This window comes from Phytophthora cinnamomi, assembly GCF_018691715.1.
Source record: "Phytophthora cinnamomi strain GKB4 chromosome Unknown Contig0, whole genome shotgun sequence".
Taxonomy (NCBI): Eukaryota; Oomycota; class Peronosporomycetes; order Peronosporales; family Peronosporaceae; genus Phytophthora; species Phytophthora cinnamomi.
The window spans coordinates 3,750,669-3,822,757 of record NW_027150933.1 but is presented as its reverse complement, the minus strand read 5'-3'; the positions used below and the strand labels follow the sequence as shown (position 1 = coordinate 3,822,757).

Here is a 72,089-nt window from a genome sequence, read left to right as displayed (position 1 = left end):
CGCCGATCTCATGCTCCAGCGACGCAGGGACTGGGCGGTCGCTATCGATGAAATGAGCGTAGTCTACAGCGTGTTGTAACCGAAATGTAGACGTGATGCCGGTGGTAGGATTGACCCAGGTGCGAAGCTCAGAGCCGTGGGGTTGCTGGTTCCGAGGCAGGATCCCGTTTAGGATGTCACCTATGTTTCTGGATCTAGCAAATCCATTGTTGCCTATATACGGTCAAACACAGTGTTGTTGAAGTCTCGTAGAGCCATTCGCGTTATGTCGCTTGTTTTCAAAGTGGAGGATAACAGTAGGAGATAGGTGCCAGGGGCAATACTGTCGCGTCGAGGCGCCGCAAGGCTGTCGGCATTATCACCATGACGCACGGTAACAGACTTCCAATGGTAGGTCTCCACTTGCCCATACACAAACGTGCCGCGCACTACTCCACAAACTGCCTTTTGCAGCAACTGCCCCGTAGCAGGCGTAGCGTCTTGTTCGGTCACGGAGCGAGCTCGGGCGGCTGACAAGATAACGAGACCTTGCGTCGTCGTATCGTGGCGATCTTGAATGACTGCGTGGTCGGCACTTGTTTGGATTACACGAACGTAGACATGACGATCGGGTCGCCAAGCGGACGACTGCAGAAAGTCCTCCGGTCGTGCGAGGATTAGTGATGGAGGGGTTCGCATGTTGCTACGTCTCCCGGTCGAGGCTGGCATCTTCGATCTGTGTGCGACCGGAAGCAAATCTGGGAATGACTCGTACGACAAATGCGCCTGCTCGTGAAAGATCCTGTGGCTCACGTGCCTCGACCATTCACAGAAGCCACCAAGCAAGATTTTCACAATGGTCGTGTCCTTCGCGCGTCAGCAAAACAAGGCTCGGCTCCGCCACAGCACCACTTTGACAGCGCAAATATATCCACTTTGCAAAACGATGTTTCGCCGGTCAAAGTCATATCCGCCTGCAGTCATCTCCACCACGACCTTCCTTGAGCAATCCGAAGATACCGTACTCAGTGTGAGGCTAGCTCGTAGAATTCTGCATCCAACAGAAGTTGAAGAGTATCTTAGAGGTTTCCGCCCGATGCTCGATTTTGCTAGCAAAAGTATTATTTCCTTTGCAAAATGGTTCCACACAGGAGCGAACGGAACGACCGACATCAAGATGAAGACCTTCGGCACGAACGAGGTCAGCCTTATGAACGAATGCACGCAGACGCATCCATTGTCGAAGGAGTTTACTCTTGTGGCAACACGGCGTACATCGATACAGAGTATTTTGCAGGTCTCCACCGGCATCGATCTTGTACAACGGTTTGCTTTCAGCTTCAAAGATCTGCCCGATTGGCGAGCCGAGGTCGATCTGATCAAATCGTTTCCAGTTAATCCCATGCAACTAGGTCTCGATGAACTCGCAGCCGCCAATGCTTTACTAGTGAACGTCCCACTCGGGTCTATGGATCCAACTGCTTATGACTTTGTTCGTGCAATGTCGACGAGCAACAAGCCTGTATCCGTTTCCAACCTCGCATCCATAACCGACATTTCAGGAGGTTCTGTAAAAAGCGTAGACCTAGCGTATCAAGAAGCGTTATTTACGCTTGCCAAAGACATTTTTCGAGATGAAAATATGGCAGAGCGGTTCCGTCAGCGATCTGGGTTCAAGCGTCTTGGTGCCAATGCTGTGGAACTCAGTCGTTCCATCTACTTCACGAAAGTACTGCCGATCATCTACACCTTCTACGTAACGGACAAAATTGATGGAGTACGTGCAATGCTCATCATTGATGGAACATATCGTCGAAGTGGACATGCACGCATTTTTCGTGGTAAACGAGTGTATGCAGTCGTCTACGATTGAGATGGATCACACGGTGCTTGACGCGGAAATTGTAACCATCAGCGGTAAGTACTTCTTCTACTGCTTTGATGTGATTGTAATTTCATCCGAACAAATGTCTCATCTTCCAATCAAGCAACGATTAGCTCGCTTTAACGCTTTCTCTACCAGAGATTTCTTATGGGTCTCCTTGGACCTATGGCTTCAGCAAATCAATGGAACGCACAGGAGAAATACCGACCAATCAAAAGCACAAATCGTTACACGTGGCGACGCTGGTTTACTTCACGGTACTTCCAATCAAAAGTTTGAGAAGTCGAGCAACATGCGGTCGTACCCTGGTCACTGTCGCTACTGCAGCAATGCTCCACGGAAGTAGGAGCCGTTTGGGGTGGGCATCACGGCGAGCACACTGAGGATGCTGACCTCCGAGCGATGGCGTCGGAGCCCGCGCGCTCTCGACGTCTCGACGCAACGTCTTTGCGTTATAGCATTAGCTCAAGTATGCGTGCTTAGCCGAGCACCCCATGTAGCAGTTTCCACTCTACATCCACCAACCGCTCGCACTCCTGCATGTGCAGTCGCGTGTATTATTCACATTAGTTTGCTATGCCTCTAGCAGTGTAAGCTCATCTAGTTTGGTTACGATTCTGTAGCGTTGCCTGATTTGTGAATTTAAATGTTAGCTCCTTGTATACATTCGAACCTACTCCGCACCATAATCTCGGCCGCATTCATACAAAACTTCCTTGATTTCTGTTAAGGGCAAGACATCTATTGCAATCTCTAGACCTAACTACTCGTCAAACTTCAGTGTCGACACCTCAGCTTGCCCACTGTCACGCAACTTTAGTTCGTCCAGCCTCTGAGCGTCGTTCGGTAGGTTGCGCTGAGGAATAGCGAACAGAGAGCAATTTTTTGTCGTTGTGCAAACGCTCGGCGTTTTCTCCTAACTAACGTTGTACGTGCCATTTTCGTTCGCAAGCCGTTGTCATAGGTGTACCCTGTTCAGCCCCTTAGTGCTATTTGCATCGGTGCAGCCGGGGGAGGGCCGCCAGCCTGAGTTTCCTCGTAATCATTGGTTGAGCGTGGGTGGGCCTCTTCCAGGCCAAGATCCGTGTCGGTCTCCCAGTTTCAGGTGTCGTAGTCGGTTACATTGAACCGTGCTTCTAAGTCCTTTTGTCCACGAAGGGGAGGAGGGGCTGCTAGCGAGACGAGAAAACAACTATGATAGGTCACACGAACTGTTTGTGACTCCTTCAGTAATGCATTTTACAGCTACAGTTCTTTGGTGGATACATTGCCCCAAAATCCAGCAACTCACAGCACTACTTTCCTATCCAATTCTCCACAGACGACAACTCGTTCGACAACGTATGGGCTCCCACGACCGATGAAGACCGTAAGGCAGCAGCCGGGCAGGACTCGTTAGATGGACTTGTTGGTGAATTTGTTTTTGTAAGTGAGGACGATGTACCGCTCGAGAAGCCGCGACTTGTGTGGTTGCGTTTGGATCGTGCTGCAGATGTTGCGAAAGGGGAATATTACGGTAATTCATTGCGAATTGCTGAACTGATTTGGCACAGTGTGCAGTATCCACTTACTCTATAGATGCTGCGCGATACCAAGGGCGTTGGGTATTTTGCCGATGCTGATACCAGCTGGTATAAAGCACAGCGCGCATTCAACTCATTTGAGAAGACGGCTTTACTGGAGAAGTATCTTCGCCCTCCATCGTTTGGTGAGGGACGGTTGCTCGATCTATATTGTGGTAAGGGGCAAGATATCGCTCGTGCGATTGAAATCGGGTTTGGCGAGGTTATCGCTGTGGGCAAGGATAAAGACGCTTTGTGTGAATTACTAGAGCGAAAGCATAAACTGCGGTTTCGCAACAAGGATGCTTCAGGCAGTGTGAAGCTGCATCGTGTAGATTTCGAGGATCCTTCTGCAGATACAATTGCCGCACTCAAGTCGCTTAAACCGGTCAGCGTGGATGTTGCTTTGTGTTCATTTGCGATTCACTACATCTGTCACTCGGCAGCACCAGGCAAGTCTGACTCACTCGTGGAATTGGCCAAACTCACCGCATACTACCTGAAACCTAGTGCCAAACGGCTAATTACCGCGTTTGTGGGGGAGACAGTTTTTAAGCTGCTGAAAGATCGACCAGAGTGGGTCCTCATGGAGGATGAACGAGTAAACTACGCTGTCAAGCGCAAGTTCACATCAGATTCGCTGGTTCAGAAAGACCAGAAGATTGTTGTGTTACTTCCGTTTAGTGGGGGAAATTTCTACTCGGAGTATCTGGTGAATTATAACTATCTTCAGCAGATATTTGAGAGATATGGGTTTTCCTTGGTTCACACTGAAGGATTTGGTTCCATGCTTGACTCGTTCAAACATGACAACAAGGACATGTTTAATAGAATGTCTGCTGCAGACAAAGAGTACGTGACGCTCTACGGCTACATGGTGTTTCAGCACGACGTCAACGAATGGCACTAAAAATATCCACTTTGTTTTTTACTAAATATATTTTTTCGAATGAAATCACAACCTGAGCGAGATGTTTACACTTGTCTGCGCACGATGGGTAACTACACTCTTCATCAGATCACTCAGGCGTTAGCACATTCCAACGAAGGCTAAAGGGTGTTTCCAGAGCAGACCGGCCACTCAATCGTGATGCTCGCCCGATGTAAGCTGGGCAACGTAAGATTACGAGAAGCAACAGTGCTCAGATGTAGTATGAGCTGGTCGTGTTGCTGCTTCATCCAATGCGTGCGAAGCACTAGGTGGAATGCTAGATAGCAATAAATCGATTTTTTAAGCCTCCACTACAGAGTCGTTATGGAGGAGGGTAGGGGTCTTGAGTATCTTCGGCCACTTCGGATTCTCGTCGGTCATCTTTCGTTTGCGCCTCATGAATTATGAATGTGGAAATAAGAAGGAGTTCTTCCAACGACCACAAAAATCGATCCGTACAAACACTTTTCCTATCAATGTTCGTACATGTACATTATATACGCCCAAGCGCACCAAATCTCATCCATTCAGCTATCGTTAATCAGGAAGTGAATATATGTATGCCAAGCCACTATTGGATACATTGTTGAAGTTCAACGTCAGCGCATCTTCCATTATTCTATAAACATATTTTGTCCAATCACAATAAACTTTTGGATTCACTGTGAGTCTCTGTCATTCTCGTTCTTTCCAAGTGAGACGCAGAGCTCCATCATGCCCAACGCCTCAGACGTCGCTGCGACCAATAATAGAGCCAACCAGCTCAACCCCAACAACTCCGCGTACTATGACAGCCGCGGAAGCTCGGACAGCTCAACCAAAGCGGCGATTGACAATCGCTTGTTCAACTCAATATTCACCACTTTGACTGCGGTCGACCAAAATCTGGCCGAGTAGATGATCTTGGTCACCCACCGATCACCGCGTCCAGCCCAAAACACTTCATGCTGGGGATTGGACTGCTCGTAGTCGATGCGAATAATCGTACTCTGCCCTGGTCGCAAATAAAGACTCTGCTTTGGCCTCACAGGCAGATCCAAGCCCAGACGGGTGCGGTCAGGTCCACCATACATCAAATCGTTTTCTCATCCGGAAGCTGAACTAAACGTTCTCGTATCGAAAGTCGCACTCCAGCGCTGAGCATGACGTTCATACTAAGCAATACATCCACTCCTTCACCAATATTCGCAACCCAGAGCCTGAAAACGTAGACCACTCTTGGACCAAGCGTGATCTTGACCTCGGCATGTGCTGATATTTATGTCGGAACACCTCCCAGTCCTGAAACCTTCATCTTCTTGTGCGTCTGTAGCTTGAGCTTCAACTTACGCGCAAAGTCAAAACTCAGCAAACTAATAGACGCGCCAGAGTCCAGGAGGATCTTGGTCCGACAGTCATTCACATCATCATGCACTACGGCAACCTCATGCGCTTCATCTGGTTCGTGATCTTCCCACCATCCATAACGCTCGCCTGGGCGTAGTCGAAACTCCACCCGGGAGTCCGCGCCCGAGGTATCCTGCTGTAAATTGTCTGAATGCACAGGGTTTGAGCGCAAGTTGGTTGAACCATGGGATGAATCTTGAAACACATTCATGCGTTGTTGGTTATCTTGGTCTCTTCTTCTTCTTCTCAGCTCTGGGCCGATGTACACTAAGGCACATGCCTCTGGGGTCTTCTTCAGATCGACGTGTTCTGGAACCCCTTCCAGCGGGCTTAGTAGTTTAACGACTTTTCCCCAGAGTCACCTTCACCAGTTTGGACGGCGCCGAGGGTCTGGTCGTTGAGTGCACCTTGGCGCGTGAGCTTCTTCATAGCTTCAAACGCTCTCCAATCTTCACACGAAATTCCACGATGAAACTGGCTATAACTTTGGACACGGACTCGTCCGACAACCTTCAGTCGGATGTCCTTGCTGATGGCATCGATCGCAGATCAGATCCGCCCAGCAATTGTCCTTCGAGTGTCCAAATTTCCCGCAATTCTCGCTTGTCCTCTGCCATGGCGCGTTACCTGAACGCGGTGACATGGGCCTTGATCTCAGGTCCGGGTCTGGACGCTAGTCAACGTTTTGGGTTGGAGGACGCCATCCGTCACCTTCCAGAACGCGGTAGACTTCCTTGGTAACGTCTTCAGTCTTGAACATAGGTTGCTGTTCTGCACGCGGAGCCTAGGACGAACGATTCTCGCGTCCCTGGGCCAGCGCAACCTGAGCAGCGGGGGTCACTGGTCTTCCTTCATCCCCTAGTTCTTCAAACCGGACATGTCGTTCAGACTCCAAGTCTGAATCGGGCTCCGAGTCCTGGACGAAAAACGCGCGGCCAGATCTGCGAGGCTTGAAGCAGCCATGAGGGTCATTGTCAGCGCGGAAGTCGAGGCTCCTCGGAGGAGGCGTGTCGTAACCTTCTTCGCGCCAAATATCATCGTGTCGCCTGAGTGCATGCTCAACTTCGCTGATGCTCTTGAACTTCTGGCCTTGCAGTGCGGTCTTCAGCTGAGTATCCTTCAGCTTCTTGATGAAGCGACGAAGGTGTCGCTCGCGATGCTTGGACGATTTCTGGAACTCAATCCTGGCCTTGACTGCGGCTGCATTCAACCTGTAGAAGAACTTCCGCGGAGTCTCGCTCGAGCGCACCTTCATTGTGTAGTAGCGCTCAGCGTAGGATCCAGTCGTCCGGCAATACATGACCTTGAACCGGCGCGACTGCTTCTTCCAGTTGTGGCGAACAGATTTCGGGAGCTGGGCGTACCAGTCTCGCAGCGAGGAAGACATGCGTTCACGTAGCTGGCGGATCATCAGTCTGTCCGGCCAGGAACCTCGAGCAGCCATGTCGATAAACCTTTCCCACCAGCCAACTCGGTCCGCCACAGACGCGTCTTCGTTTAACTTCTCGACCGTATTGTAGTTAATATACGGTCGATACGTCCACACTGTCGTGCCTTCCTTGGTCGTCGTCGAGGTTGTCAGGTTCAGGTCGAAGTCATCGCTTGAGTCGCTGCTGAAGCCACTTGAGCTCGAGTCGCCGTCGCAGGAGTCCGAGGAGCTTGAGTCAGAGCCGTCGGGGTCAGATGATGGAGGGTCTGCGCCGTCCTTTTTCCCTTTACGAGAAGAGGATTTTCTGGGCACAGATGTTTTAGCCGCACCTTTCTTGGCAGCGAGTCCAAAACTCGATCCGCAGCCGGGGGCTCATCCACATCGGCGCCTCCGTCAGATCCCTCCGTAGCCCAGTCGCCTGAGCCTACTCCGGGACGCGTTCAGCGTTGGACTCCGAACGCAAGGCTTCTCCACCGGCGACCTCGGTCGACGCTTGGTCGTCTTGAGCAGCAGGTTCAGTCGACTTGGCCTTCGCTTCGACCGCCTTCGCATCCCGCTCTGCCTTCCGCCTTGCACGCGCTTCCCGGTTGATAACATCCAGGTCCTTGTGTTCCGCGGCCGGCAGTCCTTGCGCGCGGCGCGACTGACGCGTCGCCTCACCACGACCTCCGTCACCGCGCCCTCCTTCCTTCTTGCTTCGTCCACCCGCCATAGAAATCGGCAAGTAGTTAACGAAGCCCAACTAATCGATTCCTACAAATATAAAAACAACTCGGTAAAATCCGAGGACCCCAAATCCGGGCACGCGCACCAACTGTGGCGAGGCCGGTGAAACCTGAATCGTCCAGGTGTACGGAGGCCAGCCCGGAGAAGTGGGTAAATGCACTTCTCGGGAAGGTAAACCCTTGAACGCAGCCCCTTAAGCCTTAAACACAGGTTACTGGGGACCGCGGGTGAGGGTGGCGTGTCACCTTGTGTGTTCCCTGTCGGTGTCGTTTATCTTCGGGGAGCCTGGATAGGTGACCGGGTGCGTTGTTCGATGGTTTGGAGCCCTTGACCAGTCAGGCGTAACGTTCACTGCTATCCAAATGGTCGAGAGGTCGAAGGTGTGCAGGAACCAGATTTGCTACCAAAACTTAGATCCCCAGAATATACACCCTTCCAGATAACCAATACAAATACAGAGTTATACACAAACAAATAGCCGCCACTTATTTTTAACCCCTCGGGCGGTGGGTCGTAAACCAGTCAACTATCAACGTTCAAGGCACTGGTCAGCCTGGAACGCTCCTTCCTTCACGCGCACCACTCTTCGAAGAGAGATATACACAAACCAAATACAATCGCTCCTTGTACGCAGTCGATCAACTATTCCCGGGGATGACTGCTAACTAACCACCCGAGATAACCTTGTGAACATGAAATGGGTAGCCACTCTTACCCACACGCAGTGGGCCCAACTGGGATATTGAATATGCGGATCTCTTCAGCGCCGGAGCACCTGATCCCCACGTAATTGGACTTGAGTATATGGGGAGCTCCGCGCTGACCTTGTCCTTGGTGATCAGCGGACCCGATTCCTGCCTGGCGCTTGCTTCTACTTGCGCAGTAGGGGTAAAACGAACTCTCTGTTTATTATGTGCTAGACTATCGCTAGGGGTATGTAAAGGTATCCTTCTTTGGTGTTCTGTTATGTTACATCGTCGTGCGTCTGGCGAAAAGCTTGATTTGGTTATACTTGGGGTAGCTTGTGTTGACTTGAATATACCAGCCGTTTTTGCCTTGACTTGATTATACCCGTCTTGGCTTGATTATACTGTCCAGCGGTTGACGTCGACACTTCCGGGCTGGATCTTGCACATCTTCAAGGTACGTATCTTTGTCCGTGACTGGCTTCTCGGGGACTTCGTACACAACTGCGGGCAAGGTTCCACGAGTCCGCGCATACTTGATACTGAGCTTCATAGTCAGTCGTCCTTCAACGCAAGTCTATCCGAGATCTGCGTTCAGGGATAACCTGCACTCAGGGACTTTGCCTTGCCTGAGGCTCTGCGGTCAAAGGTAGGACGAGTCCACTCTGTAGCGTGACGCTTGTCTGGGCTTGCCCCGGGTGGCCAGCGGTCTGGGCACTGTGCACTTGTCTTCACGGGAATCTCTGGGCTCCGGGTGCACGAAATCTGTGAGCTTTTAAAGCCTAGGTGAGGCAAGACACCATACATGCTACATTCGTGCAGGTGTTTTCGACGTTCCTCTTTGTGGCAACCCACTTCAGGGCGGGGGCGGCTTGGACGGAGATCCATACTCAGGGTTTCTCGTCTCAACGCGGTCTTCCAAGCATAAAGGGCCCATCCTAGCTTTCTTCGCACTTCGTTCCGCGGAACACAATCGAATTCCGGCTCAGAGGTTGTCGCACGGTACACAGCCGGGTCCGGGGACAATCCCAGCCACCAGAATGGCGGATTTAGCCACGTCACCGACCGGGTCAGTAAGCAATTGGTGGCATTCAGGAAAAATCATTTTCAGCCTCGTGTTAATAGGACCTTAGGAATAGTGGAGGCGTCCTTTCAGGGCGCCGAAAAAACTTAAGAACAAACAGAGAAGAATTTGCTAGGCCCACAACACGTGCACACTTTCCGGTAAGTCCCTGCATGGGGTCGGATTATGCCTGCCGTCGGTACCCGAGAGGCATAGCTTGCAGGGTACTCGACTGGAGTGTCAAGAGATTAGGTCGGCCCGGGATTGGGCGTTGGGTGCTCGCCAAGTGCGAAGGAAAAGTCTCGCTAACTCAGCGAGCCGGTACGCCAGACAGCCCGGGTGCCGTTACTCTTCAAATCGGGTTGCTTCTGCCCCGGCGGCCTGTAAAAACGCTCACGCGCCAACGTCCATCCTTTGGTGGAGGGCACGTGAGTTTGTGAGCGGAGTCCGCTACCTCGTCGGATCTCCGAAGGAGTGGACCTTGGTTGGCAGGTGTCGGCGAGAGGCGAGACACCCGCTGTCCCGGTTGGGCCGAGCCGCGAGGGGACAGCCCCTGCGCAGGCCAACAATCGCCGACCTAACTCGGCGATTGTTGTGGTTTGTGCTGGAGATCCACATCTGACGGTATTTGTGTGTTCTGCAACACCACACAATTATTCTTCAGGAGATCCGACAGCGGCCGTGCCAGACCGGGTGGAGAACCACCTCCATGGCCGTCGGGCTTGCCTCGGCACGGCTATGGACGAATATGTCGTCAAAGTACGTCTGGGCGAACGCACACAAAGGTCGGAACAGTTGTGTGACCCAGCGATTGAACGTCGCTGGGGCATTTGGGAGTCCCTGTGGCATTACCAGCCATTCCCAGAGCATACCGCTTGACGTTCTCACAGCCGTGAGCGGAATGTCGCTCTCACGCATCGGGATCTGGTAGTACCCATCCACTAGATCCAATGCACTGTACAATGTGCACCCGGCCATGTTGTTGAGCAACACGTCCTTCCGCGGGATCGGTGTCTGCGCTGGCACCGTCGCACTGTTCAGCTCGTTATAAGCATGAACCAGACGCCACTTTCCGTTCGGTTTACGAACACAGAAGGTGGGCGTCGAGTTCGGAGACTTCGACTCCCGCACCATACCTGTCATCGCCTTGGCGGCAAAGAAGTTATCAATGACTTCGCATTGCTCCCGGGGAAGAGGCCATTGCCTCGTGACACAGTACTTTGTGCCCGGCACGAGGTCAATCTCGTGTCCGATTGATTCCCATGTCTGGTGGGAGTTGGGACGGAGGGTCCTTCGACACTACGTCCTCAAACTCCTTCACTAAGGGATACACCGGATCCCGTGGGTTCTTGATAATCTCAGAGCCCATGCGCGACACGCGCTGTCTTTGGAACTTCTCCAGGACGTCCTTGTCCATGACAGAGGAGGAGTTTAACTCCACTAACGTTGGCTCCGGCCTTAGGAGGACCAACTCTGAGATCTCCCCGGCTTCAACTCTGCCAAGAAGTCCTCCATTGCGAGCTCTTCGAGGTTCAGTAACTCTGCAACCTCGGGCAGGGCTGTAAGCTGAACGGCACCTGCCTTGACCTGGCAACCGGTCACGCCGTCGGAGATGTGATAGCATTCTTCGGCGGCTGGAGCCCAGACGGATGGCTCCAACTCGTTGGTGACGGACGTCGCCGAACGGGCGACTAGGCCCGGCTTTCGACGTGACACTCTGGTGTCTACGTCTGGTGGTGCCGACTTGACGACACCACGGATCGTCTTGATCTCGTGCGGAACTACGTTACCCCCCCCTTGTCCTCTGGCGGAACTATGTTACCCGTCTTGACGTGTGGAACAATGTTACCCACCCCGCCGTGTGGAGCTTGGTTACCCACACCAAGAGCTCTCTCAGCGACTCCCACATCATTTAGGGTCTGAGTGACCTCGTGTGGAACTATGTTACCCACACAGGAAGCACATCAAGTGTCTTCCTCATCCGTTATGGTCTGTGCGACCTCGTGTGGAACTACGTTACCCACACAGGAAGCGCCTGTGGTGGCTTCTTCATCCGTTAAGGCCTGCGTGACCGGACGTGGAACTAAGTTACCCACGCCAGTGCCGACGGCGCCTTCTCTTGCAGCACTTGTTGCCCGCGGAACTATGTTACCCGCATGTGGACATAAGTTACCCACATGGTAGGTGCCGTCTGGCACCCACACACCCGAAATCTGGTCGGCCCGGTCACCTTCGGAGTCGCCGTCAGTCTCGACGACCCCAATGCACATCCTGGCGACCCTCACGGGCGCCCCAGCTTCTGCCAGAGGTGGGAACATGACTCACCAAAGCTCTGTCAGCAGGCGGGGGACGGCTTGCTCTCGCCAATCGATCCAAGGCCCGTGATTCTCTAACCACGGCATGCCAAGGATCAAGTCGTACTTGTCCATATCTAGGACCAAGAACGGCTCCTTGCTATCAAAGTCTTCGAACTTGACAGCCTGGTCGAGGTGGACCCGAGGTACTTCTAGCACCGTACCGTCGGCTAGCCTTACGGAGTCAAGCCCGTTGCCTTTGCTGCCACGTAGAGCATCGGCATACCTGTCGCGGTTGCGCGCGACTGTCTGGCGGCGCGCAAAATTCTTTGACGCCCCAGAATCAACCAATATTCTCAAGGGATGATCGTATCCCGGTACACTCGCGTGTACCACGAGCAGCCCACTGCTGCCCTTCTCCGCTTCGAGAATGCATAGACTCTCAGGGGCTAAGGCCCCATGGTGCGCGCCACCCGCACGCCCCTCATGAAGACTTAGGAACTCCCAAGTAGGGCGCCCCGCCCCTACTGGTGTCCTGCTTTCCCCTGGTCCCTGGGTCGCGGCTTCTGCCAGCGACCCTTAGACCCAAAGGGCTTCGAAGAGTAACTCTTCTTTTGTCCTCCCGCAGGACAGGCACGTTTCATGTGCCCTAGCTTGCCACAGCCGAATCAGCGAATGTCGTGCTGCTCAGCCATTCCCAAATCCATGGGAACTGGCCCGTTGGAGGTTCCATTGCCGGAACCACCATTCGGCGCACTACCCGGTACAGGGTTGCTTTGCCATACCGTGACAGGGGTACGAGCCTATTTGTGGCTATACTCCTCCTGAAGGTCGATCTGTATCGCCTCTTCCATAGTGCTTGCTTGCACCCGGAACAGCTGCGTGCGGGCTGAGCCAACACGCAGACCGTCCATGAACACGGTCACCTTGATGTGTTCGGGCAGGGGCGTTCCCGCCAGCGAGGCTGTGAGTACTCTCATTTCCTGTATGTACTCGTGCAGCTCGCGCCTTCCTTGTTTGCAGGCGAGGAAGCGAGCGCTGGCGATACTCATAGTTCGCCGGAAGGAACGTGGTCCGCAGCTGCTCACAGGGCTGGGACCATGATGCAAAGCATCCCGGCGTTGTCGTTTCGCGCGTATACGCCCAACTCTTAGCGCGACCACTAAGGTTGGACAGCGCAAAAGCGACACGGATTCGCTCGTCCGAGCCAAGAGCCGCGTCCATCGCGAGCTCGACCTCTCAGACCCAGAAGTCGAAGTTCTCACCCTCTTCCCTTCAAAGGGGTGAACGTTCAGCCTCAACGGCTTCGGTTGCACCGGCTTCGGCGCAGCTGCGGGAGCTTGCAGCCCCTGAACATGGGCGATAAGCCCTAGCACGTAGGTGTCGAACGCGCTGATGCACGCGACTTGCTCGGCCGGCGTCGCTGCCGCTAAGCTACGCAGAGCATCTATTCCAAAGATGCCTGCCATCTTCCGAACTTACTCGAACTGCGAGTCGTTGAAGTGAGGAAACTCACCTCTATCCATCTTGGCTCACTCGTTTAGACCACAAAGGATTCAGGTAGTCCAATCTACCGGCGTAGGTGTAGGATTGACTACGAGTGCTACCAAGTGTGACGGGGCCACACAAGGACCTTGCACAGAGGAAGTGTGCTAACGAGAGTATACTGTGGTGTAGGGGACACCAGATTATGTGGAGCACTCGAAGTCAATGCGGAACAAGGTACCAAGACGGCCAGGAAAGCGACACCGATGGTACTACTCGGCTGGATGGGTACATTGTGCCAGTCCGCCGTGCTTGCAGGCTTCGCGGGCCCACTGCGGCCGACTGACGAGGAATCAAGAGCACTGGAGACCAAGGACGGGTGGCGCCACGCAAGGGGAAGACGCACGTATGGCGGGCCTAGTGCGGAGAGCGCTAGGAGACGCCCGGCCGAGTACAAGGCAGTTTCTAGGCCCTGAGCCCGGCTAAACAGAGCCGCCGGCCGCCCAGACGACGCAGAGCACGGCCAGAAGCCGCACAAGAGGACCAAGCGTGAGCCCGTCGAGCCCAGCAGCACTCAGACGAGTCGGCGATACCTCCCCGTCGAGCTCGCCTGGTTATCCGGACAAGTTATCCGGCTCCGCCAACTTCGAGGCGTTGTATCGAGGGTGAACGGTCGGCCGAGATCCGAAACCACTCTATTTCACTTGATATTTGTACGAGACCTTACGAATAGTGGAGGCACCCTTTCAGGGCGCCGAAAAAAACTTAAGAACAAACAGAGAAGAATTTGCTAGGCCCACAACACGTGCACACTTTCCGGTAAGTCTCTGCATGGGGTCGGATTATGCCTGCCGTCGGTACCCGAGAGGCATAGCTTGCAGGGTACTCGACTGGAGTGTCAAGAGATTAGGTCGGCCCGGGATTGGGCGTTGGGTGCTCGCCAAGTGCGAAGGAAAAGTCTCGCTAACTCAGCGAGCCGGTACGCCGGACAGCCCGGGTGCCGTTACTCTTCAAATCGGGTTGCTTCTGCCCCGGCGGCCTGTAAAAACGCTCACGCGCCAACGTCCATCCTTTGGTGGAGGGCACGTGAGTTTGTGAGCGGAGTCCGCTACCTCGTCGGATCTCCGAAGGAGTGGACCTTGGTTGGCAGGTGTCGGCGAGAGGCGAGACACCCGCTGTCCCGGTTGGGCCGAGCCGCGAGGGGACAGCCCCTGCGCAGGCCAACAATCGCCGACCTAACTCGGCGATTGTTGTGGTTTGTGCTGGAGATCCACATCTGACGGTATTTGTGTGTTCTGCAACACCACAACTGATGCCGCGATCCGGGAGCAGGGGTGTGCTTGTGTTTCGTAGGTACCAGATAACCAAGGTTTGAGAAGAGCAAGAAGAGTGAAGATGGTCCAGGGAATTGTAACGCCGAGGCTGGTGACGGTCAGAGCTAACGTGGCGGAGCTAACCAACTCGACGGACTCGACGGCGGCGGTGATTAGGGACGCGACGGCGGAAGTGACGCGCTCCGTCTCGTTCGACGATGAGGAGGCCCGAGACCATGGAAGTGATGCTGAGGATGAGTTGGAGATGAAGGCCGAGTATGACGCGGTGAAGCCGACGGCGGAACTTCTCGACGAAGTCGAGGAGTTGTCGCTACAAGTTGGGCACATGGGAAACCCGCGCCAGTTCACCGAAACTTAACCGCCGAGCTCGGCGATGATGCGGACGATGATGGTGATGACGTTCCTCCAGGGGGCCGTCCGCCCCTAATACCGCGAGCGACGAAGAATGCGGATACGCCGAGTACGAGCAAGGTTTTGGCTCGACTCGGCGAAGCAATGAAGACGCAGAGTGATTGGATGGTGATGTTTGGGACGGTGGCGATGGCCCAAGCGAAATGGCCTGTGCTGGGGCCGGAGATGGCCCAGCCACTGAACAGCACCGACGTCAACCAGTTGGCGGAGGACGCCATGCTGCTTCTGAAGGCGATGGGGGATCGGTGCACGAGCCGACCCATCAGCTTGATGCTGGACGGATGGACCCCAACGCGAGCCTCGCTGGAGTTGATGAGGTGGAAACGGCGCCTAAGATGGGCGTTCGGGATCTAACATCCGGCGGGACCTCGGCAATCGATCGCAAAACGAACCGCCGAGTCCCAGCAACCCGGCGAAGACCCCAGCAGGATTCCGTTGCCGAAGACACCGGAGACGAAGAAAGGTCGGCGTGAGGTGTTCTGGGCGACGGAATGGACCCCGTACTTTGAAGACTCCCACATAAACACTCCTGTGAGAGAGAGAGGTCGAGTGGGGCCCGGTACGCCGAGTTCTACGACGCGGCGGACGAAGCAGAACTCGGCGGAGACGACGTCGATGAGGACAGGGACTATCTCGACTCGGTGGAAGACTCGGCGAAGGCGGTAATCAAGCTACTGAGCTTCGACGACACCGACAGCGACAGGACCCAGTACTTGGAAGTGCGTACCCACGCTTCCCTGGACAAGATCGCCGAGTTCGAGGGAAAGCGTTACCGATCTGAAGACTCGCTCCAGTGGTTGAAGCGATTCATCTACGAGATGAAAGGCACAAGGATGGCCCAAGATGCTTGGTGCGAGCCGTTCTCGGTGCGCAGCTAAAGGATGGTACCGCCAGCTGCCAAAGAAGACTCAGCGGAAGTGGAGCCTTCTCAGCGAGGCATTCGTGGACTACTACGGTTCGCAGTTCGACCAGTTAGCGCGTACGCGCTACTACTCAGCTCGACGCAAGGAGAACGAACCTGTGTGCGACTTCCTGATACGCTTGAACGGATAGGCGAAGTCGGCCAAGATCCAGTATGAGTCTAAGGGACCGGACGCCGCTGATCACGTCGAGCACTTCTTGTTGAATTGCGGAGACGACGACACCATGGACCTGCTCTATCCGCAGCAACTCGACGACATCAAGAAAGTGGAGAAGATTATTAACCAGAAGATCCTGGGGGAAAAACGGAAGGAGCAGCAGGACCGGCTCGTAGGACCATACAGTCGAGATGGGAAACGGTCTGAGTCGACTCGGCGGAGTGACCTCCGCCGAGATGATCGACACGGAAATCGTCGAGATCATCGTCGAGATCATCGCCGAGACGACCGGCGACAGCGCCGAGATGAGGGCCGGGACCACCGACTTGCAGCAGCTGCAGTGCTGGAGGATGATCCGTACGAGGTGGCGGACCGGCGACGCATGGCTCGGTACGATTCCAAGAGCGACCGCAGCGATGACACCTATCATAGCTACTCGGACTCGGCGGACGACCCGGGAGAAGCCTTCCTAGTCGCTGGGAACGTGAGCGACCGCGGTCGTTGGTCTGGCGATCGCAACAACTCGGCGAAGACACCAAGGGGTGATGTTCGCCGAGTTCCGCCCGGGGCAACTGAGAAAACTGGGCGGCCCGCCGATCGCCGAGACTATGATGGGCATCGCGACTCGCGTGAGCGCCCACCGTACGGTCCCTGTGTCGCCCGTGGTGGAGCCAACCACTCCGTCCACTTCTGCCGTCGGCGATGCAAGTTCTGCAAGCAAATCCACTGTTCCGACGCTACGAGAAGATGGCCTCATTTGTCAAGGCAAATGTCGACAAGTCCACGGTACCGGATGATCTACAAGGAATCTATACGCCGAGTGATTTAAACTCGGCGGCCCGCCAACACTGACTGGGTTGGACACTACCGGGCTGACACAGTCCGCCGAGTCGGTAGTAGAAGCGAACTTTGTGTTTGCTTTTGTCGGCGAAGCAAAATTGCCCGAGGAACGGAGTGAGGACGGTGATGGTGCAAGTGAAAACGACGGTAATGGCAGTGAGCTCGACGGATCAGACGAAGAACGCCGAGCGATAGTGAATAGTGCAGTGGTGACTAGGCGGACGGGAGAGTCGGTGACGGCCACGACGGTGATGAAGTTGCTCCTTGGAGAAAAATTGGGGTGGTGGTCGTCCCAGAAGTTCGACCGCCGAGTTCGGATGAGAGCGCTCGTGATGGGGGCGGTGGACGACCAGCGGACGAAGATCCTACTGGATACGGGGGCGAATGTGACAGCCATCACGGAAGCGTTCGCCAAGAAGCAGCGATTGAAGCAGCGAGTCGTGAATCAAGACATCGACGTACAAGGCATTGGGGAATACAAAGTCCAGACTCATACCACGGCGACAGTGAAAGTGACACTCGGCTGGGAAGTAGCTTACGAGTTCGATGTGTGGATTATGAACCACCATGCAGGAGTCGATTTAATCCTAGGAACAGATTTCATGATCCCTGCGGGGATCCGACTCGACTTGTTTAACTCGACGGCCAAACAGCCCGACGAGGTGATCGTTCGGCTGCTTCGATCGAAGAATGCAGCGGAAACCCCGCGGGACAGTCCATACATCACAGACGGGCCTGCGGGGCCTATGAGCTTGCCGAGTAGGCTTCCCGCCGAGTTCAAATTGCGTAAGCAACAACCCGACGACTCGACGCACGACTTGTGGGAACGGCGTACACGAGACTGGGTTCCCATCGCGATCGTAAACCGGAGTGGCAAAGCCGTGCGCGTGGTGCTCACAAATGTGAGGGCGGTGGCCGTCTGGCGCCCGGCCCGCTTCTCCGTGGTTGCGTGGGCCCCGCATGGGGTACTTCCTCCCGAGGGATATGTCCGGTTGGGCTCGGCGAAGTACAGGGACTGGCAGGTTCCGGCCTATGAAGCAGCTATCGACAAATTTCTATTGAACAAAGAACAGCAACTGTATGAAGGGTGGCTGGCACGACAGCCACCAGCTGTGGAGCGTAGACCGTACAAGGAGCCTGAGGCGGTGGTCGCTTGCCCCCCCCCGAAGAAGGAGGCGAACCGAGACTCACGTGCGCCCAGCAATGGGAGCTGCTGGCCCGGCGAGAAGAGGAGCTAGCCGAGTTCGCTGGACGGACTGACCCGTCCGATCTATCGGACGCGAACGAGGCCACGTTATCAACTCGGCTAACAGCGAATGGGGCCCACAGGATGACTCCACCGAGTCGGGAGGCGATGAGAGCGATGTCGTAGAAGAAAACAGCCGCCTCACCCTGACTCATGGCCTGGATATGGCCACCTCCTCGACCGGCCAGAGCGACCCCTCCTCGCCGAGCAACTCGGCCGAGCCAAGAATGCAAGGACAACAGTCGACGCACCTTTCGAAGTCAGTCGAGTTGATCCCGGGGGGAGACCGGACTGGGCCTGCCCTCCGGTCGTCCCAACAGCGAAGAAGTTGATGTCAGTGATGAATTCCTGGATGAGTACCCGGAAGAGAACCTCCGGCAACGCTACCTCCTCGCTGCACGACTCGGCGAAGAGCAGGAAGCCATGGAAGACCGGCAGTCCGCCGAGGTCGTGCATTCCACAGTGGATCTGGCGTTAGAGGACTACGCTCGCGAGTTGGCTTTCCTGACTGATTTGGCAGAGGTCATCCCGACGGAGCTCGACTACTCGGCGAGTAACGTGAAGAGTGAGGCCCACTCGGCGGAGCAGTCCATGGGGTTGGTAGACGTATTGAAGTCGCACGAACACATTATGATTTCTAGCGGGAACGTGTTGCCCCTGCCGGCGTATGGGGAGGTGTGCGACATCGACGTCCAGGGGCATGAGTCCATCCGGCAACGCGCCCGCCGAGTTCCGTTGAAACATCTGGGCAAGTTATATGAGTTGCTCAAGGCGCTGTTGAAGTCACGACTCATAGCTTTTTCCAACAGCCCGTGGGCCTCCCCGATAGTGATCGTCATGAAGAAAAAAGGGGTCGACATACGTCTATGCATCGACTACAAGATGGTCGATGGCGTCACGCTGCTTATGAAATACGTCATGCCACTGGTGGATGATTTGCACACCGAGCTTGAGAGTTACCTCTGGTTCTGCTCGCTCGACGCAGCGAGTGGCTTCTGGGCGGTGATGATGACTCGGCGATCTCGGTGGATCTTGGCGTTCGTCTGCGCACTGGGTCATTTTGAATGGTTACGAATGCCATTCGGCCTGAAGAACGCACCCATGATATATCAACGATTGATCGACAACGCACTGTGGCGCTATGTGCAGCCGAAGGGTGGATGGGCCGCCTTCGCCGAGCGCATCCGTCGAGCTGAAGCCGAGTCGGAGGCCCAGCGGAAGACCCACTCAGTCGAGTTCAGACCCGCCGAGAAGGAAGTACTAGCCCTCCTCCAGCTTATTGAAGTGTGTCATACACTCCTCGCTGGGAAGACGATCAATATTTACACGCCGTTCTCGACACTCGAATGGTTTTTTTACTCAAAGTCTCTCTATGGCCGAGCGGTTAGCCTTGCGGTGCTCCTATCGCCGTATCACCTCAAGGTCAAGCGAGTCCGAGAACAAGACGTAGTTTTTGCCCAGTTGCTGCAGGCGTCGATAACCCTGGCAGTAAGACTCGATGAACTCCTCGCACATGTGGCCCCACCGTCTAAGAGCTCGGCGACCGTCCGGATGGATCCAGAACTCCTCTATGCACGTGTACCAGCAGTCTTCAAGGGGCACGTACTGTCATTTAACGGCTCGGCGAAGACCGAGCAACACGGTGGCTACGGCAGCCGCTCGTGGATCTTGTGGTGGTTGCCTGAATGGCACATTGAGATCGCTGCGAGTACGCACCTCCAGTCTGTAGTGGGTCTAACTTGACTCACTACTTTAGCTTACACGTTGCGCTACGTGTATGAGGAAGCGTAAGTACTTAGTAATAACTTGAGTTCATTATACTTGAGTACACAAGTATAATATAAATCAAATAAAGACTCCAAGTGACTTAGGTAAGGTAAAATGAGAACTGTATTGTTTGTAAATTGATCTTCCTCTAAAATCTGCTAAAACTGTTTATCATCTATGAAAGGGGTTGACAGCGGCTGGCTGTCAGAGCCCCGTTAATATGTATGTCTTTGATTGGTAGAAAGATGCTGCTTTCTACCAATAGGATCTTTGGGTAGGTGTGGACCACTCATTGTGGTGATCCACTTCAATGTATCCATTGGTGTGTTTTACACCAAGGTGAGGAAGTATCTAGAACTTTTAACAGATATCTTATCTGTTAAATTCACAAGTGGCTTCAAGCCACTTGTGCGTGTAACCCCGTTACACCCTCCCCCCCTTAAGGTTAGACGCGCGGGGTCCCCGCACGTCAATCTTCGGAATTGACCATTCGTCAATTCTCCGCGTTTGGAGAAGAAACCCGCGCTCATTCAACGATGAGCGCGCCCCAAGTGAAGATGAACCCGAAGTCGGTGGGGAGTCATCTCTCCATCGACGACTACTTCGAGCGTCAGAAGGCGAAGTACGGCGACGTCGTCGACTTCGACGACGACAATGAAGACATGGAGGACGAGAAGAACTCGTCCTCAAAGCGCAAAGACTCAGTGTCGAGCGAATCGCTCGACCCTCATGCGAAGAACATTCGCCCGCGTGAAGGGGACGAATCGGACGCTTCGAGTTCGAAGCGTTCGCGAACTGAGAGTGATACCCCACTCGCTTCCGCTGGGGATCTCAGTTCTCCGCGCGCTGCAGTTGCAGCGCGCGATCCGTAGATGCCGTCCGCGTGCGAGATCTCGTACCGGTATGGGAACTCGGTACCTCCGAATGAGGTGCCGTTATACGTATGCAGCGCCATCAAACATGACGCCGTGGCTGCGGAGCTGCACTTTGATGCGGAAACGCATCAAAGGCGCGATTACTACATCGGACTCTTTCATGAGCTCCGATGGTTTCTAATGCAAGAAGACCTCTTCTCGCAGCAAAGTGCCCGAATGGCAGGCACTTTGTCAAAGTTGGAATGCTTTTGTTGAAAACTTCAACAAGAAACCGAGTGCTTACCGTGATCGGATTAAGCAAGCGCGTGATCGCTTTGAGACGTACTCGAAGCGTGGAAAGTTGGAGCAACTCCACGTTGCTGCGGAGGAGGCTAATGTGCCGTGCGCTGTGCCCGAGGGCTTTCGGTGCGCGAAGTGCTTCCCAGGCGCGGTCCGCTTGAGCGACCGCGACCTGAACGGGTACACGTCGTTCCGTGTGCTCGAGAGTCTCAAAGAGCTCCGTGCTAAATTCTTAGCACGTGAGGGCTCGGGCGCTAGCGATGATCGCAGCGCTCGTGTTACTTCCGCTGTGCCAGCGCGTACTGCTCCTCGTACGCCCTCACCATTTCCGGAACGTCCTCCAGAAAGAGGTTCCGCGGCTCCTATGTATCTTGATGGGGAGAAAATCCTCTCCAACGCATACGAAAACGAGCCCCTTGAGGGTTCGTTTTCGGGATACTATGGTCAACAATCCGATCAACAATCCAGCGGGTTGAGCCGCGGGCGTCACGGACCGGCGGTGGCGGGGGTGAGAACACGCCCCGGGTATGATCAGCCCCGGGCTGATCAGTATGCGCCTCTCCACGACCGGGTGACCGCCGTGGAGCGTCCGCAGGGCGCTGAGTTCGCCGCCCTGAAACAGGAGCTGGCGAACCAGAAGGCCCAAGTCGCGGCGGTCTCGCAGACCGCCTCGAATATCCAGGTCGAGCTGGGGACCCAGATGAAGGGGTTGCTCCAGCGCGTCCGCGCGCTGGAGGAGAGGTTGCTCGTCGCCGAGGCCAAGGCTTCCGCTTCTGCCTCGGCTCCTGCCGAGGCTTCGGGTCAGCCGAGCTAGATGGCTCGTGCTGCAGGTATAGCTTCAGCCGTCCGACGTAAAAGGTCGGATGGAGGCGCATGCTAGACGGTATGTCTAGCGTGTATGCGTTGCCGTGCCGTGCCAACACAGTGAACGGCCCGATGAAGCGCGGAGCAAGCAAGCTTGCTCCGAAATCCGAAACTGCATGTCTAGGCAGGTTTTGTGTAGCTAACAAAACTAATGAACCAACTTTAAATTCATTTGTGTTGCCTCTGCCCGCATTGTCTGCGTTCAGCTTCTGTTGATCAACAGAAGCTGCTATTGTGTCTTGGACAAACCGAATCACGGCTTGTCTTTTGGTGATGAAACTGATTGCATCCGAGCTGAAGTCATTCAGCTCGCTCTCCGCTAGAGGCCCGGCCTCTGCGTGGTTCTTGCGGTGTCTGCGCCCTGCGCAGACCCGTGGTCGTTAAGCCATGTTGTTGGGGGAGTCTGCGCCCTGCGCAGACTCATGTGGTTTGTCCATTGTTGGAGCTGACACTGTGCAAGTGTCAGCGGTTTTCTGCGGCTGCTGTATTGCAGTCGTAGATCTTCCCCCACTTAAAGTGGGAGCCATCACTCCGAGTAAACTCGGTAGGCGTGGATGCCGCATGGCATTCACGTAGAACGGTGTATGCCCGGTCGAGGCATGCACTGAGTTGTTGATGGCAAACTCTGCCATCGATAAGCACTCGCTCCAGTATTGGAACGAGTGAGCGTAGCTCTTCAACATATCGACGAGCACGCGATTCACGCGCTCGGTTTGACCGTCCGTCTGCGGATGATCCGCAGTCGACATGGAAAGCTGGCTCCCAAGAAGTGTAAACACTTCTTGCCACAGGTGCGCTGTGAAGCGCGGGTCTCTGTCCGACACGATGTCGGACGGCATGCCATGGTGTTTGAACACCATGTCGACGAACAGACGGACCGTCCGCTTCGCGGTCACTTCTGCCGGCACCGCAGCAAGATGGTACATCTTGCTGAAGCGGTCTACAAAGACCACAACACCGGTGTTCCCTCCGCTATCCGGGGGAAGACCAAAGATGAAGTCCAAGGACATGGACTTCCAACACTCCGACGGAGTCGGTAGTGATTGCAGTGGAGCCTGCGCGAATGGCGCAGGCTTTACGCGTTGGCATACCTCGCAAGCACGGATGTACTTGCGCACCCACTTGTACTGGTGGTGCCAGTAGAAGTCGCGCGTGAGAAGGACGTATGTCTTCTCACGTCCGAGATGTCCCGCAGTCGGGGCATCATGATACTCGTACATGATCCTGAGTCGCAGGTCATGATCGTTCGGTACGACAACGCGGATCGCGTTGTCGTCGACTGCATTATAAAGCAGTATTCCGTCGTGCACTCGAAAGCGGTGTGCACGCGCACGAAGGTGCTTGGGCAGCTTCTGACGGGACTTGTCAGAAGGCGCTGTGCCATATGCCAGCAAGAGCTTCGTGTCCGCATCGTGCGCGTACGCGGCCTTCACATCGTCCAACAGAGGCGATGTGGGTTTGCTTGATCGCATGACGTCAATGCCATTGACGTCAGCAGCTTCTGCATAATCCGGCCGACGTGATAACGCGTCGGCCACCACATTCAATCTTCCGGGTTTGTATTCGACCCGGAAGTTATACTCCGCAAAGAATGAGAGCCATCTCGCCATTCTTTGTGATATGTGTGGTGACTTCACTGCGGTACGCAGTGAAGCATGGTCGGTGTAGACCACGAATGGTCTACTCCCAAGCAAATACACTCGGAACTTTGCGAGTGCATACTTCATGGCAAGGAGTTCCTTGTCATGCACCGGATAGTTGCGCTCAGCTGGCTTCAGCTGACGCGATTGGTAGTAGACGACACGATCACGGCCCTCGTGATCGTGCTGCATCAGCGCGCATCCGATCGCGAAGTCGGATGCGTCACATACTACGTGAAATGGGCGATCTTGGTCGGCTACTGCCAAGATCGGCGCCTCAGTCAAGCCCCGCTTGACTGCATCGAATGCCTTTTGGCAATCGGGTTTCCAATTCCACACAGCTTCTTTCTTAAGAAGCTGTGACAGCGGGCGGATCTTGCCCGCATAATCCTCCACGTACTTGCACAAGTACGTGGCCAAGCCAAGGAACTGCCTCAGTTCCTTGACACTTGACGGCGTTGGCCATTCGTTAATCACTCTGACCTTTTCTGGGTCAGGGCGAACACCATTCTTCCCTACGAGACACCCGAGGACGGGTATCTCGCTCGCCCCGAAGATACACTTCTTCAGGTTCGCGTAGAGCTTATGCTTTCGCATAAGCTCAAGTAGCTTCCGGAGATGCACCCTGTGCATCTCTACGTCGGTCTTCCCGTCCACAGTTCGGCTGTGGATGAACACATCATCGAAGTAGCTCGGTGCGAAGTCGTGCACCGAGCGCAACAAGTGCGTCATGCACCTGTTGAAAGTCGCAGGGGCGTTCTTAAGCCCCTGCGGCATTCCCAGCCATTCCCAGAGCATGCCGCTTGGCGTGCTCACTGCCGTGAGAGAGATATCGCTCTCACGCATTAGGATTTGATAGAATCCATCTCGCAAGTCGAGAGCACTGTAAACGGTGCTCCCGGCCATCGAATCGATGATAACATCTTTTCGCGGTATCGGCGTCTGCGCCGGTACCGTCGCATCGTTCAGCTTGTTATACGCATGAACGATGCGCCATCCGCCCTGTGGCTTTTTGACACAGAACGTCGGAGCACTGTGCGGGGACTTTGATTCCCGCACTTGTCCTGCTTTACGACGACTTTCAAAGAAGTCGTCGATCGCTTTCACTTGCTCTCGCGGCAGTGGCCACTGCCGCGTGACACAGTACTTCGTGCCCGGCACGAGATCAATCTCGTGCTTAATGCCCTTATCCTGCGGAAGCTCCGCAGGAATCTCTTCCGGGAGTACGTCTTTGTACCGCCGACGTCGGTCTCACTTGTGCGCGCCCTCGCGCACTTCTTGGGCACTCCGGGACAGCAGCATAAAGCGCTGTCTCGACTGGTGAGCCGCGGTAACAGGGCCATCGCTCTCTGTTCCGCTGTCGCGTCCGAAGCGCACGAGCGTGCGCTTCTTCCAGTCTATCACCGGATCATGCCGTGCAAGGCACGGCATGCCCATTACTACGTCGAACTTATCGTCCAGGTCCAGGACGATAAAGTGTTCGACAAACACTCGTTGTTTGTACGAGAAGCGCACGTTCACGACGCGCTTCTCGGTCTTCACGATGGCACCTGTTGCCAGTCGTACCTCCAGAAGACTTCGAGGTGTATCTACCTCCTCGAAGTCAAGTCTCGGCAGGCTTCGTAGTCGAACAAAGTTGTTCGACGCGCCTGAATCTACCAAAGCTCGAAGAGAGTCACTCGCTCTCTTCGAGTAAACCTTCAAGATGACTAGGTTCGGCCTGTCATCTTGTTTCTTGCAGTGAGAGCTGGTCTCACTGGGGGCTGCAGTCCTCAGTGTCGCGTGCCCGATGTCGGCACGCGCGACTGCATTACCAGTAGGGCGCCCCGCGCCTACTGGATGTTCGCGTTTTTTGTTGGTCCGCGGCGATGCCTAGCATCGCCACGACGGCCACCTCCAGGGGGCATGGGAGCTGTGCACTCCCGTGCAAAGTGACCGATCCTTCCGCAACGGAAGCATCGCACGTTACCTCCCTGCTGCTGGTAACCAGCAGTTGTTGCGTTCGAGAGGTCCATTGGCTCCGGACCTCCCGTCCTCGTTACCGGGCGCGGTTGCGGCCTCGGTACGTTTACATGGAGTTTAGCCTGCCGCAGGCTAAACTCTTCTTGCATGGCAAGAGTGATTGCAGCTTCGAGAGTACTCGGGTACTCTCGGAAGAGATAGGTCTTCACGGGCCCATCTCTAAGTCCTTTCATGCACGTGACGATCTTGGTCGCCTCGTCAATCGGGTTAGTCACGATATTTGATACCAAATATCGTGCGCGCGGCGAGTAAGCATGGACGTCATGCTTACCCTGCTGAAGGTCGAGGAACTCCGCCCTCGACCGGAACTCGTTTTGCGGGGGCTCAAACGCTTGTTTGAGCTCCTCTTTGAACACTGCGTACGTGCTGAAGCACGTAGGGTCGGAGAGTCGGCGTCCATACGCCCAACTCCTTGCGCGTCCGCCAAGGCAGGACATGGCGAACGCGACCTTCGACAGCGGGTCGACGATGCGTCGAGCCGCTATGGCTGTGTCGAGCTCGACAAGCCATCGGAGGAGAGGCTCGCCCTCTCTTCCCCCGTAATTGCTTACGCTCAACTTTAATGGTTGAGCACGCGGTGTCGTCCCTGACGACGCCGTCACTGAGGAAGCAGCGTCACGCTGCTCCTTCATGATGAAGCCCAGAGCAACACCATGTTGCTCCGTCGGCGATAGCGTACGCAGCATCGTGGCTATCGCCGCTTCTCCAATGACTGTTGACAGTCGTTGGAGGGCCTCCCACTCTGGGTCAGACAGGTGGGGGCAGTCAGCGCGTGCAACATGCGTTGCAGGCGTGTTGGAGCTCTCCATGGGCACCTCCGTGCTCATGTGGTTCTCGGCACCGCGTTCGTACGCCGCGTACGAACGTCAAGCAGTCGGTCGTTGGACGGACTACAAAGTGCTACCAGGTGTAGTGGGTCTAACTTGACTCACTACTTTAGCTTACACGTTGCGCAACGTGTATGAGGAAGCGTAAGTACTTAGTAATTACTTAGGTTAATTATATTTGAATACACAACTATAAGTTAACTTAGACAAGACTCCAAGTAGCTAGTTTAAGGTAAATTGAGAACTGTATTGTTTGTAAATTGATCTTCCTCCTAAATCTGCTAAAACTGTTTATCATCTATGAAAGGGTTGGCAGCGGCTGGCTGTCAGAGCCCCGCTAATATGTATGACTCTGATTGGTAGAAAGATGCTGCTTTCTACCAATAGGATCTTTGGGTATGTGTGGACCACTCTTTGTGGTGGTCCACTTCAATGTATCCATTGGTGTGTCTTACACCAAGGCGAGGAAGTATCTAACTTTTAACAGACAACCTATCTGTTAAATTCACAAGTGGCTTGTAGCCGCTTGTGCGTGTAACCCCGTTAGGCCCTGGTTTCTCCGTCTGGGTCTGGGTCTGGGGATAAATGAATATGCAATTCCCAGACGCAATCCCCAGATTGCTGGTGCTGGGGATTATGTTGCTGCTACAAATACCCTGTCAAAATCGTTTTTCTAGCTTGAGTCTCCTCGCACCATTCAGATCTCATACACAACCCCAGGGAGGATGCCTCCTCGCAGTTGGAAAGTTGGAAATTTGCGTCGCGCCGGCACGCAAACAAGCGTCATGGAGATGCTGTTGTCGCCCGCCCCGGATGCGACGCTCCGCCTGATGACTTCCCCACCCCCTGCGCAACCCGCCACCGTAAGTGCTGCTGGCGGCGGAGAAGATCCCGCCCGCGAAGAAGCTCCGGCTGAGACGAAGCGCGCTCCTCCCGGGGCCCCGAGTACGCGCCACAAGCGCTGCAGCGTCGTTGCCTTTGTCTTCGATGGCAACCACGCGATAGTCTGCCTCTCCGAATTGATGCCTATCTCGGAATAAAATCCTCAAACAATTCCCACCCCCTTGGAGGTGGGAATTAATGGCTTGTCTGGGGATAAACAGCCAGCCAATCAGAATCGTTTAATTTATTCCGAGACACAGACACAGACGGAGAAACCAGGGCCTTACATCGTTCGCGGCCGCTGCCGCTCTTCCACGAGTGCTCATTACCATGAGCGAGTGCGGCTGTTAACCTGTTACGCGATGCTTCTGTGAGGCGGATAAATCAAAAGTGCATTGGTTTAGAGATTCTGTTTGGCTCCTTTCTGGTTCATGTATACGCATACGACATCGTCCTTCAAGGTCCACTGGCCAATGCCCGCTGGCCACGCCTCCACTGTCACCGCGTCCAGGACAGTGGAGCAGGCTTGCGTGCAGCTTGTACCAGTATCACGCCGCCGATTTCCACAACTGGCGATTAGTGTAGACCCGGGCGAGTGGAATATCGTCGAAGAGAAGGAGTGTCACGGAGTACTGCGTTGCGACCACGCGAACTATAATGCACGCTACTGGGATCGAGACGTGAACGCGGCCATCAGCATGGTTGAGTTGCTGAAGAGCGACGTGCTAGGACGTGGACGCATACATGCATACATAAGGGAGTAGAGTGAAAAAACGTGGAGACGAGAAAATCTCTCACTCAAGTGAGACTTGGATGTTGCAGGATAGAACATGGGCATTTTCAGTGCCCCCTGTAATACAATGAATCAGAGTGGGACATCGCGGACAACACACGCCTGCGGTAACTCTGCTTGGATTAGCTTGGGACATCGCGGACAGACAGATATCTCTGATATCACTATGCTGGTAAGTCTAACAAGCTTGGTCAGGGTTGGAGTAAAAAAAATGAAAACATTTTACTTAACTGCACGCAAAAAAACACCTGCGAGCACAGACTTAAGGTAGGCACAATCAATATCAATACAAAGGAGATATGAGATCTTTACCTAACGATGTCGGGGCGCCTTTTTTCCCTTTCGAACGCTGGGTGTGCTTGCTATGGTGTTTCGCCCGTATCATGGTCACTTGATATACATGACTGGATTAGGTGCTTGCTTAGGTTTTTATAGCCAATCAGGCGAGTGTATTCGGTTATCCAAGGAGCATTTAAGATCTTGCGGATGAGGAACAAGATGCATGATGCGGCAGCAAGTGGCAATATCGACAATGTTAAAAGCTTGGTTGAGCAAGACGTGGACATCGACACACAGGACTCTTATGGCAAAACTCCATTGATGTATTCTGCTGAGAATGGCCATCTTGACGTGGTTCAGTATCTCGTTAAGCAAGGCGCGGATAAAAAGAAACAGGATAACGGTGGCAGAATTCCATTGGTAGTGGCTGCTGACAAAGGCAAGCACGAGGTGGCGTGGTATCTCTTTGAGCAAGGCGTAGACAAAGCCACAGAGGACGATGATGGCAACACTCCGTTGCTAGAGGCTGCTCGGTGGGGCCATCTTGACATGGTACGGTTTCTTGTTGAGCAAGGCGCAGACAAAGATACAAAGAACGATTATGGCAAGACTTCATTGATGTATGCTGCTGAGAATGGTCATCTTGCCGTGGTGAAGTACCTCGTTTGAGCAAGGTACAAACAAAGAGAAACATGACAACAGTGGCAAAACTCCATTGATGCAGGCTGCTTGGAAAGACAATCTAAACGTGGTGCAGTATCTTGTCAAACGAGGTGCAGACAAAGAGAAACAAGACAACGAGGGCAGAACTCCATTGTTGTTAGCTGCTTTGAGTGGCTGTCTAAACGTGGTGGAGTATCTCGTTGAACAAGACGCAGACAGGGGTCAAACTGCTGTGATGCGGGCTGCTAGAAATGGTGAATTAGATGCTATCCGAAACCTCATTCAAAATAAAGCCGATCCGAAAGGTCTCGACAACGATGGCAACTCCGTATTACTTGTTCTGCTTAACCATCCAGACATTACCGAAAACAGGCTTCTCCCAGTCGCAAAACTGTTACTCGAGCATGGAACACCTCTTCAATCCAATAACGAAGGGAAGTCTGCACAATCGGTAGCAAGGATCAATGGTTTCCATTACATTTCTGCATTGGTGAAAGAATATGCAACCAAACCACTTGTTTCCCGGGGTGAGCCTGAAGCAGAAGAAGATCCAACATGGTTCATTTCATCGGATGACGTTACCAAAGTTGGTACTGTTCTCGCAGTTGGCGGGTTTGGAACGGTGTACCTTGCGATGTGGGCTGATAGTGATGTCGTGGTGAAGGAGGTCTCAGTGGTGGAGCTACGACGATTCCTAAAGGAAGTGGATACATGGCGTAACCTCCGTCACGCTAATGTCGTTCCGTTCTACGTGTGAACCATCGAAAGGAACCGTATTTCATCATTTCGCAGTATGCCACAAAAGGAGAGCTGGTACCGTATCTCAAACGCGAAAAACAGCAAGGGCGGAGTGTCGTATGGAGAAACTCAAGGAAGTAGCTGCTGGGCTTGGATATCTCCATTCACAGGAGGTTGTTCATGGAGATCTGAAAGGCAATAACATCGTAGTGAGCAACGATGGTACCGCGATGTTGACCGACTTTGGGTTGAGTTTCCAGGAGTCAGGATCGTGCTCCGTGAAGAAGATGAAGGATACATTGGGTGCCATGGCGTGGCGGGCTCTGGAGTTTGCGAATATGACGATCTTGACTCCAACTCGTAAGTCAGACGTGTACTCACTGGGAATGTGTATTATTGAGGCAGTGACTTTCAAGGGTCCTTGGAGTGGGTATCTCGACCAAGAAATTCGTGATTTTCTCCGCAATGGTGAGATTCTGGTCAATAGACCTGACGAGTTAACGGATCCACAATGGGAATTGGTGAAGATGATGATCGCGGTTTCTCCTGACGATCGTCCAGATCTGTCGGACGTGGTTCAGAAATTAGCGGAATCCGCGGATGAAGAAGAGATGGATGAAGCTGGTTTGTAAATATAATCTATCTCAGTTCGAGAACGGCGATGCTATTCGTTGCTGCGTTCTCTTCGAAATGTCCACTTCAGACAGCATCGAAAAAGTTGTGTCGCTGAGAAAAAATTCAGGCAGGATTCAAAAGTTGTACAATGGCAGCGAAGAAGTTTTTCTACTTGTTGAAACTATGTGTCCAAACGTTCATTTTGTATAACAGGCTATACTCAGATCCTATTTAGGATCTGAGTATAATAATATCTCATGTGCACAACACAACTGTAAAACACTTGATCTCGCCCTTCACTGGCTCTCCAGTCATCTAGAGCGCTTTCCAGCTGCACTCACGAGCGACACCGTCTCGCATACAAAGGCGCGGTCTTGTCAGTCAAACATCGTAGCAGGAACAGTGTTACCTGCAATAATAGCAAGGGAGGAGATGCAACCGCAACTTAAGAAGGTTATTCGATCGGGAGAATTGGAGTTTGAAATCGAGAGACCTGACCGTTCGACTTCAAGAGGCGCTGGCGTTCGGCCACATAATGTACAAGCTGCACCAATTGCTCAGATGGAGTCTCATGTTGCTACAACTACAGCTGGAACAGTGATGACGCCGCAGTCTCCAGTGAATCCATGGGTTTCTACTTCACCTGCTCCTGTTGCAGCTCCAATGGCTGCGTTTTGGTCACAGACTGAGGCTAGTGGACAACCGGTTGATGTGACGTCGGAACCGTCAATGAATGACAAGCAGCCAGGGCCCCCGAAAATAATATTGTCGCTGCAGTAATTTTGATAAATAACAGCAAGTTATTTATTTTCTCAATCATGCCTAGATGTGCTCGTTATTTATGTTGGGCTACATTATTTCAGGTAATTTTATGTGTATCAAACCCTAAATTATTTCTTGCAGCGCCCACCCAGTCGTTCTGCTGTTCCTTTACAAACTTCTGCAAGACCACTTTCAATGTTTCCTCTTGTAGTGACACCAGCGTGGCTCGCATCACGTTCGGACATGAACGTCATGGTCTGATGCCAATCACCTTGGAGATGATTCTTTTCTTACGAGAAAACGCTGCCTATTGGGACGCCAAGACGGTTGATGAGGCCATGCACTAGTGACTTCGCTCTTCATTCAATACACGTGAATGTGCGAAAAAGCTGTGGCTCTGTGTTCTTATTGACACCAATTACTCAATTATTTATTTACCTTCTTGCGCGCAGGTCATAAAGTATGTTTGGTGCAGCCTCGACACTTGCCATAATTTATCCAGGCTCGAAGCCCATGATAAATATAAATATTATTTTCGGGTCCCCTGCAAGCAGCACCGAGGAAACGAATGAGACCGTGAGTTGTTTGTGGTTTTAATGCAATTATTAGTAGCTACTAATTTATTGTGTGTTTTACAGTGCCCAGCACACAGTGACTATGTTGGATGATAATAGTCAGCCTGTGAATGTTGCAGCTCTACTTGCTGATTTAAAGAAAGAACGTGCTGAAAGGGCTGCACTTGAGGAGAAGAATGCAAGACTACGGAAACGAGTCCAGGAGTTGTTAATTAGAAACGACGAAGTGCAAATACGCGCAAAGAATGAAGTTACAGTTGTAAAGCGTGAGATCGCTGAGGTACAGAAGCAGTTAGCAGAGTCACAAGCACAAGCGCGAGCAGAGTCACGACTTCAGGAACGTGCTCCTGATGTGGGGAAGATAGATTTCATTTTCAATAAGTTTGATAAGCGCAAGACACAGTTGTGGCGACTGAAGAAAGCAGAGGCAGATCAAACAGCACTACTAACTACGCGAAACCGCGGCGAATGTCGGATTTCTTATGCAGATGCGCAACGAGTACTGGAATCGATTGTGGAGATGTTGTTGGAAACCGCATCATCTTTTGTCACAACGAGTGAAGTTAAAGCCATCTTCTGGAACTAGCTAGCAGAGTGATGGTAGCAAGGCCGTAGCAGAGAGTCCGCACTCGGCGTGCTCTCAGTCCGAAAGTTCCCCTAAGAGTAACAAGTTGTTTGTGAGTGAGTTCGATCTGCGCTCCGTTAGGGTTACGAGCCCAAGCCCAAGTACACGCTACGCGCTGCACTACACGTTGGTGAGCTGCACTACAACGACAAGATGTCATCCTCATCCGACTCAGACGGCGATCGCCGCAAGAGCAAGACGGGCAAGAAGTTCAGGATCAACTCCTCCGGCAATCCCGTCAACTGGGACGGTGAGAACTGGCCTTTCTACAAGAAGAGCATGAAGATCGTGTTCCAGAAGAGCTTGCTAGAGGACATAGCAAGCGGCAAGGTCACGGCAGACCCAACCTGGAGTCAAGAGAAGAAGGATGAACACACCAAGAAGCAAGCGAAGATCCAGATGCTGATCATGGGTTCGCTGACGACGAGACTCTCCCAGCAGTTGTTAGACCAGGACACTGGAACTGCTATGTGGGACGAGCTCTGCAAGATCTACGAGGGGAAGAACAACGATGCCACAAAGGCGCAGAAAGTGTATCGCTTACAAGGTGAGCTGCACAGGACTCATCTGCAAACTAACGGGGACGTGCGTGGACACTTGTACACGATGTTCCAGATCAATAACGAGCTCAAGGAGCTTGGGTCACCGTTGAGTGACCTTCAGATGGTGGACATGTTGCTGCACAGCCTGCCGCAGCAGGTGTGCTACAACGAGCTTCGTAGAAAAGTGTTATTTAGCTCCAACATGAGTAAAGACACACCAGAATTAGTGCGAGAATTGGTTCTCACGGCTGAGACTTGCAACAAGGACTGGGAGAAGAATGCTTTTGGCTGTAACCAAGGCAAGAAGAAGCAAGGCAATGCTTCAAGTGGCCCGAAGGGCAAAACTACTGGTGATGGATCGAAGAAGAAGACGTCGAGGCCTGACGTCAAGTGCTTTAACTGTGGTGGCAAGGGCCATTACAAGAGCGATTGCCCCGACTTGGACGAGAAACCCAGTGCGGAGAGAAAGGCAAGCCCGAAGATGGCACGCTCGGGTGAGAAACCCGTGAAGATCTCATCGGAGAAGACTGATGACGACGCCAACTGGGTGCACATGCGTGACGTTGTCGTGGGAGAAGTTGTCAAGAGAGTCGCAAAGGATTGCGACGCAAGTCGTTGGTATTTCGACAGCGGAACCACGCACACATTGTAGCGACAAAAGAATATTTTACTGTGCTGAACAACATGGAGGACAGTGATTGGAATCCAAATATTTCGGGATTCGCAGATGGTGTTGACGCCAAGGCTGAAGGCTTTGGGACAATTCTTCTAGCTACTATGATTGATGAAGAGACGGTGTTCGTGTTCCTCGAAGACGTGCTATACGTACCAAAAGCTGGATGTAACCTCTTCTCACCAGGACAAGCACTGGAGCAAGGCTTCAAAATGTCGTGGGAGCAGGAAACAATGATGTTGGTTTGACGAAAGATGGCACAGAGGTGCTTCGTGCGGTGCATGAGCATCGACTGTGGGCTTTCAACGTGCACAATATTGGTGGCGCTAAGGTCGACAAGAAGACCACTTCTGTGAAGAAGCAAATAGTGGCAAATTTTGCGGTGACAGACGGTGTCGAAGATATTGACGTCTGGCACACGCGCTTGGGGCACATCTGCCCAGGGTATATTCGCCTAATGGTCGATCGCGGAATGACCAAGGGCATCATGTTGAAGAGGCGTGGCAAGATGGATTGCACTGACTGTCATTTTGGTAAGCAGCGACGCAAGACATTCAAGAAAAGCCTCGATCGCAACATAGTGAAGGTGAATGACATGGTCTTCGCCGACTTATTGATTCCTGGACTACACAATGACACGAAATATAGCGCTGTGTTAGTTGTGATGGACGGATTCTCGCGTTTTGTGACCACGTACCTGTTGAATTCGAAGACAGAAGATGAGATGAACTGGTACATGAAGCAGTACATTGCGTGGGCTGAACGGCAGCACGGACGGAAAGTTGATACGGTAGTGACCCGTAGGTGGTGTGCTGAGGAAGAGTCTAGTGATGAGCAAAACGAAGCTATCGGACCGGTGAAGCAAGTGCTAACTGACAAGGGTGCAGAGTTCTGCAACAAGACTATTGAGCGCTGGTATGCTACGAAGGGCATAGTCCACACCAAGGTTGGTCCGAAGTCGTCTCAGTTGAACCTCGTGGAGCGAACACACCAGACTTTAATTGGGATGGTAAAGACAGTGATGCATGACTCGGGGCTACCGAGATCGTTTGGATGCATGCATTGCAAACTGCTGTTTACATTAAGAACCGAGTATTTTGCAAGGGCGCCGGACGAACCCCATACGAGATGATGTACGGTACTAAACCGGACATTCATCACATTCGTACCTTTGGGTCATTGGTATACTGTCACACGCCCGTGGCCAAACGCAAGAAACTGAGTGTGAACTGCAAGGTGGGTTTTCTCATTGGCTATCAAGAAGACGTTGTTGGCTGCCAGGTATATTTTCCTACCGAGCACCAAAAGGGCTTCGTGGCTGATGTGAAGGTGAACGAGGCGATTAAGTATAAAGACCGCTACGACAGCGGATTCAAGACAAAGGTGAACAGATGGTTACAGACGTTCGACGAGTTTCTTCGGGATGGAGACTTCGATGACGCAGAAAGTGACAGCGAAGCATCTCAACGAGCAGAGTGTGACGCAGAATCCCTGCGCGACGATAGCAATGTCGAAAGGCAAAGCGTTGCTGCAAGCATAGACGACCTCAACGAAGCTGAGCAAGTGCTGTGAAATGATATGGTGCGCAACAGCGCCCTTCCCAATGGAGACAGGAGCAGCTCTAGCAGTGAATTAGCGGAAAATGACCAGCAACTATGGGATGATATTCTGCAGAATAGCTCTCTACCCGATTATGAGGATGCGTGTGCAACACAGGAGGACGAAAATGCGTGTGAAACGCAGGAGGACGAGGATGCAGAAGCTGTTCACGTTGTTGACAGCGTAGCTAGCATTGTTGTCCAAGCTGAGAGCGAAGTTGGTGATGATGCAGAAAGTGAATTTGATGAACATGATAATTATGTTGGCGAGTTAATTGATGAACTGGCAAGCCATGTGTCTGATCTGACTCCTGTTCCTGAAGAGAATGAGAGGGAGCTTGATGGCGACGATGACTACGATTATTTGTTCGACCCAAGCGATGATCACGAAGCACAGGGTGATAACGGCGTAAGTGATGACGGGAGTGAACCGCCAGCGCCAGCTGGAAATGGTGATCTAGCAATTCCAACGCAAATGCTAATCGGAAAGGTGCATCCAAGAGACGAAGATATTCGTCGTACGCATGACAAGAAGCGTACAAAGTTGAGGACCAAGCATGCAGCGGCAACAAGGCGCCCAGGACTTCGTGAAGTCCCAAAGAACCTTAAACCTGAACGATTCGAGGACTACGATGTGTGCTCAGCGTTCAAAGCACTACACGTAGATCGCCGTGGCAATGGTGGATTACGTGCTAGTGACATCAAGATTCCTAAGAACTATAGGCAAGCGATACGCTCCAAGCAAGCTATGTTTTGGCGTGAAGCTATGGACGCAGAGATGGCTGCCTTGAAAGCCAAGGGAGTGTTAACCCCTTAGTTCCCATATGTTGTACCGTAGAACATAAGAGGTGTATAGCTCCTTTCAGTTCTGTCGCAGCGTTTTTGTTATGTTGGACCTCCAACATAAGCGGATTTTAGACTTAGAATTTGTATGGGGTATCCGTCTATGTCGAGGCATACTGAAATGAAGATATTATTTTTGGTGTAAAATGGACGGATGCACAGGTGTAGGGGTCCATTGACGGGCTATGGTTGAACGGGATAAAAAACAGCGCGGCGCACCCACCATCATCGAGTAGCCCACAGCCACCAAAGCTCATTCTTCAAAAAGACGGCCCGAGAAGAAGAAGAAAATGGTCGCGCCGACGCCCAAGACTCCGCGGTACGAGCTCACTGAGCAAGAGCGCCGGCTCTGCCGCGAGGCACTGCTTAGTGAGCGTCACGGGCGGCGAATCCGGCGGGCAGAGCAGAAAGAAGGCAACGAGGGGACGAACAAGAAAAAGAAAGAGTCCCGGAAGAAGCCAACGAAGCACACAACGCCGGCTATGGAGATCGCAGAGTCTAAGCAGGGACCGGCGCCAGTGCTGGATGCAGGTCGCGCGAGCCCTGCTGAATCAAAAGCTGCTGCAGATGACGACGCGAGTGGGGCCAAGGAGACCGCAGACGACGAGGTGGCAGTGGCGCCAAGACAAAAGAAGCAGACGACGGGCAAGGACAAGAAGCAGACGACGGGCAAGAAGAAGACGAGATCGCTGCGAGCTTCAACCGAAGCACCAGCGGTGGTCTCGGCCGTGGCACCAGCTTTGGCTGAAGTGACCGAAGTAGTTGCGGAAATGGTGACGAGCGTGAGTGGTGTCGACGTCAGTACGCCGGAAGCCTCGACCTCCGCAAATTCGCGGAAGCGGCGCCGAAGCGTCCTCCAATGTTCCGGCGGAGAGGAGGAAGAGCGTGAGGCGTGCGCTGGGGGTACTGCCGTGCCGTTACCACTAACCTGTGTAGTGGATGGAGACGCGAACCTGATGCCTGCAGGAGCTGATCAGTACACGGGCCTCAACTCCGACGAGGACCCTTTACTGCAAGAGGAGCCGGAAGACGAGGATGATTTGGGCGACGACGACTGGGTGGAAGACTGGGATATTGGAGACCTCACTGACGAAGACTCGGATGAAGAGGTTGTCGATATTCCGGAGTCGGTGTGCTTGTCGACCGCACGAAACAAGAAGACGATATCAGAGATGAGAGCGGACGGCTGGGAATATGGTACGATATGTTGACAATATCCAACATAAGGACAATCACCATCCAACATACGGTCAACATAACTAACTGTGGTGTTTGTGTGGCGTGTAGATCCTGCAAAATTTGGTCCGGATCCCACGTACGCCGATTTGTACAGCGGAGTTTACGGACCAAGCAACAGCGTGATGGCAGTAGCAGACGACCCGCTGGCACTCCTCTTCTACTTCATCCCCCCCAAATTATGGACCCAGATAGCAGTGGAGAGCAACCGCTATCACAAGCAGTCGATCCCTCTTCGGGCGAGGTCGATACGATCGCAGCAGCGACGAAACGGGCTGGACGTCGAAGATCTCGACGCTATTCACCAACGGCTTGCTGCCGTACCTGTCATTATGCCACACGAGGTGCTGTGCGTCGTGGCATTGCTGATCGCGCGGATGCTGACGCCTATTCGAAAGGGAATCGCAGCACATTGGTCAACGAAGCAAGTCGGTGCACTCCCTGCCAATCGGTTTCATTTGTTCATGAAGAAGAACCGGTTCTTCCATATCATGGGCTACCTTCACTTTTCGAACAACAAGTCGCCTCGAGCAGGCATTGACCGGGCCTGGAAGATTCGGCCGGTAGTTGACGTGCTACAACGTACGTTTGCTCGTGGGTACCGCGCGCCACCGGTGATCAGCTTCGACGAAGCTACCCTGCCTTCGCGCTCGCGCTACAACCCTACAAGACAGTTCAACAAGGACAAGCCCCACAAGTGGGGGACTAAGGTGTTCGTGGCGGCCTGTGCCAAGACAGCGTATTGCATGAGGTGCGTGGACGAAAACTACAGCAAGCTCCGGCTTGCTGTTTTTTTTTTTTGGATAAAGTCCTTATGTTGGCTCAAGTCAACATACCTTACTCCTGGTCTTTTATTTGTAGAACATAACGCTAACATAGCTGTGTTTGGGATTGTTGCTGTCATTGCTAGGATTGAGGTTTACTGTGGGGCCAAGACACACCTCCAGACGCCGGTTCCAAAAGACAACAATACCGGTGAAGCGGCAGTGCTTAGGAACATGAACGCGCTGTGCCCACCATCTCCCACGTCGCCGTGGCGTTTGGTTGTGGCTGATCGGTTTTATACGTCCGTGAAGCTGGCATTAGAGCTGATGCATCGGCGGATGTACATTACGGGGACAATACGGACAGACCGCGCAGGTTACGCCAAGGGCGTGATCACTACGAAAGACTACAAGACCGTGAACAAAAAGAAGATGATGGTACCACCACAAGGCACCATCAAAATCGCGCAGAACAAGTACTTCCCGCAGCTAACAGCGGCGATGTGGATGGACCGCACCCCGGTTCATCTCTTGTCGAGTGGAGGCAGTCGAAAGACAGGAACCGTGAGTAAGTACATCATACGATGTTTGCTTATTTTCATAGTATTGCTAATGCCGAGTGTTGTATTTGTTGTAGTGCGCCGGGTCGATGGAGAAATGCGGAGTGTTCCTGCTCCGGAGTTGGTTCGTGACTACCACCGCTGGATGGGCGGTGTTGACATCCACGACCAGCTCCGGATGCAGAAGTACAGTGTGCAGCTGTGCTACAAGACGCGCAAGTACTACAAGGGGCTATTTCTAGGACTACTCGACATGGCGCTGGTGAATGCGTTTATTGTATTCCGGCATCACCGAAAAGTGAACAACAAGAGACCTGCCAAGCACTTCGCCTTCTTCGAGACGCTGCTGGAGCAACTGCTGGCGATAAATTCACCGGAGGCGTACGCTGAAATTGAGGTACGTAGTATGTTGACAAAGACAACATCAGACTGCTAGTGGATTGTCTTGTTCCAACATAACTGTTGCATATGTTGATGGGTTTGTTTGTAGAACGCAACTTGCGCCCAGGAGAGGACAACAGGTTCGCCAGTGCGAAATACATCTGCAGTTGCGGAGGCTGCATACTCAGCAGACGGCCACTGCCTGGAGGAGAACCCCGACACTGTCGACAATGACCAGGGCCTCAAGCGCCGCCAACGCTCATGTAAGGTGTGTGCACTCTTCAAGGCGCAACCGAGGAAGTACACGAAATAATTCTGTCCCGAATGCTCAACGGGCAATCGACGGTGAGTTACTCTATGTCTGTGTGATAGTTTTTTGGACAACCTTCTGACACTGATGCTATATGAAGTACATACCTTTGCAATGTAGTGCGAGAGGGGAAGGAGAAGACATGTTATCACATCTGGCATGGTGACTGGGACAATGGGGACGCTATCCCACGGCACCTGCTGCAAGAGCACAAAATTCGTAACCGCCCGCCACCATCTCGCCCCGGAAAGAAACGTCGCCGTCGAGCTTTGGAGAGTGCGGTGGACGAGAGTGGCGGCGACGGAGGATCGATTTCGGATGCGGCGCATGGCAGTGAGCACGGATATGAAGAACTGTCTGTCTAGGTATTCGGTACAGACCAGGATGCAATCAATTGAAACTTCTTTTTACATTCTTTTCATTGGGCTATAGATCTCAAGTCAGCACACTAATCGTGTGTAACATTTCAGAAATGGGGCTACCCGATAGCCAGGACAGTTATTATGTTGGCTTTGCCATCATATGAGACACAGCCTTCCAAAATTGAGCCTACGTAAAGCCTATTATGTTGGATCTGTCAAATCTTTATCCGCAACAAACCCTGTACTATCCCGGTGGCATAGCTGCTGCGACAGCTAGGCCCATACAAATTCTTATACGTTAGTATATGGGACAGGAAAAAGTTTACACCTCGTAACTAATCCGGGAACTAAGGGGTTAAGGCAGATCCCACGTTCGGGATTGCCTAGCGGGCAGCAGACCATCAAGACCATGTGGGTCTTCGATGTGAAGACAGATCATCTAGGTTACATTGTGAGGTACCGAGCACGCATAGTTGCACGTGGTGACAAACAGCGATTTGGTATTGACTTCACAGAGACATTTTCTACGGTGGCACGAATGGCGACATTCAGGACGTTTGTTGCTGTGTGCATCATTTTGAACTTGATGATCTACCAAGGAGACATTAACACGGCATACCTCAACGCTACGTTAGGTATAAAACAGTACCTGGAAGAGGTTGAAAGCTACCCGTGTGAAGATGACGGAATGATATATATTGTCGAAAAGGCTTTGTACGGGCTGCGCCAGTCCGGTAGAGAATGGAACAGCGAGGTGAATCGCTGGTTTGTGGACTACGGCTTCAAGCAGTGTGAGACTGAGCCGTGCCTCTACTTCTACGATCAAGACGGCGAATTCGCCATCGTACTTCTGTACGTTGATGACATACTGTGCGCGACGAACAACGTCGAGTTCAAGAAGAGAATGTTTGAGCAGTTAGACCAGGACTATGGACTAAAGGGCCAAGGTCTTCTCAACACATACCTCGGTGTGCAGGTAGAACAGAACGCAGACTCCATTAAAATTCACCAGACGAAGTACTGCGAAGAGATAATCGAGCGGTTCCATTTTGTGGACGCTCACCCAAGTAGGATCCCTATGGAGACGAACATGCGTTTGACTGTGAAAGACACTGATACGGATCGACGCAAAGAGAAACCCGTGAACGGCAAGAACTTCCCGTATCATGAGCTGGTCGGATCCCTCATGTATTTGACTACCTGTACAAGACCAGATCTCGCGTTCTCCGTTAGACAGCTTAGCAGATACGTGCAAAACCCTACACAGCAGCACATTGGCGCCGCCAAGAGAGTGTTGAGGTACCTAGTTGGGACCAAGACGCAAGGAATTGTATACACCCGGAACAAGTCAGCAGAGCAAAAACCCGAGTTAATTATTGATGGGTATTGCGACTCCGATTGGGGTAATGACCCTGACACACGCAAGAGCATCACAGGTTTTGTTCACTGCATGGCTGGTGGTGCAGTTTCGTGGGCGTCAAGACACCAAAGCATCGTGGCGCAATCGACCGCTGAGGCGGAGTATGTTGCAGCATGCGAAGCATGCATGGAGGGCCAAAGTCTACGCAACATGCTGATCCAAGTTTTTCCAGATTTGGAGTTCAGTTTTCGAATGGGCATCGATAACCAAGCAGCCTACGTAATGGCTACTAACCCAACCTACAGTCGCAGGACGCGACACATCGAGCTACGTTGGCACTACGTGCGTGACCAAGTGGCGAAGAAGACCGTGGACTTGTGGAAGGTCAAGACGGACGTGAATCCATCCGATCTCATGACGAAGCCACTGGCCAGCGATATGCTCGAAACATTGAGTGCTATGATCGGTTTATCTAAACAACATCTTCCTCAGTGACGAGTTTCACTTCGGAGGAGGGCGTGTTGGAAACCGCATCATCTTTTGTCACACGAGTGAAGTTGAAGCCATCTTCTGGAACTAGCTAGCAGAGTGATGGTAGAAATGCCGTAGCAGAGAGTCCGCACTCGGCGTGCTCTCAGTCCGAAAGTTCCCCTAAGAGTAACAAGTTGTTTGTTAGTGAGTTCGATCTGCGCTCCGTTAGATGTACCGAACGAAACTACGGCAGGTTGGACGAATGGTTCGAGGCAGTATGACTAAACCCGAATTGGAAGTGGCATGTAATGGCGTACGGCGTCTTGCATTCATGAACCTTTTCAGCATTAAGCACGATTTTGCATTCTACAGGTCTGCGGCATATCACTCGCAAGACCTTGTGCACCACACACTCGAGCAAGAGCAATTTATCGACTTATTTGGCAACTCACTGTTTCACGAAGAGCGCACAGGCTTGTTTTATGTGGCAACTGCTCCCATGGTAAGGCGAAGCGCAATCCTACGATTGGTTATCTATAGTCGTTGACAATGTTTTGTTGCTTTGTCTACTGTAGATCGTTGTGTTTGATCCTAGCACTGAAAGCATCGTCCTCAAGTGCGAATGGACTGAGCAAAACACGCTTCGTGTTCTTGCGCGCAATTTCCGCACAAATGAATTCGAATGAAGTGTTTATGACATAGCCGTCTTCATTTATAGTATGCGGCACTGAAGCTGTGCAGATGGCCGAAGATAAACTTAGTGAGTATATTCAGATCGCATAATCAGTTATTATGACTATTTACATTTGGTAGACCCAGTTGCAATGAGTATAGCCGTTCCAGGCATTTGTTTCAAATTATGCGTTTTCTTAAGCTCAGTCTGAACTAGTTTAATGAAGTCTTGGTAATGATCAAACATATCGGCAAATTGGTCGATCACTCTCACCATCCATGATACCATGCGAGTTTGCTGGACTTACAATGCAAACGTATGACTGATCTAAGTATCTAAAGTCGCCATCGTACACATTGATGTTGTAGATGTTATCTTCAGCGAAGACGTGATGAAGCTGACTGGAGAACTCGGCATTAATAGAACACATAGTGATGCGAAACTCCATAATATTCTACTTCAGTATATATCTTAATCAACAATCATTACGAGAAGTGATACATGTAGCTAGTAATCATTCAATGCCGCATCCAATATATTTCTCAAGCTTATTCTGGACGTCAAATCGATCATCGACAGGGGACCAAAGCTGCTTCAAGTTATCAAAAAAAAACAAAGATCGCCGTCGGTTCTTTCTTCTCTGACGAGATGACGAATCCACAATGGGAATTGGTGAAACGAATGATCGCTGTTTCTCCTTACGATCACCCAGACCTGTCAGAGGTGATTTGGTTGAAGTTTTGGTTCACTCCGTCGCGCGATGACTCGACTGAAATGAGTCGATGGATAAGCAATTTTTGTGATCGTAGAAAAGTGGCGCTTCATATGATTGCACCGCTTTAGTGGTTACTGTTGTTAGTTGGGAAAGTGCATTGTACAGTGACTGCTGTCAGTGAGTCGATTTTTGCTCGAACCGAAGGTCCGTTGTATCATGATAAAAAATGCATCATCCCACAAGCGCGGAGTTATTTACGAAACAGCCCCGCTGCGCGGTGGTTCGTGGTTGAAGATCTTTCCTTGGGTCGACTGTTGGCAACGAGTCTTGAATTTTGATCGTTTGAGTTGTGTTCTGTAAAAGTTTTCTGGCGTGAAAAAGTCAGTTGAGATGAGATGGAGTTTGGTTGAAAGTTGGTTGGAGGACTCGCTACTAAGGAGTGATGGTGAATCTCCGATACGACGTTGGTCATTCTCCGATAGCAGTGATTGACTGAATATCGTATTGACGAGAGTGACTGCTTCAGAGTGAATGTTCTCTGGTAGCGCTATGTATCTTTCTAAAAAAAAGCTATAAAGTGCCTTTTTCTTCAACACGGAGGTAGCAAGTTATCGAACTGCAATCCAACATCCAATCAGCTCGCAAACCAACGCATTTTACCGTGAACAACGAGCTATGACTTTGATCATGTATTCGGGCTATGGCGTCGCAAAGGTGCTCGAACAAACCCAGTGTTACTCGTTATGAGCACCAATAAGTTTTGCGTTTTGCTCTACGAGCAAACCAATGTTCACATCTTAGAAACTGTCCGCAATGGTTTCTCTTAAGGCTAGTCAATTTTGCCAAGTGTTTGGTGTACATTTATTTGAACCGCCAGTTTTATAATGTCATCGTCCGCTTCTGGGAAAGCTTTCAGGTGGGTGGCCAGATCACGAGGACTCATTTAGCGTCGTCTGCAAACTCGAACACCGATGCCAAGTGGTCGTCTGCTGCAGCCGAAATTTGTCCGAGCCTCGTCAGATCATCCACTTTCTCGAGAGCCGAAAATGAGTTCGTCCTCATCATCTTGTTGACAAAGTTTTTAGCCATCAACTGCTGAACAACTTCCGCAAACCCTCTTTCTTCATCGTCACCTTCGGCGATGGTCGAAGGTCAGTGCTTCGATCATACAGCATTGTTGGCACCATGCAGCTAGTAAACAAAGCAAGCATCAAGAGATTACTGTACCGTAAAAGTCGGGTCCAGTACGACGTCCCCAAATTTATGGGTGGTACCTCCTCAGGACACAGATCTAAGAGCGTGTTCGCTAGGCAGTTGGAGATGGAGACTGTGCAGGAAAGTGGTGCATCTCTACCTCCAGTCCAGCGCATGCGTCTTGTGTCTCTCGTGAGGAGACTGGAAATCCTACCGAGAGGCCTCTGAAGGAGCCTCCTTGCTATAATATAATGTGTGAAGTCTGGTAGATAGCGGACTGTAACATTGGTTTGAAGTGAAGAACGGTAACAGTGAGAACTCGCTTCTTTGCGCTTTGTGGGGTGCCTTCGCATTCTTCGGCCAAAAGTGCTGCGACTTGAGCGACAGCGGAGCATGCAGCAGCCAAAATTAATCCCGCTTCTTCACTCCTGACTAGCATCTCCAGCTGCCCTCCAACCGTCTCCACCTCTCAGAGGTGGAGACAAAAAGCACTAATATCTCCACTTGTTATTTTGTCCAATCAAGAAGCAAGGAAAATGAAGCACCGTGCCATCTCCAGCTTCGTAGCGAACGCGCTCTAAAAGAAGATCTCCCATCTGTGCAGGACGGTGCCATTGAAAAATCTTATATATTGACTTGACTTTGACCAAAAATCGGCGTCGCACTGGGCCGATTTTTACGGTATGCTGTTTGAAGTGGCTAAGGCACGAAACATGTCGTCAAAGCCGTCGTCTAGACTAAACTCGCCTACCACTTGATCTATTAAGCCGCGCGAGTTGCTTCAACTATGATTTCCCGAGCGTCTTCAATCTCAACGTGCTCTTCAGAAACACCACCGCCTCTTAAAATGAAATCACATTTTTAAGCCCGAAACTGTGGTTGACAGCGCCATGTCGCTCCAAGCGCTGTGAATACAGCTGCACAGTCGCTAATGATTAGGTGGACTTAGCTTAAAAGTTTCAGCAGGGTTTTGAGCTCGTGGTGACAAGTCTGGGTAGAAGTACTCAATTGTAGTTTTCATGTCTTTAAACTTTGTTTGCATAATGGTCGACACGCAATTTTTCTCTTGCAGGATGCAAATTGGTCTTGTACTGTTTTGTTGCGCCACCAGATAGATGCTCTCACCTTTTGGGTGCCTCTTTTTCTCTAAAGCCATTGAGTGGTAGAATGAAATACAGATTACGACGTAGTGATAACGAGTGGGAGCTTTGGTATTGGGTTCAGCAGCTCACAAGTGGTTCCAGTGTCTCTTTGATTCCCCGCATTCATCAAGGCCAGTGCTGCCATCTAAAAGGCCTCACATACGCATTCGCAGTGCATCGTCCATTTCGAACTTGAGGCTGTGGGTCGTTGGTGGCTGGCTGTCGGCGGCTGGCTAGCAATTGGCTAAAAATATTGTATTGAATATAAAACCTCACTTGTACCTACATCGTTCTGTCTAATACCACTCCGTTTCAGAATACTTGTCCTCTTTTGCTGAAGTGCTTCGTGATTCGTCAATATTTGCCTAAAACGACTACGATTGGTCTTAATAGAACTGACGGTTTGAATGGTGGGTAGACCTTCACAGAGCTCTCAAAATTGACAGCGTGATGGCCTCAAAGGAGCTTTTGCACCCGAATTGTCCACAGATGTCGCCCAGCCTTCCCCTCGTACCTCAAATCTCAGCTATGAATGTCAAACGAATCAGGAGAGACCTTACAGTGATGGAGCGTCGACAGGCAATCAGCTCTGTCCTCGTGCGTTCAAACGGAGGCAAACCGCGTCGAAAAGCGGTGCATGAAGTGGCCAGCATCTTTGGCGTACACAAGAGGACGATTGCGAGGCTGTGGAAGCGCGCCAAGGCGGATGCAGAGCTTTTTGGGGTGTACGAGGCGCCGTCTTTGAAGCACCGATGTGGCAGGAAGCCGCGTGACTTGGCTGCTGCCCTTGAACGCCTCCGGAACGCCAGCCCCCATGAACGAACAACGCTTCGCTCGGCGGCAACGGCTTCGGGCGTGCCGACTACGACGCTGTTCCGTCGTCTCAAGGAGGGCAAGTTGCGCTCGTGCACAAGCGTGACCCGCCCACTGCTCACTGCCGACAACATGCAGGCCAGAGTGACGTTCTGCCTCGACCACGTTGCTCACATGGCAAAAGCGAGGCTTCGCCGGGAGGGAAGACTTCCTTTATGCATCCCCTGCTCTGACCATACAGTCTCGGTTATACGAACAGTAGCTAGCGTAAACACAACTGACCATAGTTAAACCAAGTATATTTGGCGACAAGTTGAGGGGTGACAAGTATTCTGAAACGGAGTGGTATCAACACATCGTAATCTAACTGCTTGTGCGTGACTGCTGTATGCGATGGCACAGGATGCACACGACTTTTGGCACGCTTTGCTACTATGAACTTCTGATTGGTTGAAAATGAGGTGTATGGCTCGACATGGGAAATCGGTATATCCGGTGTCTCATCTTCAGTGTTATTCTAAAAGGTCAGTCAGTACATTTGCTCAAATACTGTAAAAGGCCACTTACCGGTATCATCATCATCTTCTTCTTGAGTGCTTATCCAAAAGGCTAGCATTTTCAAATCCCAGTTGTTTTTTATCTACCAATTATCTCTAAGTGAATAATCAAAAGTAAACATTGAACTTCTATTATGTCCAATCATCGTGTAGTTTGCATATGAAACATGTCGGTGACACGCAAGACGTGCTTGCTTCAAGGAAGCTAGTGTGTCACAGAAACCTCGAAGTGACAACGGGAGTAGTCGCACGATTCGAACCAACCACACTGGGCCCAGAGATAAATTACGATTTAAAAAAAAGTTGCATAATTTAACGACTGATGTTTGTACTGATCACTCTTGCTATTCCATCTGTATCCGCCGCCGACTGCACATGTGCGATTTCTCCGCCATAATAAAATGACTATTGAACTCTAGTGTGTAGAAGGAGGCATAGGACAACACAGTGTTCGCCTTCACCTTTCGACCATGGCCTCTTGGTAGACGAGGTCGTCCTTTTGGTCTTCGTTGTTGTACGGGAGCCACTCGTTGGCAAAATGAGCTGCAGAAAATACAGTTCAAAGTGCTGTATGTGATAACAAAGGATGCATAGACTGTGTCACTGAGACAGAGATCTTTCCCGTTCGACCGCTGATTGGCTGAATGGGTGGTGTATGCCATAACATATGTTAATAATAGAAGGTCATAACAAATGGTATTCGGTATTTGCTGTTCGTGTAATTCCGCACGAAGACCACCAACACACCCTCGTTCTCATTCCCCAATTTGCCGAGAACCTAGCAGTCTTCGCTTCGAACCAAGCAACAATTGTTTGCCATGCGTCTCTCTTATGCCCTCCTAATTGCTGCTGCAACAGCCACTCTATTCACAAGCGGCAAGGCTTCAGCCGAGGACTCCGCCCGCAAGTCCGATATCTCGACGGTGGCATCGCCAGATGCGGTTGTTACGATTGGTACGGCCCAGGACATTGGTGGCGGAAAAAGATTCTTGCGCTATCACAATAACGAGCTTCGCAGTGACGAAGACGAAGACGAAGACGACAAAGACAAGGACAAAGACGAAGATGAGGAGAGGGGCCTCTTCGATGCCAAGAGTCTGAAGGCTCTTGAGCGGGAAGCAGGCGTTTTGAGTTATACAAATGTGAAAGGAAGCGGCGTGAAGAGGTTTTTCAACAGCGTGAAGAAAAACTACAACCCGGTCAAAATCCCGATCCCGGATGAGTACCCGGAACTCCGAAAGCTTTACCGTTCCTGGTATTACAATCATTACATCCCAAAGCTGCAATCTAGGGGCTTGGCTTAATTAAGCAACACCGACTACGCGCCTACTATGGGCAAGCTTTTCCGTAGGACGATCCAATTCGTTGTCTAAAGCGTAGTTTTTGAATACAACTAAAATGTGAGCCTCGCATGGATTAAGTGCCCCTGTAGTACGTTGTGGTATTCTCGTGTATTCCAGCAGTGTGCTGCTTCCACGAAAATAGTTATCTACGAAACACTCCCGCTGCGCGGTGGGTCGTGGTTGAAGAGGTTATTTTGTGCAACATCCCGCTTCCTTGTGAAAATCTTTTCTTTGGGTCGACTTGAGCTTGGACATGGAAATTTCATCGTTTGAGTTGTGTTCTGTAAACGTTTTCTGGCGTGAAAAAGTCAGTTGAGATGATATGGAGTTTGGTTGAAAGTTGGTTGGAGGACTCGCTACTAAGGAGTGATGGTGAATCTCCGATACGACGTTGGTCATTCTCCGATAGCAGTGATTGACTGAATATCGTATTGACGAGAGTGACTGCTTCAGAGTGAATGTTCTCTGATAGCGCTATGTATCTTTTCTAAAAAAAGCTATAAAGTGCCTTTTTCTTCAACAAGGAGGTAGCAAGTTATCGAACTGCGATCCAACATCCAATCAGCTCGCAAACCAACGCATTTTACCGTGAACAACGAGCTATGACTTTGATCATGTATTCGGGCTATGGCGTCGCAAAGGTGCTCGAACAAACCCAGTGTTACTCGTTATGAGCACCAATAAGTTTTGCGTTTTGCTCTACGAGCAAACCAATGTTCACATCTTAGAAACTGTCCGCAATGGTTTCTCTTAAGGCTAGTCAATTTTGCCAAGTGTTTGGTGTACATTTATTTGAACCGCCAGTTTTATAATGTCATCGTCCGCTTCTGGGAAAGCTTTCAGGTGGGTGGCCAGATCACGAGGACTCATTTAGCGTCGTCTGCAAACTCGAACACCGATGCCAAGTGGTCGTCTGCTGCAGCCGAAATTTGTCCGAGCCTCGTCAGATCATCCACTTTCTCGCGAGCCGAAAATGAGTTCGTCCTTATCATCTTGTTGACAAAGTTTTTAGCCATCAACTACTGAACAACTTCCGCAAACCCTCTTTCTTCATTGTCACCTTCGGCGATGGTCGAAGGTCAGTGCTTCGATCATACAGCATTGTTGGCACCATGCAGCTAGTAAACAAAGCAAGCATCAAGAGATTACTGTACCGTAAAAGTCGGGTCCAGTACGACGTCCCCAAATTTATGGGTGGTACCTCCTCAGGACACAGATCTAAGAGCGTGTTCGCTAGGCAGTTGGAGATGGAGACTGTGCAGGAAAGTGGTGCATCTCTACCTCCAGTCCAGCGCATGCGTCTTGTGTCTCTCGTGAGGAGACTGGAAATCCTACCGAGAGGCCTCTGAAGGAGCCTCCTTGCTATAATATAATGTGTGAAGTCTGGTAGATAGCGGACTGTAACATTGGTTTGAAGTGAAGAACGGTAACAGTGAGAACTCGCTTCTTTGCGCTTTGTGGGGTGCCTTCGCATTCTTCGGCCAAAAGTGCTGCGACTTGAGCGACAGCGGAGCATGCAGCAGCCAAAATTAATCCCGCTTCTTCACTCCTGACTAGCATCTCCAGCTGCCCTCCAACCGTCTCCACCTCTCAGAGGTGGAGACAAAAAGCACTAATATCTCCACTTGTTATTTTGTCCAATCAAGAAGCAAGGAAAATGAAGCACCGTGCCATCTCCAGCTTCGTAGCGAACGCGCTCTAAAAGAAGATCTCCCATCTGTGCAGGACGGTGCCATTGAAAAATCTTATATATTGACTTGACTTTGACCAAAAATCGGCGTCGCACTGGGCCGATTTTTACGGTATGCTGTTTGAAGTGGCTAAGGCACGAAACATGTCGTCAAAGCCGTCGTCTAGACTAAACTCGCCTACCACTTGATCTATTAAGCCGCGCGAGTTGCTTCAACTATGATTTCCCGAGCGTCTTCAATCTCAACGTGCTCTTCAGAAACACCACCGCCTCTTAAAATGAAATCACATTTTTAAGCCCGAAACTGTGGTTGACAGCGCCATGTCGCTCCAAGCGCTGTGAATACAGCTGCACAGTCGCTAATGATTAGGTGGACTTAGCTTAAAAGTTTCAGCAGGGTTTTGAGCTCGTGGTGACAAGTCTGGGTAGAAGTACTCAATTGTAGTTTTCATGTCTTTAAACTTTGTTTGCATAATGGTCGACACGCAATTTTTCTCTTGCAGGATGCAAATTGGTCTTGTACTGTTTTGTTGCGCCACCAGATAGATGCTCTCACCTTTTGGGTGCCTCTTTTTCTCTAAAGCCATTGAGTGGTAGAATGAAATACAGATTACGACGTAGTGATAACGAGTGGGAGCTTTGGTATTGGGTTCAGCAGCTCACAAGTGGTTCCAGTGTCTCTTTGATTCCCCGCATTCATCAAGGCCAGTGCTGCCATCTAAAAGGCCTCACATACGCATTCGCAGTGCATCGTCCATTTCGAACTTGAGGCTGTGGGTCGTTGGTGGCTGGCTGTCGGCGGCTGGCTAGCAATTGGCTAAAAATATTGTATTGAATATAAAACCTCACTTGTACCTACATCGTTCTGTCTAATACCACTCCGTTTCAGAATACTTGTCCTCTTTTGCTGAAGTGCTTCGTGATTCGTCAATATTTGCCTAAAACGACTACGATTGGTCTTAATAGAACTGACGGTTTGAATGGTGGGTAGACCTTCACAGAGCTCTCAAAATTGACAGCGTGATGGCCTCAAAGGAGCTTTTGCACCCGAATTGTCCACAGATGTCGCCCAGCCTTCCCCTCGTACCTCAAATCTCAGCTATGAATGTCAAACGAATCAGGAGAGACCTTACAGTGATGGAGCGTCGACAGGCAATCAGCTCTGTCCTCGTGCGTTCAAACGGAGGCAAACCGCGTCGAAAAACGGTGCATGAAGTGGCCAGCATCTTTGGCGTACACAAGAGGACGATTGCGAGGCTGTGGAAGCGCGCCAAGGCGGATGCAGAGCTTTTTGGGGTGTACGAGGCGCCGTCTTTGAAGCACCGATGTGGCAGGAAGCCGCGTGACTTGGCTGCTGCCCTTGAACGACTCCGGAACGCCAGCCCCCATGAACGAACAACGCTTCGCTCGGCGGCAACGGCTTCGGGCGTGCCGACTACGACGCTGTTCCGTCGTCTCAAGGAGGGCAAGTTGCGCTCGTGCACAAGCGTGACCCGCCCACTGCTCACTGCCGACAACATGCAGGCCAGAGTGACGTTCTGCCTCGACCACGTTGCTCACATGGCAAAAGCGAGGCTTCGCCGGGAGGGAAGACTTCCTTTATGCATCCCCTGCTCTGACCATACAGTCTCGGTTATACGAACAGTAGCTAGCGTAAACACAACTGACCATAGTTAAACCAAGTATATTTGGCGACAAGTTGAGGGGTGACAAGTATTCTGAAACGGAGTGGTATCAACACATCGTAATCTAACTGCCTGTGCGTGACTGCTGTATGCGATGGCATAGGATGCACACGACTTTTGGCACGCTTTGCTACTATGAACTTCTGATTGGTTGAAAATGAGGTGTATGGCTTGACATGGGAATTCGGTATACAGACAGAACTCCCAGAAATGATTATCACCGTGTACTGAAAATCGTGTATCATTTATTAACAGTAGCAGATTATCATTTGATAGAATGTAGTGTGGATCACACATACAACGGAGCCAGTGGGTTTCGCAACCGATAGACGCGAACAGGAAAGAGAAGTGCAAGCCGTCGTAGCGAAGATGCCCACCAAGCCAAGAACTCTGCGCGAGGGCAACTTGACTGAGAGCGAGAAGTACCAGATAGCGGAGAAACGTAAGCGAGAGCCTAAAATGACGCAGGTTGAGCTCGCAAAGTGGGCGAAAACAAAGTTTAACCTAGCCAAGGCGCCAGTACAGGCAACCATCTCCAATATTTTACGCGCTTACAAGGACAAACCAGCTCCAACTACATCTGCGACCCGCAAAACGAACCGTGCTGTCACTTACCCTGAGCTTGATGACGCTCTAGCTCTGTGGGTGCACTCCAAACAGGCAAACAACATCCCCATAACGGACGAGCTCATACAAGCCAAAGGCCGGCAGCTTTTCGACGCTCTGAAGGAACGTGGGCTAGCTACAAAGGACTTGTCCTTCTCTGCTGGGTGGCTAGGAGCCTTCAAGAAATGATACGACTTCAAGCATATCCGACTACATGGCGAGGCAGCTAGTGCCGCCAGTGAGGTAGCAGGAGCGTTCTTGGCTCAAGTTCAGCCGAAGCTGGACCAGTACTCACCGGATGATGTGTTTAACTTTGATGAATCTGGCCTTTTTTACAGAAGTGCACCTCGCTATACAGTTGGAGTGCCAGATCGAGCTGCACGTGGCGTTAAGCAAGACAAAGCACAGATTACGGTGGGTTTGGCGACGAACATGACGGGTTCGAGCATGCTCGAACCGTTATTCATTGGCCATGCAAAGAAGCCTCGTGCGTTCAAGAAAAAATCGGCTCAAGAGCTGGGCTTCTTACACTATTATGCCAACAAAAATGCGTGGATGACTACTATTATATTTCGCCACTGGATTCAGAAACTTAATGTGGTAATGGCTCGCCAAGACCGTAAGATTTCGCTACTAATCGACAACGCTCCGTCGCACATTGATGTCCAGCTTACCCATGTCGAGGTGGTTTTTCTGCCTCCTAACTCGACGGCTGTGTTGCAGCCATTAGATGGGGGAATCATTGTGTAGTGGGTCTAACTTGACTCACTACTTTAGCTTACACGTTGCGCAACGTGTATGAGGAAGCGTAAGTACTTAGTAATTACTTAGGTTAATTATATTTGAATACACAACTATAAGTTAACTTAGACAAGACTCCAAGTAGCTAGTTTAAGGTAAAATGAGAACTGTATTGCTTGTAAATTGATCTTCCTCTAAAATCTGCTAAAAACTTTTTATCATCTATGAAAGGGTTGACAGCGGCTGGCTGTCAGAGCCCCGCTAATATGCATGATTCTGATTGGTAGAAAGATGCTGCTTTCTACCAATAGGATCTTTGGGTATGTGTGGACCACTCACTGTGGTGGTCCACTTCAATGTATCCATCGGTGTGTCTTACACCAATGCGAGGAAGTATCCAAAACGTTTAACAGATAACCTATCTGTTAAATTCACAAGTGGCTGCAAGCCACTTGTACGTGTAACCCCGTTACACCATCCCCCCCTAAGGTTAGACGCGCGGGGTCTCCGCACGTCAATCTTCGGAATTGACCATTCGTCAATTCTCCGCGTTTGGAGAAGAAACCCGCGCTCATACAACGATGAGCGCGCCACAGAAGAAGACCTCGAAGTCGGTGGGGAGTCATCTCTCCATCGACGACTACTTCGAGCGTCAGAAGGCGAAGTACGGCGACGTCGTCGACTTCGACGACGACAATGAAGACATGGAGGGCGAGGAGGACTCGCCCTCAAAGCGTAAAGACTCAGTGTCGAGCGAATCGCTCGACCCTCATGCCAAGAACGTTCGCCCGCATGAAGGGGACGAATCGGACGCTTCGAGCTCGAAGCGTTCGCGAACTGAGAGTGATACCCCACTCGCTTCCGCTGGGACTCTCAGTTCTCCGCGCGTTGCAACTGCAGCGCGTGATTCCAAAGCTCAAGGCTCTCCGGGCGCTGCAGGCGCAGCGCGCGATCCGTGGATGCCGTCCGCGTCCGAGATCACGGACCGGTATAGGAACTCGGAACCTCCGAATGAGATGCCGCTGTACGTATGCAGCAACAACAATATGACGCCTTGGCGGCCGAGCTTCACTTTGATGCGGAAACGCATCAAAGGCGTGATTATTACACCGAGCGCTTCCATGAGCTCCGATGGTTTCAAAGCAAGAAGACATCTTCTCGCAGCAATGTGCCCGAGGGACAGGCACTTTGTCAAAGTTGGAATGCTTTTGTTGAGAACTTCAACAAGAAGCCGAATGCTTACCGTGATCGGATTAAGCAAGCGCGTGATCGCTTCGATACGTACTCGAAGCGTGGAAAGTTCGAGCAGCTCCACGTTACTGCGGAGGAGGCTAACGTGCCGTGCGCTGTGCCCGAGGGCTATCAGTGCGCGAAGTGTTTTCCGGACGCGGTCCGCTTGAGCGACCGCGACCTGAACGGGTACACGTCGTTCCGTGTGCCCGAAAGTCTCAAAGAGCTCCGTGCTAAGTTCTTAGCACGTGAGGGTTCGGGCGCTAGCAATGACCGCAGCCCTCGCACTACTTCCGCTGCGCCAGCGCGTACTGCTCCTCGTACGCCCTCACCATTTCCGGAACGTTCTCCAGCAAGACGTTCCGCGGCTCCCATGTATCTTGATGGGGAGGAAATCCTCTCCAACGAATACGAAAACGATCCCCTTGAGGGTTCGTTTTCGGGATACTATGGTCAACAATCCGCTCAACAATCCAGTGGGTTGAGTCACGGACGTCACGGATCGGCGGTGGCGGGGGTGGGAACACGCCCCGGGTATGATCAGCCCCGGACTGATCAATTCGCGCCTCTCCACGACCGGGTGACCGCCGTGGAGCGTCTACAGGGCACTGAGTTCGCCGCCCTGAAGCAGGAGCTGGCGAACCAGAAGGCTCAAGTCGCGGCGGTCTCGCAGACCGCCTCGAATATCCAGGTCGAGCTGGGGACCCAGATGAAGGGGTTGCTCGTCGCCGAGGCCAAGTCCTCCGCTTCTGCCTCGGCTCCTGCCGAGGCTTCGGGTCAGCCGAGCTAGATGGCTCGTGCTGCAGGTATGGCTTCAGCCGTCCGACGTAAAAGGTCGGATGGAGGCGCATGCTAGACGGTATGTCTAGCGTGTATGCGTTGCTGTGCCGTGCCAACACAGTGAACGGCCCGGTGAAGCGCGGAGCAAGCTTGCTTGCTCCGAAGTTCGAAACTGCATGTTTAGGCAGGTTTTGTGTAGCTAACAAAACTAATGGACCAACTTTAAATTCATTTGTGTTGCCTCTGCCCGCATTGTCTGCGTTCAGCTTCTGTTGATCAACAGAAGCTGCTATTGTGTCTTGGACAAACCGAATCACGGCTTGTCTTTTGGTGATGAAACTGATTGCATCCGAGCTGAAGTCATTCAGCTCGCTCTCCGCTAGAGGCCCGGCCTCTGCGTGGTTCTTTGCGGTGTCTGCGCCCTGCGCAGACCCGTGGTCGTTGGCCATGTTGTTGGGGGAGTCTGCGCCCTGCGCAGACTCATGTGGTTTGTCCATTGTTGGAGCTGACACTGTGCAAGTGTCAGCGGTTTTCTGCGGCTGCTGTATTGCAGTCGTAGATCCTCCCCCACTTAAAGTGGGAGCCATCACTCCGAGTAAACTCGGTAGGCATGGATGCCGCATGGCATTCACGTAGAACGGTGTATGCCCGGTCGAGGTATGCACTGATTTATTGATGGCAAACGCTGCCATCGATAAGCACTCGCGCCAGTATTGGAACGAGTGAGCGTAGCTCTTCAACATATCGACGAGCACGCGATTCACGCGCTCGGTTTGGCCGTCCGTCTGCGGATGATCCGCAGTCGACATGGAATGCTGTCTCCCAAGAAGTGTAAACACTTCTTGCCACAGGTGCGCTATGAAGCGCGGGTCTCTGTCCGACACGATGTCGGACGGCATGCCATGGTGTTTGAACACCATGTCGACGAGCAGACGGGCCGTCTGCTTCGCGGTCACCTCTGCTGGCACCGCAGCAAGATGTACCATCTTGCTGAAGCGGTCGACGAAGACCACAACACCGGTATTTCCTCCGCTGTCCGGGGGAAGACCAAAGATGAAGTCCAATGACATGGACTTCCAACACTCCGACGGAGTCGGTAGTGATTGTAGAGGAGCCTACGCGAATGGCGCAGGCTTTACGCGTTGGCATACCTCGCAAGCACGGACGTACTTGCGCACCCACTTGTACTGGTGGTGCCAGTAGAAGTCACGCGTGAGAAGGACGTATGTCTTCTCACGTCCGAGCTGTCCCGCAGACGGGTCATCGTGATACTCGTACATGATCCTGAGTCGCAGGTCATGGTCATTCGGCACGACAACGCGGTCCGCGTTGTCGTCGACTGCATTATAAAGAAGCAGTCCGTCGTGCACCCGATAGCGGTGTGCACGCGCACGAAGATGCTTGGGCAGGTTCTGACGAGCGTCAATGGCATTGACGTCAGCAGCTTCTGCATAATCTGGCCGACGTGATAACGCGCCGGCCACTACATTCAGTCTTCCGGGTTTGTATTCGACCCGGAAGTTATACTCCGCAAAGAATGAGAGCCATCTCGCCATTCTTTGTGATGTGTGGTGGCTTCACTGCAGTGCGCAGTGATGCATGGTCGGTGTAGACCACAAACGGTGTACTTCCAAGTAGATACACTCGGAACTTTGCGAGTGCGTATTTCATGGCAAGGAGTTCCTTGTCATGCACCGGATAGTTGCGCTCAGCTTGCTTCAGCTGACGCGATTGGTAGTAGACGACACGATCACGGCCCTCGTGATCGTGCTGCATCAACGCGCATCCGATCGCGAAGTCGGATGCGTCACACACGACGTGGAATGGACGATCTTGGTCAGCCACTGCCAAGATCGGTGCCTCAGTCAAGCCCCGCTTGACTGCATCGAATGCCTTTTGGCAATCGGCTGTCCAATTCCACACAGCTTCTTTCTTAAGAAGCTGTGACAGCGGGCGGATCTTGCCCGCATAATCCTTCACGTACTTGCACAAGTACGTGGCCAAGCCAAGGAACTGCCCCAGTTCCTTGACACTTGAAGGCGTTGGCCATTCGTTAACCACTCTGACCTTTTCCGGGTCAGGGCGAACACCATTCTTCCCTACGAGACACCCGAGGACGGGTATCTCGCTCGCCCCGAAGATACACTTCTTCAGGTTCGCGTAGAGCTTATGCTTTCGCATAAGCTCAAGTAGCTGCCGGAGATGCACCTTGTGCATCTCTACGTCGGTCTTCCCATCCACAGCCCGGCTGTGGATGAATACATCATCGAAGTAGCTCGGTGCGAAGTCGCGCACCGAGCGCAACAAGTGCGTCACGCACCTGTTGAAAGTCGCAGGGGCATTCTTAAGCCCCTGTGGCATTACTAGCCATTCCCAGAGCATGCCGCTTGGCGTGCTCACTGCCGTGAGAGGGATATCGCTCTCACGCATTAGGATTTGATAAAATCCATCTCGCAAGTCGAGAGCACTGTAAACGGTGCTCCCGGCCATCGAATCGATGATAACATCTTTTCGCGGTATCGGCGTCTGCGCCGGTACCGTCGCATCGTTCAGCTTGTTGTAGGCATGAACGATGCGCCATCCGCCCTGTGGCTTCTTGACTCAGAACGTCGGAGCACTGTGCGGGGACTTTGATTCCCGCACTTGTCCTGCTTTGCGACGACTTTCAAAGAAGTCGTCGATCGCTTCTACTTGTTCTCGCGGCAGTGGTCACTGCCTCGTAACACAGTACTTCGTGCCCGGCACGAGATCAATCTCGTGCTGAATGCCCTTATCCTGCGGAAGCTCCGCAGGAATGTCTTCCGAGAGTACGTCTTTGTACTCCCTCAACAATTTGTAATAGGGACTCGACTTCAGCGAGTCCCAACCCTGTTCCTCGAAGCGCTCTCGCTTCGTCTTCGCACTGAGAGTGTCTTCACTCTCAGTGGTACTTCCCATGAAGAGCTGCCTCAGCTCTTCGCTCTCGCTCGCCGTTCTTTCGCTGTCCGAAAGAACGCAGACTTGTTCGAAGCGTCCATCGTGCAAGTCGCGCGTGAAGCGCTTCCAGCTCATGGCTGGAAGCGAAGTCAACTCCGACGCCGTCGTCGGAGGACTAGCGAGTTCCATCTCACGATACTGGAATCCAGTATCGGTGCGCGTCAAGACGCTTAGCGTCTTGACATTAGGCGTCACCGCCGCAGTCTGCCCAGCAGACTGCTCTTGTTGCGTCTCGGTCCCGGACCGAGACTTGCGCAGCGTTCTCCGCTTGCGCCGTCTTCTTGTTGTGCGGAGCCCGGCTCCGCACAGTTGTTCTTCTGGTCCAGGCCCGGCCATGGACAGTTGTTCGCCGGCGGACCCCGTCCGCGGGCGCGCGGTATCAAGCCCGGCTTGACCGCATTTTCCTTCGTGCAGCCCGGCTGCACGGTAATGTGTCCCTTCGCCGGCAGACCCTGTCTGCGGGCGCGCGATATCAACCCCGGCTTGATCGCATGGCGCTTCGTCGTGCAGCCCGGCTGCACGACAGCATGCAAATTGCGTCAGTGCGGTACGTTTGCAACCGTCCGCACTGTTTGCAGCGTCAATTCCCGGAGTTGACACGCCTTCGTCACCTCGACGCCATTCATTGGCGGAGCCCCTCATGACCGAGGGTGCGTCGGCTCCCGGAGCCGACGCGTCGTTGTCGACCTGACCGCTTCGGGTCAGGGACTGTCCCTTACACGCTTGAACGTGGGTGCTGGTTCCCGGAACCAGCACATCTTTTTTGTTGAGGTTGCACTTCGCTGTCTGATCGACTGGATCCCTACCGCGAGGCAGACGGACTGCGCGTGCTGGCACGTGCCACCGGGGTCTGTGATTGAAGATGGGAAGATCTCGCAACCTGATTGGCTGGACTATCTCTGATACTGGAATGTGATTGGACGACAACTTCAATTTGGGTGCTTATGATTTGCATGTGTTGAGTCAACCGTTTTGAGCCGCAGCCGTGACTAGGCGGATCAGTCTTACGACTGGCAACTTCGTTTGGACCGCAGCCGAGATCGTTTGGACCACATCTACAAGCCTCACCTACTAGGGAACATTGCATACAGTAGGGACTGCTAGCTGGCAAACACACTAACCTAAATCGAGCTCACTTTCGGATTTCCTTCCAACTACTCACTCGACTACCAAGCCTCATTCGCACACTCTCAATTGGTTATGAGCCCAAGCTACGCGGACACCGTCAAGCTCGTGGAAGATAACTACTTCCACTGGGAGTTCAACATGCGGATGAAGCTCTCGCGCAAGGGACTGCTGCCCCACATCATCAAGGCAGAGTTCGACCCGGTGAGCAACCGCACCACGGATGTATGGAAGACCGACGATCTGAAAGCCCTTGGAGTGATCGCTGGCGACGTCAGCCTCACATTTCAAGTCTACATCCGTGGTGCGATGACTGCGATGGACGCATGGACCATGCTCCAGGAGCAGTTCAACCGGAGCACGCTCAAGAACCGACTCCTCGTCACCAAGAAGCTGCATAACTTCAAGATGGAGCCCGGTACGCGGTTCACGACGCACGTGGACCGATTCAAGGAAATCGTGCTCCAAATGGAGACGATTGGTGAGCCTCTCGACGAGACCCGCCAACTCGTGCTGCTGCTCGGCAGTTTGACCGATGAGTACCGGATGATCAGTACCGTGCTCGAGAACACGCCGAACATGACGCTCTCGTACGCAATCCAAGCGTTAGCTGGTGTTGAAGCCTCGGATGAATCGTCACCGGCTCAAGAGAAGGCGTTTGCTACGAAGAAGAAGGAGAATTTCAAGCATCGGTTCAACGGCAAGTGCTTCTACTGCAAGAAGACTGGCCACAAGGAATTCGAGTGCCGCAAGAAGAAGGTCGACAACGAACGTGGGCAAGTCGCGCAAGCTGCGTCCGACTTCGCGTTTACGGCAACGGGTGCGATGGACAAGTCGGAGTGGCTCGTGGACTCCGGTGCCAGCTCGCACATGACCAGCGTCCGGGACAAGTTCGTGTCCATGAAGGAGCTGAAGACGCCAGTCCGCATCACGATCGCGGATGGCACGAAGATCGACGCAGTTGCAAAGGGCACCGTCGGAATGAAGCTGATGGACGGAACGTCTGTCACGCTGTCGGATGTGCTATACATCCCTGAAGTTGATGGAAGCCTCATCTCGGTTGCGAAGCTGGCCGAGAAGGACGTCGTCGCGCAGTTCAGCAAGGACAAGTGTGTCTTTCGCTATGGCGATGCTACCGTCATGGAGGCCAAGCATTTTGGAAACGTCTACAAGTTGAAGACAGTGGGGGGCGAGGTGTGTCGTGCGGCGACGGCATCTCGTAAGGAGCCATGGGCCGTTGTGCACGCCCGTCTCGGCCACATCCCGTTCAAACGTTACGAACAGCTGTTGACCATGGCAGACGGAGTGCCTTGCGTTTCGGATGGTGTCACAAGTGGTACCGTCTGCGCAGGCTGCTGCATGGGCAAGATGAGAGCGGACGACTATCCGCGCCACCCGGAGAAACTCGTCAAGAGTGCAGGCGTACTGGATCTGGTCCACACGGACGTGATGGGTCCGATGCAGACCAAGACACCCGGTGGCTGCAAGTATGTGGTAACCTTCATTGATGACTACTCACGTCACGTGACCATCTACTTCATGAAGGCCAAATCGGAAGTGCTGTCGAAGTTCAAGATCTTCAAGGCGGCAATGGAGAACGCAACAGGCAAGGCGATCAAGCGCCTACGTTCTGACAATGGTGGCGAGTACACGGGCAAGCAGTTCAAGGCCTACCTCGACCGCAGTGGCATCAAGCATGAAAAGACGGTGCCATACACGCCTCAGCAAAATGGACTGGCTGAGCGCATGAACCGAAGTTTGGTGGAGATGGCGCGCTGTATGCTCTACCACGAAGCCATTGAGAAAAAGTGGTGGGCCGAAGCCGTAAACACGGCTGCGTGGATCATCAACCGGCTCCCCAACTCGGTGAACGTCAAGACGCCCTACGAAATTGTGCATGGAACCAAGCCGCAGCTCAAGAACATGAAAGTATTTGGTTCAGTTGGCTACGCGCACATTCCCGACGAGAAGCGCCGCAAGTTGGATGCTAAGGTCTTCAAGTGTCGATTCGTTGGCTACGAGGATGGTGTCAAGGGATACCGAGTACTCAACGTGGCGACGGGAAAGGTGCAAATCGTGCGCACCGTGAAGTTCGTGGAAACAACAAGTCTGGATGACATGGTGGAGAAAATGGAGCTGGATGACGATGAAGTCAAGGTGGAGCAGCCCAGCCATGGTGGGTATCAACCGGACGAGTCAGGACAAGTCGTGCCAATGGATTCTGAAGTTGGGGACGTTATCCCACTTCAACGTAACATGGGCGTAAACGGTGCGATCGTGCCATACGGATCGACACATCATATGATTACCCGATCGCGTGCTCGCCACATTGACGAGACAACGGATCCTGAAGAGGCAGGCGCTCGCAAGAAGCAAGTCGTGGCACCCTCGACTACTGGCACGAAGCGCCAGAAGATGATTCAAGGCAGAGTTCAGGTTAACGAGGACCAATATGCAATTGAAAGTGGCCAAGCAATGGCTGCAACGGAAGAGGTCCCGACGTCATATGAAGAAGCTATGGCGAGTGCGGACCAAGTGGAATGGAAGAGGGCTATGCAGAGCGAGTTGAAGTCGCTCGTAGCAAACAAGACATGGAAGCTGGTGCCGAGACCAGCTCACCAACGACCGATCGGCTGTCGTTGGGTATTCGCATTGAAACGCAACGAGAAGGGACAAGTTATTCGTCACAAGGCCCGTCTCGTAGCCAAGGGTAACTCGCAACGTCACGGCGTGGACTACGAAGAGACGTACGCCCCGGTGGCTTACCTGAACTCGATTCGCGCCAAACTGGCAAAGTGTGTCGCAGATGGATACGACATCGAGCAATGCGACGTCGACACCGCGTTCCTGTACGGCAAGCTAGAAGAAGAGATCTACATGGACTTGCCAGAGGGACTCCGAGATCTCTTGACACTTGCCGAAGACGATGGTGAAGAGGACGTCGTTTGCATGTTGCTGCAAAGTTTGTACGGACTCAAGCAGGCGTCACGAATATGGAACGAAACGATTGACGCGCACCTCAAGGTGATGGGATTCAAGCCTGCTGACGCCGACCCGTGTGTGTACACAAGAGGGGATGGAGACGACCACTGCATTGTGTGTCTCTACGTGGACGACATGCTGATCGCATCGCGGGACAATGCGGTGATTACATCGGTGAAGGCTGGAATCGCGGAGAAGTTTCGAATCAAGGACCTCGGGCGCGCACGTTTCATTCTTGGAATTGAGATCGACTACAACATGGATCGCAAGACACTGAGGATCTCTCAACAAGCGTACACCGAGTCGATCATCAAGAAGTTTGGGCAAGAGAACGCGAAGCCGTGCACATCGCCTATGGAAGCTGGAGTTCATCTGACCAAGGCCGACGAACCGCAGGCGGAAGAAGAGAAGACCAAGATGAAGTCGAAGCCGTACCGATCGCTGGTGGGCAGCCTGATGTACCTGGCATGTGGAACACGACCTGACATTTCGGTCGTGGTTGCCAAGTTGAGTCGTTTCCTGGGGAACCCTGGCCAGAAGCACTGGGACGCCGGAATCAAGGTAGTGCGCTACCTACTGAAGACGAAGGACGTGGGCATCACGTACGATGGGTTATGTGGAACCGAGCTCGTCGCCTACTCGGATGCGGACTGGGCCGGCAGCCGCGACGACCGTCGTTCCGTAAGCGGGACGATGTTAATGATGTGCGGTGCTCCTGTGGTGTGGCGTTCGACGTATCAGAAGACTATCGCGTTAAGTTCTACAGAGGCCGAGTATATGGCGCTGAGCGAATGCGTGAAGGAGTGCGTCTGGATGCGCCGTCTATTGAAGGACATTGGCACTGAACAAGTGGGGGCTACGGTGATCTATGAAGACAACCAAGGCGCGATGGCATTGGCGAAGAATGTTGGATACCAAGCTCGCACGAAACACATCGACATACGCTACCACTTCATTCGCGAGAAGGTGGTGAGCAACGAAGTCGCGCTGGAGTATGTGGAGACCAAGAACCAGCTCGCTGACTTCATGACAAAGGGTCTATCGTCGAAGACGCTCCGCTACTTGATGATGTGTAGCAACGTTGGACCCAAGCTCGAGACATCGAATTGAGTGGGGGTGTTGAGGTTGCACTTCGCTGTCTGATCGACTGGATCCCTACCGCGAGGCAGACGGACTGCGCGTGCTGGCACGTGCCACCGGGGTCTGTGATTGAAGATGGGAAGATCTCGCAACCTGATTGGCTGGACTATCTCTGATACTGGAATGTGATTGGACGACAACTTCAATTTGGGTGCTTATGATTTGCATGTGTTGAGTCAACCGTTTTGAGCCGCAGCCGTGACTAGGCGGATCAGTCTTACGACTGGCAACTTCGTTTGGACCGCAGCCGAGATCGTTTGGACCACATCTACAAGCCTCACCTACTAGGGAACATTGCATACAGTAGGGACTGCTAGCTGGCAAACACACTAACCTAAATCGAGCTCACTTTCGGATTTCCTTCCAACTACTCACTCGACTACCAAGCCTCATTCGCACACTCTCAATTTTTTTCTTCCGACGTCGGCAGCATTGCCGACGTGGGGCTCACTTGTGCGCGCCCTCGCGCACTTCTTGGGCACTCCGGGACAGCAACATAAAGCGCTGTCTCGACTGGTGAGCCGCGGTAACAGGGCCATCGCTTTCTGTTCCGCTGTCGCGTCCGAAACACACGAGCGTGCGCTTCTTCCAGTCTATCACCGGATCATGTCGTGCAAGCCACGGCATGCCCATTACCACGTCGAACTTATCGTCCAGGTCCAGGATGATAAAGTGTTCGACAAACACTCGTTGTTTGTACGAGAAGCGCACGTTCACGACGCGCTTCTCGGTCTTCACGATGGCACCTGTTGCCAGTCGTACCTCCAGAAGACTTCGAGGTGTATCTACCTCCTCGAAGTCAAGTCTCGACAGGCTTCGTAGTCGAACAAAGTTGTTCGACGCGCCTGAATCTACCAAAGCTCGAAGAGAGTCACTCGCTCTCTTCGAGTAAACCTTCAAGATGACTAGGTTTGGCCTGTCATCTTGTTTCTTGCAGTGAGAGCTGGTCTCACTGGGGGCTGCAGTCCTCAGTGTCGCGTGCCCGATGTCGGCACTCGCGACTGCATTACCAGTAGGGCGCCCCGCGCCTACTGGATGTTCGCGTTTTTTGTTGGTCCGCGGCGATGCCTAGCATCGCCACGACGGCCACCTCCAGGGGGCATGGGAGCTGTGCACTCCCGTGCAAAGTGACCGATCCTTCCGCAACGGAAGCATCGCACGTTACCTCCCTGCTGCTGGTAACCAGCAGTTGTTGCGTTCGAGAGGTCCATTGGCTCCGGACCTCCCGTCCTCGTTACCGGGCGCGGTTGCGGCCTCGGTACGTTTACATGGAGTTTAGCCTGCCGCAGGCTAAACTCTTCTTGCATGGCAAGAGTGATTGCAGCTTCGAGAGTACTCGGGTACTCTCGGAAGAGATAGGTCTTCACGGGCCCATCTCTAAGTCCTTTCATGCACGTGACGATCTTGGTCGCCTCGTCAATCGGGTTAGTCACGATATTTGATACCAAATATCGTGCGCGCTGCGCGTAAGCATGGACATCATGCTTACCCTGCTGAAGGTCGAGGAACTCCGCCCTCGACCGGAACTCGTTTTGCGGGGGCTCAAACGCTTGTTTGAGCTCCTCTTTGAACACTTCGTACGTGCTGAAGCACGTAGGGTCGGAGAGTCGGCGTCCATACGCCCAACTCCTTGCGCGTCCGCCAAGGCAGGACATGGCGAACGCGACCTTCGACAGCGGGTCGACGATGCGTCGAGCCGCTATGGCTGTGTCGAGCTCGACAAGCTATCGGAGGAGAGGCTCGCCCTCTCTTCCCCCGTAATTGCTTACGCTCAACTTTAATGGTTGAGCACGCGGTGTCGTCCCTGACGACGCCGTCACTGAGGAAGCAGCGTCACGCTGCTCCTTCATGATAAACCCCAGAGCAACACCATGTTGCTCCGTCGGCGATAGCGTACGCAGCATTGTAGCTATCGCCGCTTCTCCAATGACTGTTGACAGTCGTTGGAGGGCCTCCCACTCTGGGTCAGACAGGTGGGGGCAGTCAGCGCGTGCAACATGCGTTGCAGGCGTGTTGGAGCTTCTCCATGGGCACCTCCGTGCTCATGTGGTTCTCGGCTCCGCGTTCGTACACCGCGTACGAACGTCAAGCAGTCGGTCGTTGGACGGACTACAAAGTGCTACCAGGTGTAGTGGGTCTAACTTGACTCACTACTTTAGCTTACACGTTGCGCAACGTGTATGAGGAAGCGTAAGTACTTAGTAATTACTTAGGTTAATTATATTTGAATACACAACTATAAGTTAACTTAGACAAGACTCCAAGTAGCTAGTTTAAGGTAAAATGAGAACTGTATTGCTTGTAAATTGATCTTCCTCTAAAATCTGCTAAAAACTTTTTATCATCTATGAAAGGGTTGACAGCGGCTGGCTGTCAGAGCCCCGCTAATATGCATGACTCTGATTGGTAGAAAGATGCTGCTTTCTACCAATAGGATCTTTGGGTATGTGTGGACCACTCACTGTGGTGGTCCACTTCAATGTATCCATCGGTGTGTCTTACACCAATGTGAGGAAGTATCCAAAACGTTTAACAGATAACCTATCTGTTAAATTCACAAGTGGCTTGCAGCCACTTGTACGTGTAACCCCGTTACACATTGCCTGTTTTAAAGCTCACTATCGGCGCTTTCATCTCATGCACGCACTGGAAGTAGCTGACCTGCAACAGAAGAACTGGTTTAAGGTGGACATTCTGACAGCAATGGAGTGGGTTGCGACGGCGTGGAGCGAGGTTTCTACCGATACTGTGGCAAACTGTTGGCGAAAATGTGGTTTCTCCTGCAACTTTTCTACTAGCTCGAGCGTGTATCCGTTAAGTGTAAAGCGCTCCATGGCTGATTCCGTTGCTGACATCCAGGCTGCTGTCAACGCTCTCAACCTGACCAATGCTGTCTCAATTGATGATATTCTCAACCCAACGGGAGAAAACGAAGTGCATTTTGCCTACTCTGATGATGCAGTGTTAGATTTAGTGATGCCAAGCCCAGAGAATGCTGATGAGGAAGCAGAAGAAGTGACCAACGCACCTGATTCTCTACTGGAAGGCGCTCCAAGCGATGCAGAGTTTGCTGCAGCTGCCAGTGTCGTCATGCGTAGGCTGTCGAGTGAAAACGAGACGACGTGTGCTGTAAGTATGACGAAAAGCTTTTTAAGCAAATGGATCTTCGAGCATAACCTGAAGAAGCTCGCAAACAAGAAGCAAGAACTGATCACTTCGCACTTCAAACCGGTCTAAGCTCTTAATAATCGTCTGCAGGGATTATCAATTATTAGCTTAAAGAGAGAATATCAACTAGTATACAAATGCACTGTTTGTGAAAACGGTGGATCCCAGATTTGAAGATTATTATCACTTATTGCGCCATATCAAGTGATAGAGAATCATTTCTGGGAGTTCTGTCTGTATCCGGTGTCTCATCTTCAGTGTTATTCTAAAAGGTCAGTCAGTACATTTGCTCAAATACTGTAAAAGGCCACTTACCGGTATCATCATCATCTTCTTCTTGAGTGCTTATCCAAAAGGCTAGCATTTTCAAATCCCAGTTGTTTTTTATCTACCAATTATCTCTAAGTGAATAATCAAAAGTAAACATTGAACTTCTATTATGTCCAATCATCGTGTAGTTTGCATATGAAACATGTCGGTGACACGCAAGACGTGCTTGCTTCAAGGAAGCTAGTGTGTCACAGAAACCTCGAAGTGACAACGGGAGTAGTCGCACGATTCGAACCAACCACACTGGGCCCAGAGATAAATTACGATTTAAAAAAAAGTTGCATAATTTAACGACTGATGTTTGTACTGATCACTCTTGCTATTCCATCTGTATCCGCCGCTGACTGCACATGTGCGATTTCTCCGCCATAATAAAATGACTATTGAACTCTAGTGTGTAGAAGGAGGCATAGGACAACACAGTGTTCGCCTTCACCTTTCGACCATGGCCTCTTGGTAGACGAGGTCGTCCTTTTGGTCTTCGTTGTTGTACGGGAGCCACTCGTTGGCAAAATGAGCTGCAGAAAATACAGTTCAAAGTGCTGTATGTGATAACAAAGGATGCATAGACTGTGTCACTGAGACAGAGATCTTTCCCGTTCGACCGCTGATTGGCTGAATGGGTGGTGTATGCCATAACATATATTAATAATAGAAGGTCATAACAAATGGTATTCGGTATTTGCTGTTCGTGTAATTCCGCACGAAGACCACCAACACACCCTCGTTCTCATTCCCCAATTTGCCGAGAACGTAGCAGTCTTCGCTTCGAACCAAGCAACAACTGTTTGCCATGCGTCTCTCTTATGCCCTCCTAATTGCTGCTGCAACAGCCACTCTATTCACAAGCGGCAAGGCTTCAGCCGAGGACTCCGCCCGCAAGTCCGATATCTCGACGGTGGCATCGCCAGATGCGGTTGTTACGATTGGTACGGCCCAGGACATTGGTGGCGGAAAAGATTCTTGCGCTATCACAATAACGAGCTTCGCAGTGACGAAGACGAAGACGAAGACGACAAAGACAAGGACAAAGACGAAGATGAGGAGAGGGGCCTCTTCGATGCCAAGAGTCTGAAGGCTCTTGAGCGGGAAGCAGGCGTTTTGAGTTATACAAATGTGAAAGGAAGCGGCGTGAAGAGGTTTTTCAACAGCGTGAAGAAAAACTACAACCCGGTCAAAATCCCGATCCCGGATGAGTACCCGGAACTCCGAAAGCTTTACCGTTCCTGGTATTACAATCATTACATCCCAAAGCTGCAATCTAGGGGCTTGGCTTAATTAAGCAACACCGACTACGCGCCTACTATGGACAAGCTTTTCCGTAGGACGATCCAATTCGTTGTCTAAAGCGTAGTTTTTGAATACAACTAAAATGTGAGCCTCGCATGGATTAAGTGCCCCTGTAGTACGTTGTGGTATTCTCGTGTATTCCAGCAGTGTGCTGCTTCCACGAAAATAGTTATCTACGAAACACTCCCGCTGCGCGGTGGGTCGTGGTTGAAGAGGTTATTTTGTGCAACATCCCGCTTCCTTGTGAAAATCTTTTCTTTGGGTCGACTTGAGCTTGGACATGGAAATTTCATCGTTTGAGTTGTGTTCTGTAAACGTTTTCTGGCGTGAAAAAGTCAGTTGAGATGATATGGAGTTTGTAAGGCTTGACACGTAGAAGGCCGCGAGTGAAGATGTACCGCGATGTGGAAACGTGTAGGTAGTTGGACGTAAATTGCAAAGTGATATTAGTTGGTTAAGGCCTTGTGGCCGGCCGTCTGGGCCAGTGCCCAAGGCGGTGCTAAAATGAATGAATCTGATTGGTCAATCCACTTCAAGTTGAAGTGGGTTGACGTGCGCTATACAAGAGTAAATGTACACGACAGAGATCATGCACCCTAGTGCATGTTCCTTACTTACCCACTTGTCTTTGCGTAGTGGATGTTGTAGTTTAGATGTGCGGGCCTTGACGTGCTCGTCACGTCTCGGTCCTTACATCCTCCCGGGTTTGACTTCACGTTGACGGCGCTTGAAGTCGTCGACGAGAACTTTCCAGTGAGAGACGTGCTTGATGTCTTTCTCGAGTTCCCACGAAGATTCGTGATCTGGGAGACCATGCCACTTGACAAGCCACTCAATCTTGCGATTGAACTGACGCTTGCGTAGAAGTTTCTCGACAATGTGGAGGTCTTCTCCAGTGTCTTCATTCGTGATGATGCGAGATGCTTTCGGAAGAACACGAGTCTCAAACTTGTCCGGGTTGGAGACGTAATGGCTGAGAACGTCTACGTTGAAAGTAGGGTTCAGTGACTTCATACTGCGTGGCAAAATCAGACGAGCAGCGTTGTCGTTGATCATGCGCTTGATAACGAACTGACCAACTTTACGAGCGGCTAACTTTGCACGTTTGACGTCAATGTCTTTCGCAGCATGCTTGAGTGGAATACGGCGTGTATCCAGCATAACCAAATCTCCTTCCTTGAATTGCACATTGCTACGGTGTTGATCGTAGTACTTCTTTTGCGATGCTTGAGCCTTGAGTAAGTGCTCCTTGGCTTTGCCAATAATCTTGTCACGTTCGTCCTTGAAGCGATTTGCATACTCAGACAGTCCTTGTTGTACTTGAACTGTGGTAGACAGCGTAGGAAAAGTTCCGAAGGGATTGCGTTCCTGACGCCCTGTGTCTACTTCAAATGGCGAAAGTCCTGTAGAGGCACTGACTAGCGTGGCATGAGCATACTCAATCGTTCCCAACTTGGCAGCCCAGTCATCACCATGATACGAGACCATGCAACGAAGTGCGTCTTCTAGTACCAGGTTTTGACGTTCGGTTTGGCCGTCAGCTTGAGCACGATATGACGTTGTCATATTCAATTGTACACCCATGACCTGCGCGAGTGATTTCCAAAAACGCGATGTGAATTTGGGATCACGATCACTGATGATCACTGCAGGCACTCCATGATGCCGAACGACATTGTCGAAGAAATAATGAGCGATTTCTTCGGCATCATCAGTAGTGTGAACGGGACAGTAGATCGGACGCTTGGACAACTTGTCCACGACGGTCATGATAGCATCATAGCCATCTGATTCTGGCAATCCAGTAACGAAATCCATGGAGACGACTTCCCAACATTCCTTTGGAATCGGAATTGGAATCAACTTGCCATTCTTCTTGGCATTGCTGTGCTTCCAACGTGTGCATGTTTCACAACTTTGCACGTAATCAGAAACGTCTTCATGAAGCGACGCCCAGTAGTACCATTGCTTGATACGGAGGTACGTACGACGAATTCCTGGGTGCGCGGCAATACTGGAATCATGAAATTGCTCAATAATCTTCGTTCTTAGACGATTGCGCTGCGATCTCGGGACACAAAGTCTCATCATTTTGGACTCCTTATCGTCCGTGAATTGCACATAAAGCAATTGATCCTTGAGTACGTATGGATCATGCGGAGTACGATACTTGTCACGAAATCCAGGATCAGTGCGGTAGGCTTTGATGAACTCTTCTTTGAGATTCGAAGTCCATCCTAGCGAACTTGCGTGTTGCATTTGCACGACCGATGTGGCAATCTCTGCATCTTGAACAGGAGTGTAGAGGTGACCATCGGAAAGATCATGTAAGGCGATGTGACCAGCAGGAACATCCGTCATCTCCTCCCCCGAAAATTCAACAGGCGAGAGAGCTGCAGATATCATGGTCGTATTCACCTTCTGGGAGTCCCCATCATGTTGCTGTGCACGGTAGCGTGATCCAAAACTGTCACACTGCGGTGTACACGTATGAAAGCTGATTGTATTGATAGCGGGACGCGCAACACTCTGTGAGGCTGGAACAGTCGCAATTTGACTATCTGGAGTCGATAGCGAAGCATTGACTGTGCGTAGATCGCTAATTACGCGAAAACTCGATGTCGGTTTATCACTTTCAGACTCACAATGCTGAAAACTGATTGAGCAGACAATTGGCGGATCCAATTGTGGTGATATCAACGCATTCGGAGTTGAATCCATCGGAGGACGGGACAGTGCATCAGCTACGACATTCATTGATCCTTTCAGGTGATGCAGGGTGAAGTCGAACTGAGCAAAGAAGGTCAAGAAGCGTGCAAGCTTCGAGGAAACCTTCGGGTGGTGTAACAACCACTGACATGCACTGTTGTCCGTGTAGATGTCGAAATGACGACCATAGAGGTAATGACGCCATTTTTCCAGCGACAGCTTAATTGCATAGAGTTCCTTCTCATGGGTAGGCCAATTTTGTTCATGCACACCCAACTTCTTGGAGAGGAAAGCTAACGGATGATCATGTCCGTTGTGCTTTTGCGAAAGTACTCCACCAACACAATATCCTGAAGCATCGGTTGTCACGATGAACGGAAGAGAGAAATCCGGTAAAGTCAGGACTGGGGCGGATTGCAATGCTGATTTCAGCTTGCTGAAGGCGATATCATGCTCTTCATTCCAATTCCAAGTATGGTCCTTCTTGACTAGAGGTCCAAACGGTAAGGCGATTGTCGCGTAGTTGTAAATGAAGCGACGGTAGTAGCCTGCGAGACCCAAAAAGCTTTGCAATTGCTTTTGGTTCATTGGAATTGGCCAATTGGCGATCACTTCAGTTTTCTTGGAATCCACCGCAATGCCTTGACTTGACACGGTGTGACCCAGAAACTGAACTTGATTCTGCCCAAAATGACATTTCGAACGATGACAGTACAGCTTCTCTCTGCGTAACACTTCGAAGAGCGTGCGGAGATGCTGCAGATGCTCCTTCATGTTCTTGGAAAATACACAAATGTCATCCAGATACACCACGATAAACGGATATTTGCCTAGTAGGACACGCATAAGACGTGACCAGACACCTGGCATTCCAGCAAGACCCATTGGCGCAACACACCATTGGTAGGTCTCAGAATGAGTGCGGAACGCTGTGTACTGACGACTTTTCAAGGCAACCCTCATCTGATGGTAACCTTGTGCGAGATCCAAGACTGAGAAGATGATACATCCATACATCTTGTCAAATGTTTCGTCAATTCTCGGGAGTGGAATTCTGGCGATGATCGTTTGCGAGTTGAGCCAACGATAATCAATCACCCAACGAATCGGTAACGTGGCGTTTCCCGACCGTAACCACTCAGCTCGAGAAAGTTGTTTCCCTGATTTCGGGTATTTCTTCGGGATACCAAAGATGTTGGAGACCCAAGGCGAATCGGATAGTTCGATCCAACCTTTCTTCAACTTTTCTTCGACAAACAGATCAAGGGCATCTTGTTCTGTCTTCGAGAGCCGAAAAGGTGCGCGTGTGCTTGGCATAGCATCTGACTTCATGTCGAGCTCGAATTCCACGCGTCGATGAGGAGGTAACCCATCGGGTAAAACGTCTGGAAACACGTCAGCAAAGTCATCAAGGAGAGGCACAATTTCTTGTGGTTCTTCCGTGACGGGTTGAGCTGGAGTAACTTTGACGCGGTAAATCTCATCATAGTCATGGTGCTTGGCTTTAGCTTTGAACTCAGCACCAGATACTTCTACCTTGCGCAACACTGGTTTCATT

At 51.9% G+C, this 72,089-nt stretch overlaps 1 protein-coding gene across 1 annotated transcript; it reads left to right on the top strand.

Moving 5' to 3' along the window:
- Positions 1–42,141: 42,141 nt before the first annotated feature.
- IUM83_02210 (uncharacterized protein) lies at positions 42,142–66,271 on the top strand (the record flags this gene model as incomplete). Its single annotated transcript, XM_067926111.1, has 3 exons — positions 42,142–42,144; positions 42,218–42,258; positions 65,833–66,271. 3 exons carry the CDS (start codon positions 42,142–42,144, stop codon positions 66,269–66,271), a joined length of 483 nt encoding a protein of 160 aa, XP_067800672.1.
- Positions 66,272–72,089: the final 5,818 nt, after the last annotated feature.